The sequence below is a fragment of the Stenella coeruleoalba genome, assembly GCF_951394435.1.
Source record: "Stenella coeruleoalba genome assembly, chromosome: 8".
Classification (NCBI taxonomy): domain Eukaryota; kingdom Metazoa; phylum Chordata; class Mammalia; order Artiodactyla; family Delphinidae; genus Stenella; species Stenella coeruleoalba.
The window spans coordinates 78,072,134-78,144,222 of record NC_137154.1 but is presented as its reverse complement, the minus strand read 5'-3'; positions in this window follow the sequence as shown (position 1 = coordinate 78,144,222).

Sequence of the window (72,089 nt, the reverse complement as noted above, 5' to 3'; positions counted from 1 at the left end):
TATTAAATATAAGAAGGGTTTTGAACAATGTTACAACTACCTAACAATTTAATTAATACCCTTATGGTGAGCTGGGCTACATTTGAAGAAATCAGAGAACAAATGAACATCTGTCAAATCTTATTGAAAGGATTCGTTCTCTCCTCATGAAGCTTACAGTTTAGTGGGGAAAACATAGTTTTAAGAGTAATTAATGACTCATTAATATTATGAGCACATTGCACATGGCAGGCACTTGCTATATGCTTTACAGAATTATTTCATTTAATTATCAGGATTTAGCCCCAAAGAATTTGAAATCTCTAACAGGTGGTTTTGCAAGCCACACTAGATTTTTCTTTTCTTTTCTTTTCTTTTTTAAGCTGCTTTCTTTCTTTTTTTTGTATTTATTATTTTTGGCTGCATTGGGTCTTCGTTGTTGCACGAGGGCTTTCTCTAGTTGCGGCGAGGAGGGGCTACTCTTCCTTGCGGTGCGCAGGATTCTCACTGAGGCAAGCCACACTAGATTTTTCTGTTGCTACTATTTCTCTTTTACAGCTGAAGAAACTAAGCTTTAATGAAGTTGATTAACACCCACCTTCCCCCCCAAAAAACTTGGCACATGTTTGCTTTGATAAGCATTAGATCACACTGTACTTCCTTCTTCGACTATTGAGGAAAGATTGTAGATGATTCTTCATACAAGGACTTGTAGAAGAAGAATGCCAAACCCGTAAGATACGTTATTTTTCTTGATTGAAACATTTATCATACTATATTGTAACTGTGTTTCCTTGTCCATCTTCCTGGATGTTGTGAATTTTTTTTTGAGGTCAAGGACTTTATTTGATACATATTTATACCCATAATTCCTGGCACAAGATAGCTAGGAATGGCTATTTGTTTCAATTAACGAACAGGTGAATGATTGAACAGAAGAACAACTTTAATGTTCGAAAGGAAAACTATTTGCTTGATAATTCACTATGTATTATGTCACCTAATGACAAATGAAAAATCTGACATCCCTACACCTTGCCTGGGTTGCTATTTGAGATTTCAAAAGCATTGGTTTCATACAATACTCTCCCCAACCCTGCACCATTTACTTCCTTCACACATTCATTATGACTCATAAACTCCCAAGGAAAAATGAATACAACATCTGTTTAATAATGCTTTATTTTTGAAAGTGTCCAAAATTGCAAATGTACTCGTCTATGTGGACATCTTATTTCCACTTTCATATGCATAACTTCTTATATGGACATATTATTTCCACTTTCATATGCATAATTTTTTCTCTCTTTAAAGATCCTGCTTAAAAATACCTGTGTTATGAAGTCTCTTGATATTCATAGACATTTGGTACTAATATAGTGATCTCTACTTTTCCTTAATTTTGTGTCAGCCTTTTGTTACACATGTTACTCTCTTATTCCCTTTCAGATTTAAGCTTCTTGGTGCCAGGAACCATATCACGTTCCTGTCTATTTTCCAGAGTTATCACAATGCCTCGCATATAGAAACACCCTTTTGAATGAATGGATGACATGCTAAGTAAAGAAGCATTATGAGGTATAAGAGATCATTACTGTTACTGAAGAACTTTACTCAAAGGGGGAAGGCAGGACCTAAACGGAAAGATAAATAACAATACCAGAAAACAGAGATTATGAGCCAAAAAGAACAGCAATAGTTTGTGCTCAGGAAAGCATTTTGGGCTCCTTGTTTGTACCTAATGACTCCTATTAACATCATTAGCTTTTGTTTGAAGAACACCTTGAAATATTTCATAGTGCCATACGCCCATCCATACACAAAAAATGTGTGGCTTTACTTTGTAGGTAGGTAGATAAGGAGAAATGTGACCTGATCATCCTCTTCCTCTCCCAGTGCAGGAAATAAGAGATTCAGAATAGAAATATTAAACGAAGGAAACGTAATAAACTTGTATCTGCTACTCGTTATCAGCTCTTACAGAATCTCTAGACTGAAAGCTCCAAAGAGGAAGGGCTGTGCCTGACAGAGCACTTGGCACATAATACGTATACGATAAATACCTTTAAATGATTGAACAGTACAGCAACTATTAGATGATGAATAGTTATTACCTAGTTACAAAACTCTTTTAAACAATAGAACAGTAGAGTACAAAATGAAACTCTTTAACTTTAATTCAGTAAAGAGAGAAAGCATTTTTGTCCTTTACTAATATATACTCATTTAGATATTTTATTCAGTCTGAAAGCCATCTCTTAAAATTATCAACATGGGCCAAGTACTGGGCTGCGTCACAGAAACACCAAATAATAAGATCTTTTTTTGCTTAAGCTGCGATTTCTGACTCTCTGGACTGTAAGGTTTGGTAAAAGCAGATGCTCAATAAATAGTAGCTATTATGATTCCCTACCTATGACTGGCTAGAATTGAATATATATAAATCAGTACAAAATAGTTGTGCTGGCTAACCAGCCTTGGAGAGAATGTGTATAATCCAACCTTGTTAGGCTGAAATGATTTAAAGCAGTCTTGACCAAGAAATCTTGGAATATTGCTGTCAACTCAAGTGGCAGGAAGCTTGAGAGCTCAAACAGAACAATGTTGTCAGATTAATTTCCCAAGGTCTCTACTCTGTTTTTGATTTCCCAACTCAGAAACCTTAAGTGGAATCCAGTGCACTATATAGTGATTCTAAATTCCTTAAGAAAGCAGTGCAGGCTATCTAGATTTTGGATTCTTTTTGGCAACATCATCCATTAACCGCCCTGTCGTGTACTCTAATGTAATTTCCTTAGTCTTGCTAACCTCCAGTTTACTCATCTATAAAATAGTAATAATACAAGTTCCTGTTGCACGCGGTGCTTAAAAAAGGTTAGCAGAAAAGCCTGGCACTTAGATCACTGTAAGTGAATAAGAGATGCTGTTGTTACGTATTTCAAAAAAATCATGTAAAATCATTATCTTATTTGATCAGATTATTTTAAGTAAACATCATATATGTACTTAGAAATCTCCTGTGTTTGAAACCAATACACTATCATTATGCTAACCTACACTTAAGAAAAAACTATTCTTATGAGAACAGTAAAGAAATATATTCCAAAGAGTAAAATGAGATACTCTATGCATAATACTAATATTTCTTTCATAAGTTGAAAGTGATTAGATCAGTCAATATGGCAATAAGGACAAGATAAATCTGTCTTTATACAGACATGAACTAAATCAAACAGTATTACACTCATCTCTGGAATATGTTTGAAAGAAAACAATTAAAATTTTTTTAGCTCCTTTATCCCCAGGCTCTAATACATATTTACTTTTTAAAAATACTTTAATGTTCTAAAAAGAAAAATACTTTAAAGCTCCATGACAAAGGAAACCATAAACAAAACAAAAAGGCAACACACAGAATGGGAGAAAATATTTGCAAATGAAGAGACCGACAAGGGATTAATCTCCAAAATATACAAACAGCTCACGCAGCTCAATATCAAAAAAACAAACAACCTAATTAAAAATGGGCAGAAGATCTAAATAGACATTTCTCCAAAGAAGACATACAGATGGCCAAGAGGCATATGAAAAGATGCTCTAACATCTTTACTAACTATTAGAGAAACACTAACTAGAGAAATGCAAATCGAAACTACAATGAGGTATCACCTCACACTGGTCAGAATGGCCGCCATCAAAAAATCTACAAACGATAAGTGCTGGAGAGGGTGTGGAGAAAAGGGACCCTCCTACACTTTTGGTGGGAATGTAAATTGGTACAGCCACTATGGAGAACAGTATGGAGGTTCCTTAAAAACCTAAAAATAGAACTACCATATGATCCAGCAATCCCACTCCTGGGCATATATCCAGAGAAAACCATAATTTGAAAAGAAACATGTACCCCAATGGTCATTGCAACACTATTTACAATAGCTGGGACATGGAAGCAATCTAGATGTCCAACAGAGGAATGGATAAAGAAGGTGTGGTACATATATACAGTGGGATATTACTTAGCCACAAAAAAGAACAAAATAATGCCATTTGCAGCAACATTGATGGATCTAGAGATTGTCATACTGAGTGAAGTATGTTAGACAGACAAAGACGAATATCATGATATCGTTTATATGTGGAATCTATAAAAATGGTACAAATGAACTTATTTACATACAGAAATACAGTCACAGATGTTGAAAACAAACTTATGACTACCAAGGGGGAAAGGGGGGGATAAATTGGGAGATTGGGATTGACATATACACACTGCTATATATAAAATAGATAACTAATAAGAACCTACTGTATTTCACAGTGGACTCTACTCAATTCTCTGTAATGACCTATATGGGAAAAGAATCTAAAAAAGAGTGGATATATGTATATGTATAACTGATTCACCTTGCTGTAGAGCAAAAACTAACACAACATTGTAAATCAACTATACTCCAATTAAAAAAAAACCTTTAATAAACATTCTTGAACACAAAAACAAAAACAGAAACAGAACTCTATGACTTCCACTTAATCTGTAAACACAGAATGCTTGCACTCTATATTACACTTTAAATAATGTAGCTTGGAAAGACAAGAACTCTCTTCTCCAAGTGATTTTCTATCATTTTAAAATTTTCAATCTTTTAAAGGTGGAGGGTGATTATATGAACATATACATTTGTAAAACTCTTTTCACTACACATTGAAATTCTGTTCATTTTATTGTATATAAATTATAAATCACAAAAATTGATTTAAATAAAAAGATAGGTGTATAGGTAAATAAGATTATTTCTTAATGATTCCTCTAAATTCCACTCTTTTAAACTAATTAATTCTCATTCTCCTAAACTAGGGGAATCTTTGCAGACAAGTTTCTTTCCTTTGAAGTTTTGAGAAATAGAATATTTAGCTTTTCAATCAAATGATAGAATGGGTTTGTAAAAGGACACATTTTAAGAAAAAATATAGAGGGTTTCAGTTAAATTTTAACACTAAAATGAAGCGTGTTTATCTTTTTAAGAAATGTATATAGAAGTATAGGAAATAAGAAGCTCAAAGTAATCTTTTACACCCTTCTTTCCTTTCCTATACCATATCACCCTCCAGAGGTAAGTACTGTAAACATCTTAGTATTAATCCTTCCAGACATTTTTCGATGCATATACACAATACCTTTAAAAATACAAAATGATATCATGCTATGCATTTATTTGTTTTTTTATTTTAAGAAAGTTTTCAATTGATGTGTACATACTTACAGAAAAGTACACAAATCATAATCGTACAGCTTCATGAATTTTTCCAACAATGATAATTCAGCATCAGGATCAAGAAACAGAGCTTTACCAGGAACTCCAGATGCCCTCCTCAATCCCCTTTACATCACTACTCCTCACATTGGCTAATATCCACTATTCTATCCTGAATTCTAACACCAACGTTTAGTTTTGCAGTTTCTATAAACAGAATTATACAGTATATTTACTTTTGTGTTCGGCATCTTTCACTCAGAATTACATTTGTGAGATACTTTCAGTGGTGTACTAGTAAATCAGCTCTGGCAAGGGAGGGGAAAGCCCTGATTTGTGGCATCTCTTAATTTCCATGATGCAAATACTCCCACAGTTGTAGAGTTAAAGCTAACACGTGATGTATGTGAGTTGGAAGGAGATGCCCGTAATTGCCTTTTTTGGGGTTGCATTGGGTCTTTGTTGCTGCGCATGGGCTTTTCTCTAGTTGCAGCGAGCGGGGGTTACTCTTCGTTGCGCTGCGTGGGCTTCTCATTGCAATAGCTTCTCTTGTTACAGAGCACAGGCTCTAGGCACATGGGTTTCAGTATTTTCAGGGCACGGTCTCAGTAGTTGTGGCTCGCAGGCCCTAGAGCACGCAGGCTTCAGTGGTTGTGGTGCACGGGCTTAGTTGCTCTGCGGCATGTGGGATCTTCCTGGACCAGGGTTCGAACCCATGTCCCCTGCATTGGCAGGTGGACTCTTCACTGCTGCGCCACCAGAGAAGACCCCCATAATTGCCTCTTGTAAGCTGGTAGGAGCAGGCTCCAGCATACTACTGGGCCATATTTTTTCCATGTACCAGTCATTCACTCATTCTCTGGCCTATGAACTAACCAACTGTACAAATATGCCACCATCTATTTATCCATTTTCCTCTTGATAGACATCTAGATCATCTCCAGTTCTTAGCTGTTAGAAACTGTGCTTCTACGAACATTTGGTGATTATATGTATTTATTTCTGTGGGTATATATCTAGAAGTCACTCTTAACAGCAGTGCATGTGAAATTCTAATTCCTCCATATGCTTGCCAACTAAATTGTATTTCCCTGACAGCTAATAAAATAGAACAGCTTCTCCTAAGTTTGTTGCCCCACTTGTATTCTTTGAAGTGACTGTTCAAGTGTTTTGTCCAATTTTCTGTTGGGTATTCTGACTTTTTCTTTTGGTGTTTTTGGAGGAATTTTTTTGTACTTATGCCTACAATTTTATAATACGTTTATTTTACTCAATAATGCAGACTTTCATGTTAGTACATAAAGTTTTTCCTTTATTGTTTTAGTAGCTTTATAATATTTTAAAGAATAGATGTGAAAAATAGATTTTTTCATTCTTAAGCATACTAAAAATTTCTATGTGTATCTGATTCATATGAGAGTTTAATATATTGGATCAAAGCTGAAATCTGTCCTGGAAAGTAGCACCAGGAATTTTGTTATGAATAAGCATTCAAAAGGAAGAGTGGCCCTTAAAGAACTTGAAAGATGAAAAGGTATTCTCCAGTCTGATGAAGTAGAAAGGGCCATTTTATTCCACACACAGCAGAATAATCACAGAACGCTGGTGATTCTAGTTTGGTAAGAAGCAAGGTGAGTGTGATTAGGATAGGATAAAGTAAAAATTGTTGAGATTTGTTTGGAATATAAAAGGAAGAGCTCAGCCAGAAGCTCATTAGGAATAACTATTGGCAAAGGTCACAGTTTTGAAGGTCTGTAGTGGGAATTCTGAGAAAAAATACATTATTAAGACCTAGACTAAAGAGAATTAAATTAGCAAGTGTTTAAAGAAATATCTTCCTCAGAGTTCTTGAGAAAATATGGAGAATGGTAAACTAAAGATTCAATTAAATGTAATTTTATTGGGAGAGCGGAGGAGTGTTGATTGGTGGGATGTTTCTTTGTTTAAGCTAGAAACTAAAAACTCTGTTTTTTGGGATTTTGGTTTTGTTTGTTTTCTAAATAATTGGAAGTCTTTTACTCTATTGTTGGGAGTGCAAAATGGTGCAGCCACAATGGAAAACAGCATGAAGGATCCTCAAAAATTTAAAAAGAACTACCTTGTGATCCAGTCGTCCCACTTCTGGATATTTATCCAGAAGGATTGAAAGCAGGACTCGAAGAGATATTAGTACTTCCATATTCATTGCAGCCATATTCACATAAGATAAGATGTAGAAGCAACCTAAATGTCCATCAACCAATGAAAGGAGTTTTTTTAAATAAAGTAGGTATACATAACATAGAATACTATTCAGCCTTAAAAAAAAGGGAATCCTGCAATATGTGACAACATTGATGAAGCTTGAGGACATTATGCTAAGTGAAATAGGCAGTCACAGCAGGGAAATACTGCATGCTTCAACCTATATGAAGTATCTAAAGTAGTCAAACTTGTAGAAGCATACAATAGCATGGTGGTTGCTAGGGAGTTGCTAATGAAGGGCTATAAAATTTTTGTTATGCAAGATGAATAAGTTCTAGATATATGCTGCATAACATTGTGTCTACAGATAATATTGTGCAGAATAGATAGCAGTATTGTTTGGAACACTTAAAAATCTGTTAAAAGGTCAGATATATTAAATATTCTTACCACCATTTAAAAAAAAGAACAAAAAAACTAGATGGCAATTCTAAAACTAAAGGATGCCAAAAGGCCCCAAATATAACCAAAACAATACATTAACAAAAATTTAGTTTTTAAATGTGGTATCTTAGATTCATTGAGAGTATTCACTTTGAAAATATTAACAAAAAAATTATTGAAAAGACACAAACATTCACACATACAAATATGCCAAAGTACATATTTTCAAAGTCATGGCTTTGAAATCAGACATATTTGATTTTAAATCTACCTCAGGTGCTCACATACACAATTATAGGTAAATTGTTCAGTTTTACCCCTTTTATAGTCTCTACCAACTCCACAGAAAAGGCTCTTCGCAAAGTTACCAAGACAGTGGTCAATTCTCTTTGCTCCTCATTTTCTCTCTCTATTTCTCTCCCTCTCCCTGTCTCTGTCTGTCTGTCTGTCTGTCTCTGTCTCCCTCTCTCCCTCTCTCTCTTTTATTAGTGAGATGGACTCCACCTTGGCACTGTATAGCCATGAGTTATCTACACCCATACGGAAATCTGTTTCTACCAAATGGGAAAAACCTGACCAAAGTGTAGGTTTCCATTAAGATCAGAGTTCTTTAGACCTATGTAGGAAGAATTTGAAATAACATAAGAACCAAAAGAAAATTAAACCCAGTGATGTAACCACCTGAGTGAGGTTGCAGAGTCTTGTGAGAAGAAAAATTAAGTCAAATCTAAACCCAAGCATGTAATCTCTGTTGGTTATTAGACCTACAAGACTATTAAGTGAATTGATATAGTGACTACAAATAGGGCATCACAGGCATAGTATCTCTGGTCAGTATCTCAGGTAAATATGCCAAACATGTAAGAGAGTATCCTTGAAGACTCTTTGCGGTGGCACCAATACTTCCTTTGTGAGAAAGCATATTTTTACCTCTAGAATATTTAGATTTAAACATAGAAATGTTTAGGTAATCAAGTTAATTATTTATTATTCCATTAATTATTTTTTCAAAACTGTGCTGTGTGATATTTAAGAGAATTTAGCCTATTCGATTAGACTTGATTCTAATAAAAGCTATATAATTGAGTAATTCAGTTAATCTTTTGGGTTTTAAATTGAAATTACTTACTATATTTATATGCAGTTTTACTGAAATATGTAAAAGAAGTTAATATTCCCCATAATTATAAATTAAATATTTTTAGACTTATAAGAATTAATTTTAAGTACTTGATAAGGTTTGTCAGGTGATTGAATTGCTTCAAAATTAACAGAATACATTAAATGTATAAATGCTGTTTAAAATGTTTGACAGTATTTAACTGTGTAAAGTAAGACTAAAATTATGAAAGGTTCCAGGGTTATTGTTAAATTTACTTGATTTATTAATTGAATAAGATATATTTACTGAAACTAAAGTTAAGAAAGAACAAGTTCTTTTTTAAATTTCAAACTTCAATCAACCAAATATAGATTATAAAAATTAAAATAAAATTCTGAATAGTTTTTTTTCTGTATAAACCTACCCTTAAGGATATTCAAAACAATATTTTAAATGTTACAATACAGATCCTCAAAGAGTTTAGTAAAGTGAAATGCTAGTTCCCCAATTAACACTTTCTCTTCCAGACCAGATGACATCACTTCTCTCAAACTGGCATTCCTTCTCAGTCTCCTTTACCAGATCCACCTTTACCAGCCCTTTAAATGTTGGACTGTCTCAAGGCTCTGCCTTTGGCCCTGTGCTCTCTTCTTTCTATAGCATCTCTTGAGGTGATTTCAAACTCTAAGTATGATCCATGCTCTGGTAGAAACTGCTCACCAAACACATTTCCTGTTTCCTAGGCATACAGCTAGGCCAGAAGTTCTCAGTCTCCCTTGAAGTTAGGTAGGTCCACATTACTGTGTAAGAGTTAATAAAATATAGGAGGAAGTGATATATACCACTGCCAAGCCTAGCCTTTCAACACTTCCTACATAATCCTCTCTCTTCGCTTCAATCATTTGGCTGAATACACAAGACCTAGGAGAGATATCAGAGGCTCTAGGGGGTGGTATTGCCTCAAGATGGAAAGAGCAACCATTTCTGAATCATTACTTGGAGGAGTAACCAGCAATCAAGAATGCTCACTGGATTTTATACATGTGAAAAATAAACTTCTTATTTTTTTTAATCCTATAGATTTGTCACAGAAGTCAGTATCACTAATATCACTGATCTTGATAGAATCCTCCATTTTTTCACGTTTTTTGCCAGCCAAAACTTCACTCCTGGGATCCAGAATTAAACATCCAATTGCTTAATTGAAATCTCCATCTGAGAGTCTATCAGGCCCACCAGTATTAGTCAGGGTTCTACAGAGAAACAGAACTGATAGGCTATATAGAGATATACAAAAGAGAAGATTTATTATAGGAATTGACTCACATGGTTATGGAGGCCAAGAAGTCCCACAGTCTGCTGCCTGAAAGCTGGAGAGCTAGGAGAGCTGATGGTATAATTCAGTCCTCAACCGAAGGCCCGAGAAGTGGCGTGGTAGGGGTGTGTCTCTCGTATAAGTCTTCAAGTCTGAAGGCCCAAGAACCACTTCCTCTGATGTCTGAGTTCAGGAAAAGATGAACGACCCAGCTGAAGAAGAGAGAGAGGAAACTCATCTTTCCTTCACCTGTTTGTCCTGTTAGGACCCCAATCACGTTGGTAAGGGCGAATCTTCTTTACTCAGTTTACTGAATCAGATGCTAATCTCTTCCAGAGACACCCTCACAGATACACCCAGAAATAATGTTCTACCAGCTCTCTGGGCATCCTTTAATCCAGTCAAGTTGATACATAAAAGTCACTTCACTACCACCCCCAACACATTTACTGTCCACTTTCCAGCCTCACCCCCACCTCCACCCAGCTTCCCTATCTGCCCTATCTGAATAAATGACACCATTCTCCATTGTTGTTCAGGATAAAAGCCTAAGGCATTCTTTATCCATTTACCAAGGAAATATTTATTGAGTCTCCTATGCATCAGGAACTATGCCAGGTGCAGCAGATATAATAGTAAACAAGGTAAACCTGGTTGCTGTTCTCTCTTTTAGTCATATCCAACCACCACTAGGGTCCTCCTAAAAAATAAATGCGATCATATCTGACTCTTGCTTGAAAATCTTTGCCTTTACTCTTTTTTACCCTTCAAAATAAAGTTGAACTGTTTTCATCAGGATATGCACATTTTCCCAGGACCTTATACTAATCTATTCTTGTAGTGGACATCTACCTTGAAACCCTCATGCCTCTGGGTACAGTTAGTTGAATGAAGAAAAGATACCTGATTCCATTTAGCAGATGGTATTCTTTGCTGAGGTATTGAATTGTAGTTTGAAGTGGCTGGAAGTGTTACATATGTGACCGGTCAGCTTCTGCCTACCACATGGATACATTCACAGAGACCTGGGATTAACTAGAAAGTATAATAAAGCACGTGTCCAGAGAGGAGCAGAGATAGTATTAGAAATGGAGTACTCCCTTAATTCCTGACCTTGATCTTGATTCCAGGGTTTCTTGACACCCAGTGTCATTCCTACCCTTGGGTTCTATGAGATAGTCTCGTGTCCTTGTAATAAACCCCTACCCCTTTGTCCATTCTCCCTTTTGCTTAAACTAATTTTAGTTTATTTTACTTGCAACACTGAATCCTGAATATTTAAGCTCTCAACCTCATCTCTCCTTCAACTCTACTCTCCCATTCTCTAATCCCATCATCTATCATAAAAACTTGTTACATAAAATTTCAAATGGTTTCTGAAACATTCTTGGCTGTTTTGTGGCATTAGGCTTTTATAAAATCTGTCTTGTGCCTCAAATGCCCATTACCACTTAACTTTCTGGAAATGTTCTAGTTGTATATTAAGGTTTTTCTCAAATATCAACTCTGCAGTTCACTTTCTCTGGATTTCGCCAAGAAGACATTTTCATCTTCTGTGTTGCCATAGTACTCCATCTACACATCTGTTACAGCATAAAGGACATGAAATTACTATTGAGAGATTTTCTTCCACATTAGGCTAACTCAGGTGTAGGAATGGTCTTTAATTCTGAAAAGCATTTGGATTAGTTTCTATATTTCTGAGAGTATACGTGATGTATAGAGATGCTTTGCCTTTAAGCCAAATAAATAGAATACTTTAAAAACTAACTTTGTCAATACCATTGGAAGTAGAAAACTATCACACACTGATACATACATAGACATACATAAACATACAGAGAGGCAAAAACAGAGAACTTATGGTTCTAAAATTTTACCAAGAAGCAGATAGGGTAGGGGTCCCTGGAGAAAGAGAACCAGACATGGGTTTCTTGACATAAGAAAAGCTATTTTTTGGCCTAAGCTATGCTGTGATCTAAGCCTGGCCGCAATGCTTGTTCTTGAACAGGTCTCGGTAATTAATGATCTTAAAAGAACAAAATAATTCAGGAACAGATGACTGTTATCAGGCAAGAGAAGTAACAATAACAAAGATAATAAATCAGTTGTAAAGACTCCCAGTTCCACAATGGTAAAGGTTAACCTGAAGAACATTTTCGAGCTGTTTCACAGAATTTGGACGCCCTTGGGCACTCAACCACCAGATCAGGCGGAACCTAAGGAATGATGACGTTGACCCTTTCTGAATTCAATCAACTAGAGCTTGGACTCTGTCGAACTTTGCCCTAATTCTATACTGAATTCTCCTCTGCTCAAACCCCCTCATGAGAATGTATGTACACTTAGCTTAAAACTTCCCCCATGTTGCTGTGCAGGGAGACACTGCTGTGGGAAAGATCCCCGGTCCACTCCTTACTTGCTGCAAGTAATACAACCTTCCTTCTCCTGATCTTTGACTTGGTTGTGCAATTTGGCTGACACCCACCAGGGGGCGAAGCCAGCTTTTTGGTAATAGTATAATAATACAAACCCACAAGTTTAGAAAAGAGTGGTTGGATCCAAATTGTGTTTCTGGCAGATGCATAAGTTAAGTTTACCAGCTCAGATGGCACAAACTTTTTATTAATATTTGTGGAGAGTGTTAAGATTTTCCATTTTTTCATTTGATTAGTTTCCAAATAGGCTTTCCCCTTTTTTTTCTTTTCTTTTCTTTTTTCTTTTTCCTCTGATAAGAATTATCTCTCGGAAGTTTCTGTTTCAAAGAGATGGCCCTCAGTTCCTAGAGAAGAACAGGTAGAACATTTACGTCTCGAAGATACAGGGAATGAATGCAAGTTTCTTCAAGAAGGACTTTTGATCCTAAATCCAGAATTTTACAATAATTACAAGTCTTTTGAGATGAATAGGGGATGTTTGACGATTGGTAAAAAGATAGGTGAGCTTTTAATTGTTTCTAGAGCTGCATTTCTGTTCTTGTAAAGACTTGATCTGTAAGAAAAATACAGTTGTTTTCAATTCCTCAAAGAATGGGTTGCAACCTAAACGACAATGAAGCTGACCTATCCATTCAACTACATTACCTTCAATTTCTTTAGGAAAATTAATAAACAGAAACCTCATTTAGAATGGAGTTGGGAGGCCAGAAGGGGGAGCTCTCATGCCCTACCACTTAATGTCAGTTGCAGACCCAACAGGAAGAAACTTACCTTTATGTCTCCAACAGGAAGAAGGTTACTACTTTACTGTCCAGCAGGAAGAAGAAAGAATTTCTCCTTGCTTGGACACAGACCAGCCAATGAGAAACTGTCACAGCTTAGCCAATGAAAACTTCCAGTTCCTATAATAGGACTCTGTTTATAACAACTCCTTCACTTCTCCCTTTCCTAGAAAAGAACTTTCCTCTCCTTTGTCCTTCAGACTTGCCTGTGGTTCACCACCATAAATTGTATGTCCCAAATTACATTTTTATTTTCTGTTCTCAAATAAACTCATTCTGCTGGTAAAATAACTGGCTGTTTTATTGTGTAGGTCAACATTACTTGGTGTCAGAGAGTGGGATCCAGAGAAGACCCCCCAATAACTCTGAGGCTGGTTATTGGGGGTATTCTTTGGTGCTGGTACCCACAGAGCCCACTGAGCTCACTGCTTTCTTGCAGACCCTGGAGCTGTGCTCTTTTTGCAATTTAAAACTTTCCAGGCTGCTTTTTTTTTTTTCTTTCTTTCTTTTTTTCTGCATTTTTTTCTTTTCTTTTTGTCCTTTCTGTTAAAGGCTCTATCTTCTTTCTGAATACTCATTTGGTACTTTGCACTGACTCTTTTGAAATTGGGCTGTTCCTACTGGAAACGTGCTGCTAAGCCTTTGGTCAGATTCCTTTGGAACCAGCCTGTACCTATTGAAATTGTGCAGTTTAGGATGTTTCTTTGCTTTTCTCTAGAGTAAAACCTCTAAGAAATGGCATCCAAGTTATCTAAAAGTTTTGAGCATGCCCTCTCTTTTCAGAAACCCCAGCTGGTTTTATAAATTAAAACCACAGTCCCCCCTCATGCACATTTCTATCTAAATGGACCTACTTAACCAAAAGTAATTTAGAACACTGATGCCCATTACGGGGAACTTTTTGAACTCCCCAAACTTACTTTTCTTAAAATTGTATTGGACAGCCATGGCTTTAAAATAGTCAAAACTGAATGGGATACTTATTTCGATTGGTATTTTGAGGCTTTCAAGTGTTATCAGAAGTCTAAAATTTCTTCTCTGAAAAATACAATTTTTAAATAACTGAGGCAAACGAACAATTAAAGAAAGACAAAATGGCTTCTGAGGCTGCTCTTTCCCTCCCCCAACATCCCAAGTCTTTTTATCCAGATGTGTGGGAGCCATCCTTGTGCTCAGGCCCCACCTCCAGCGCCATCTTTCTCCTTCTGTTCTGCACTGCCTCTACCTCCCCTACAACCTCTGCTTCTCCATTCCAATTCTCTCACCAAACTTCCCCTTTTTCCTAAAACTTTCCACACTCTCTCCTCCTCTGAACCTATCAGAACCTGCCCCTTTAAAGTTAAGTCTTCTGATGATACAAACAAACCTCAAGTTTTTTATGTTCCCTGGACTAAGGCCAAATTGTGAGCCACAGTTAAAGAGTTTCCTAAAGTAACTAAGGATCACCCCCACCCCATAGGTTTGCTGAAGAATTCAACATAGTTATCAGACTTCCCAGCCTGGTTTTTCAGATCTATATCAGTTAGTTCACATGCTTGTTGGTGAGAGTCAGGCCAAACATTGGATGAAACTTGCCCAATGGGAACGTCCTGAAAGTGATTTAAAAAAGCAAACTCCTAACTTTTGGCAAGAGGCTAGAACACTCGCTGTAGAACTCTACCCAGCACTTACAGTAGCTTTTCTTAAGCCTATTGATTGGAACAAAATTCAGGCTAGCACACAAAAATCTGATGAACATTTTCATGGCTATTATAATCAACTTCAGATTTTTTTCAAAGAAAATTCTCATCTTCCTTCAGATGTTGAATCTACTTGGGTAGCCTTTAACTCTATGCTTGTTAACATTTTGAACTGGTGTCTTTCTTTTTCAGTTAAAAGGACCAGGGTGGAATGAGAAACTATGTCCACTCCAGATTTAGTTAATTTGGCAAATCAGCTCACTCGCACCTTAGATGAGTCATCTAAAAGAAAGACTGCTAGAATTCTTAATTTTCAACTCCAGCTAATGAAGGTTCCCAAACAAAACCAAAGCCCTCCTAATTTCTGCTATTATTGCAAAAAGCCAGGACATTGGAAGAAAGATTGTCACCAACTTAAGTGCTTCAGGTGTCTTTAGCCCTCTAATCACCTTTTTCAATGTCCTCTTCATTCCCAATGGTCTAAAGGGATGCAAAAGATACTATCCTCTCAATATCCAGAGCCACTTGCACAGATCGGCAAAGGAAAAAATGGATTAGACAATTATTCTGAGAGCTGGCAATAGTGGTAGGACCCTAACTGCAAATATGGTACAATGCACGTTTCTGTTCAGCCATATCTAGCCACTAATAGGATGTAACCCACATTTATCTCCAGTCATATTTTAGGGGTCCACAACCTGACAACTGTCAAGCCAAGTTCTCAGGACACAAAACAAAACAGACAAGAAGGTAATAGCTGTTCCTGGGAGAGAAAGCGCAGACAACCAATGAGTACCTGAAAGCAAATTCATGAGTCACAAGTCAAAGATCTAATTCTTACTTTTTTTTTCTTTGGCCTGGCAATCTGAATTTGGAAAGGAAGGAACAGCATGAAATTTACCTTCCTCTCTCTACCAAGCACCACAGATAGAGATCTGAGAGAACTGACTTTGGTAGGAATTCTCACCCTTTGCTGGCTTCTGCCATTTTGCCCAGGATCCCATTTGCAGGCTCTGGAATTAGTGGGGTGTCCCAGCAGGTCCCATCTTGGTCACCAGGAACTGTAGCAGAGGAAAAATAATTTTCCCTGTACCCTTTATGGTGAGTGCTTGGCTGAGACCTCATTTTCTCTAGGTTACCTCATATATATACAAGCTTATCGAAGTTAAAATTTCTCCACTGTGGTCACTGAATTCAAAATATTTGTTGGTAAGGTTAACTCACTTGTTCAGCCTTAGGACAAAATTTTATTTACCCGAGGCTTAAGTCAGGCCCAGTCCAAGCCCAGACCCAGTCCAGTAAGTCAAACCCAGTCTGACTCTGGCCAGTTTCCAGACCCAGTCTGGAAAAAGAAATGCACGAATAAATTCTGGAAGCTGATAATGTAAATGCTGCAGAGCTAGGATCCAAGAGGGATGTACCCACCATCTCCAGAGGCATCGAGAAAGCAGGGAATTCAAGGGCTCAGCAGGTACAACTGCTTGGTTGCTTCTTGCTCCTGGGCGTGTTGGGGGAGGTTGGAGGGAGTCTCCTTTGGTTCCACAGTCTGAAACCAGAACCATTAAAAGATAAACTCAGGTATATTAAAATTTTTAAGAGTTTATAAGAGCAAAAATCGAATGGAATTTGGCAACATCAAACCAGAAGTGGTTAGGAATGCTCCACTGACAGGAGCACAGGGAGAGGCTTTTCTAGAGAAAAACCGGGAGAAATGTAAGAAAATTATTGATTGGGTATAGTTTAAAGCCTTGTTTCCTGTTTGTGATTGGCTGTGTTTAGCATTTTGATTTCATAACATTAAGGCATTTATAGGGTTAGATTTGGGTTTGGTTACATGGGCCACCGTGGCATTAGGCCCACACTATCTAATGGCTTCCTGTTTTAATTAATTTAACACTTCTAATTTATAGGTTCAGGATTTTGGATTTTTTTTTTTTTTTTTTTTTTTTTTTTTTTGCGGCCCGCGGGCCTCTCACTGTTGTGGCCTCTCCCGTTGCGGAGCACAGGCTCTGGACGCGCAGGCTCAGCGGCCATGGCTCACGGGCCCAGCCACTCCACGGCATGTGGGATCTTCCCTGACCGGGGCACGAACCCGTGTCCCCTGCATCGGCAGGCGGACTCTCAACCACTGCGACACCAGGGAAGCCCATTTGCTGTTACATCTTATGAGCCATAATATGTGCGTTCTCTTGGCCAACCATGAACACACAGAGAGGGCGACTGCGAGGGGGCTAGCCCCCTGAGGCAGATGGATCGATGCAGAGTGAAAGCCAGAACCAAGGATGTGACATGAAGAGACAGGTGAGGAAGATCATGTCTCCTGAACTGCAGTATTTGGAAAGTGATAAAAGGGAGAATGTAATGCTCACATTCCCAGTGCAGTGGCAGCGAATGGTGAGAGAGGAAATCAGTTCTATGGCTTTGTGGGACAGCCACCAGCCCAGGCATTACAGGATGCAGTTTGCTTCTCTGAGACATAGTGTTCATGGCACAGGATACAGGATGGCTGGTGGGGGTGACTGGGACTGAGGCACCATGAGGAAGGGACTCCCTTCCCTAAAACAGACCCTAGCAGTGCCCTTGACTTAGATCCCATGTAACAACTGTGTGAGGGCACAGAACATATATGAATTCCACTGGTAGCAAAGTAGCAATCGCTTATGATGATTTGAGATTCTAATATATTTACATTTTCTTTTAATGGATTAAAGCTGCCAGAAAACCTCCTCCAACCACACACCATGTTAATAAAATTATATCTTGATTACCAATTAAAGATGTATTCTGATTGAAAAGCTCTGAATAATTCTCCATCGTGGCCTGATTCGTTGTGAAATTACCAGCTGTGATTTGTCTGGGTAAATAACACCTCTAGCTCCTGCATCTTCACTTCCATCTTGATAAAATCAGAACTTAATTATTTCAAATCTTGTACTTCTGTCATGGATGTCAAATTAAAAATTTCAACATTGCAAATCTGCAAGGCAACATTTAAAACTGTGGAGCGCTTTCTTCTTCCAGCTGATTGCATGCATGTACATTCCATAATGAACAGAACATATCATGTTCCTATAACAACAATAACCTTTCTGCATATTTTATTTTGTTCTTGAGCCTGTTTGTTTCGATGGAAAGTGTTTCTAATAAGTTGTGTTTGATACGAATTTTGGAAGGGATCAATCCAACTTATCTTCTGCATTAAAGTTCTACGTACATGCTCTCCCTTCTAGTGTAGAAAGCAATGTAGGTATTTTCCTGGAGTAATCAATAAAATGAAATCTTAAAAAAAAAAAGAAAAAAATTACGAAGATCTTTTTGTTCAGCTGCTGTAAGCAGATGACTTTTCTTATATAAAGAGAACATTCCTGGAAACAGATTTCATTCATTTCAAACAGCAAATGCAGCATTTTTTGAAATAAAAAAAAAAGATAATGTTACCCACCCAAGCCAACAACACTACAGCACTAGATTATTCATAAGATAGTAAATCTAGTTATTCCAATGAGCATCACAAAATCTAATATAAGGTGTTATCGCTACTTAAGTTATAAAAGAGTGCATGCACCATCAGGCATGGGGATTGTCTGAGACTACAAGATGCATGACCTCTGTTTCCTTTAAAAAAAAATCACTTTCAATATATCTTAAGATTTCAAAAGAATAGAATGCAACAATGGCTCACATTTCAAGGTGAAAGGCCTCTGTTGACTAAAGATGCTTCCATTTTTATTGCAGTTGAGGTTCTTGCCTTTTTTTTTTTTTTTTGGTAAGCTTTTTTCCATCACAAGCTGATGTACAGATATATTTATAGTTCAGTTTCATTTAACTATGTTCATTTGTACTGTTCTGTGACAGATTTATATGATCATAGATCCCTGGTGTCACTGTTGTATTATTTATATTTCTATAAATTAAGGCCATTATTATCCAAGATGGCTCCTGACAATAGGATGCAGTAGTTGGAAATAGCATTTAATATTTCCTCAGTCCTGATGAATTCTCTATGGATTGCATCCTGACACAGACTAAGAAATCATTGTCTTTGCTGGAAAAAGGGAGGTCTTGTGTAATAATAATAAGTCACTAATGAAAGACAAAAATTTCAGGAGTATTTGTAGACTCTGGTGTTTAATTTTCCTAATGATAGCCCTGATGACAAATAGATGAGAGAGATAATACGGGGCTGATAAGCTGATAACACCAGCAGACCAGGCTTCTCTCCCTCCCGCTGCATGTGATTAGCCTCTAGGACAGATTCACATCATGCATTTTATTTATTTATTTATTTATTTTTAATCTTTATTGGAGTATAATTGCTTTACAATGGTGTACCAGTTTCTGCTTTATAACAAAGTGAATCAGTTATACATATACATATGTTCCCATATCTCTTCTCTATGGCGTCTCCCTCCCCCCCACCCCCCATCCCACCCCTCTAGGTGGTCACAAAGCACCGAGCTGATTTCCCTGTGCTATGTGGCTGCTTCCCACTAGCCATCCATTCCATGCTTGATAGTGTATATATGTCCATGCCACCCTCCCTCCCTGTCACAGCTTTTTAATCTTCCTTTTATCTCTGTATTGGAGGATGATGTCTCCACCAAGCGATTTTTAAGCAAGGGTTTTATGACAGATGGGGGTAGATGAGGACCTTTCTCTCCCCAGCACCAATAAAACAAACTTAATTGGTGACTTCAACATAAAACAGTTTATTTCTGGCTCTAGGATACAGCAAATTAATAATCAGATATCGAGGATGGGCACAGAAAAGACGATGGGAAAACTGTTGCCTCAGATTGCTTTGAAAGATCTCTTTATAGAACCAATCTGGTTGTACAAGCTCCTTTTCTATCTGTGAAACTGAGGTGCTTATGTCACAGAACGTGAGGCTTAAATGCGATAAATTAAATGGATATAGGTTAAATAAAGATTGCTAAAATATATAAATTTGCCAGTCGTCTGTCTAGCACATAGTAACATAATGAGCATTTATTATGTGAAAGTTAGGATACGGAACTTGGAGTGTGTTTGCTCCTGGTCACTAACATGACCCTATCTTAGGAAAGGAATCTCTGTATATTATCTGTGTGTGTGCTTTTAAAATTTGCATTTCCCTAATGACTATTGAGGTTGAGCATCTTTTCATGTGCTTATTGACCACTTGTAGATCTTCTTTGAAGAAATATTTATCCAAGTTCTTTGCTCATTTTCAAATTGGGTTGTTTCTTTTTTGTGGTTGTTGAGTTGCAGGGGTTTTAAAAAATATATATTCTGGCTATTAATCCCTTATCAGATATATGATTTGCAAAATTTTTTTTTCCATTTTCTAGGTTGCCTTTTCACTCTTGTTTTAAATTGAAGTAGTTAATTTACAGTGTCGTATTACTTTCTGGTGTACAGCAAAGTGATTCAGTTACATATATATGTATGTATATATATATATATATATATATATATATGTGTGTGTGTGTGTGTGTGTGTATATACATATATATACTTTTCCTAGTCTTTTCCATTATAATTTATCGCAGGATATTGAATATAGTTCCCTGCACTGTACAGTAGGACCTTGTTGTTTATCTATTATCTGTTTTGTTTTTTTCCTATTCAGGTTAAGCTACTTGAGCAACAGTTCATTAACAGTTGGCAATGCTCTCTGGATTAAATGTTGAAAACATCACAACTCCATAAATAAGGAAAAAATCCTTACTTTTATGCATTTTGTGTTTATTAAAGTACCACAAACCATTAAATGAATTTCAAACACAAGATGTGTGCACCAAATGGGTCAAACTGCTCTGAGTTGATAAAGCAAAGATTGATGACCGTGCAGGTGCTTGTGGCTGAGAGGTCAGGGAGGAGACAGGAAACATCACATCGGGAGGTGTTGGGGTCAGATATGACTGCATCTCACCCCGGTTCTGCCCTCTTGAGCCCTATGACCCTGGGGATGTTATTTAGCTTTTTCAAGCCTTGGTCTCCTTATTAATGAAATGGGAGCAGTTATAGTTGCTGGAGAGTGTTGAGTGGGAGCACAGGTTTGAGACCCCTTGTGCAGGGCCAGCCCTACAGAGCGTCCGCTCTCCAGGGATTCCCCTCCCCACCCCATGACTTGAGAGGTTTCCTGGAGTCATAGAAAATCGAGAAGGAACAATTAACTCACTGCAAGGGGAAAGATTCAAGAGGTAAGGGAGACTCCAGCATCCCCAGAGCATTGCCCTTGTCTCACCCTCACCTGGTCCCAGGTGTTGTCCCAGACTTAGGGTGTCATCTCAGGGGTACCCCAAGCTCAGAATGGAAAGACTGATATAAGGGAAGAGGCAGCCCAATTGACGTCTGTCTCTAAGGGGTTTTGATTCTCACTTGAGAATTAAAAGAGGAAGTGGAATTTATGTTGAGACATTCTTATCATCGAAATCTGGACCCATCCATTGCGACTGTTTGGCACAGCAGCAGAGGACGTGGAGGGTCTCTCTGGTGGCAGCCCCTCTTCTCAGAAACTTCTGTTCTCTCTACTGCAGGAAATTGCCTGCACTCAACTGCTTTTCAACTACAAAAATGTCAATTTCATTCAGATAAACCATGTTTGAAGTACTAAAATGTCTTGGAAAATAGTCCCTATAATTATTTTTCATCTTTAAGTATAAAGTTTATTTTTCCCTTATATTCTTCAGAATCTAAGACTTATCTCCCTATTTGGTTATTAGTCACAATCTGCTAAGGTTTAACCCTCTGGGGGGGGACACATGAGAATTTAGAGGCAGAGGTTACTAGGAAAAGTGTAAAGATGTTGGAAACTTGCACTTAAGAATTAGCTTTAGAAAAGTGGATACATCCAAAATTAAAAAGTAAATCATATATATTATTTCAATAATCCCAGTCTGCTGTAGAGGCTGATCACTGTATAGTGTTTCTGCCTAAGAATTTATCTGTAAAAGCTGATGTGGAATTTGCATTATAATTATACTCAGAGCCTCACGGATCCTTGTGGGTTAAATGGAAATGCAAAGAGCATCTAGTTAGTGAGGGGTTGGGGGCAAACCATCTGGCTTGTACCTACCTTGGTTAAAAATATGATCTTGCAAAAAATGTGCAAGATATTCTGTATCAGGCCACTGGGGAAGAAAACCTGAGATCCAGCATATGGTGCCGCATGATCTGGTGAAACCAATATGATGCTGGTCCACACTCCCTCCCTGCAGTACAACCTCGACTCTCTATTTTTGACGGCTTCCAATCTCTTCCTCCTGCATCCTGTGCACTCTTCAGAAGCAGGCTTTAGACCTCCTCCTGGGGCGTCCATGGAGTGCACGTGGTCTCTCACTCTTGTCTTGTCCTGCTCTCCCTCCCCTGACATCCTTTTTTGATTCAGGACCCTGGTCACTGCAGCTCCGCTCTGACCATTGTAACTGTCAGCACCTCATATTTCCAGGGTTTGAAATTTAGTTTGAATAACCAGGCTTTGGCTTGCTTCACCCTGGATGAATGACCATCCTTTGCAGCCTTAGGAGTCCTCATCTCCCGATCCCCGACAGGGACCTTGCCAGCACCCAAGGGGAGCAGCCGGTGGAAAGTATACTGGGCAAGTGAAATATGAACTAAGGTAACCTCTCCCTTTACTGCAGCATCCTTTAATCAGAATGGTCGCCATCACTTTCTGAAGATGTTGGCTCTTTGGAGAACACTTTTCACAAGCTAAACTCACAGAAACTTTCCAGCTATACTCCTCCTTGTGATTTTCTTTCCTGGATTGCAGCCCACTTCCCTAAAGGAAGTTATTCAGGAAGATGTAAAACAAAATCAACTTCTATAATAATGCAGAGCGAGCCTTAATTTCTCATCTCTGTTTTTATAAATTCTTTCACAAGGATTTATTCTGCTATTTTTTGGGGGGGTGGGCTAGGTTGGGAATTACAGTTTGAGGGAAAGAAAACCTGAAAATAATTTGACTTTAAATCAATGATGCATGTAGAAACATCAATTGCACATTTTTGCACGTTTTAACTATTTCATTTTTGCTTTACTTCTTTTTATTTAATCATCACCTTTCTTAACATCGAAGAGTTAAGTAAGATATAAGAACTTGTCCCTTAGGAGAAAACTACCGCATAGGATACTGAGATGTTAAGTGTGAGAATGGCCTTAGAGCTAAGCCCGTGCTGAAGGCCCAGCTCCAGGGTAGACGCCCCATCAGAGGTGCATGGGAGCAGTGATGCTCTGATGTCACATGTTGTGTGAGTGAGGACCTCCTCCCCAACCCGCCCACACCAGGCGTCAAGTCTACAGCTTTCACTGGTATTTCAGAGCAACCTATGACCCGCAAAGTTTAAAAACCACTGATCTAAAACTTTGGACTTGCAGATGAGGGCTCTGGGACACAGAAGCATTAAGTGGAGGTAGGACTGGGGTCTGTCTCTGGGCTTGTCAATATGCCATCAACCCAAGGACATGTGCTCAAGTAGCAAACCTACAGCATATAGGGAGGTAGAAGGATCTGTGCTCTGTCTCTCCATTTTAGCTGTTTAATGTTGGGTAAATTTGCTTAAAAGCCTTAGCCCAAGTCATCTCTTTACTGTGTAAATGAAGATAATAATGATAACACCCCCTTTAAAGAGCTGTTCTGAGGATCAAGAAGATACTGTGTGTGAAAACGAACTTGGAGCTTCTAACCCTCCAGGAAAGAATCATCTTATGAATCATCTTGGTTTTCAAACCCCACTTAGATATGAGAAAACTGGGGTCAGAAGCTACATAACCAGGCCCTATGCCTTCTAAGTCCTGAACACCGGGCCCTGGCAGGCAGCTCCCAGCCTTCCCTGCTTATTTCATTTGACTCTGTTTCCTGAGGAGCTTCTCTTGTTCACGTCATTAGAGAATGGAGGAAGGATGCTGGCTCATGGCTACTCTTTAACATGTGTTTTTTGTCCTTATCTTATTGACTCAACCTGCAGATATCTCTGCCAGAAACATCCAATTGCTTCTTTGTCTAAAGAAGATTTCATATTGATCTTAATTTAATTAGCTGGTATGAACTACGGTTTGTGTCAAGATTCCTGTCTTGATCTAATGAGGTACTGTAGTTGAAGCCATGTGGATCTGAAATCATAATTGCTGGTGTGCAGAAGCCTTTCCTGTTGGGGTTGGGGCGCTGGATGGAGACATTTCTTAACATTGCACACCACTGATGGTGTAAATACGTCTGCCACCTTGGCTCTAAAATCTTCTAGAAATGCCTCTGGACTGGAAGCCAGAAATGCCCGTGACCTCAAACCTTGGCTCTTCACTTTCAAGCTATGTGTCCTTAGGCCAGTGAGTTAATCTATTTAAACCTCATTTTCCTTACCTGCAAACTAGACATGGTTCTGAGGATTAAGTGATGGGAGAGCGTGCTAGGCAGCTACTACAGATAGAGCCCTGGTTTAGTACCTGGCACATGGTAGCTCGAACCTTCTTCTCTTTCCTTTTCTCACTTGCCTATTCTTTTCAAGTTAGGCTGAGAAAACAGATTTCACCCCTCCCTCCCTCCCTTCCTTCCTTCTTTCAGTTTTCAATCTCACACATGATTCCCTGAAGTATATTCACCAAACATGGTCAGCAAATGCCAAACAGGGCTGGACACACAGTCGCATTTATGAGGAGGGTCAAAGTGGGTGATGTTCCAGGCTGAGAAGAGCGAAAGCAAAGCCAGAGGATTGTCTAAAGCCTGGACTTGAAGAGACAGGAGAGAACATAGGGCCAAATATAGGTGAGCTGGCGAATCTCAGCCAGTGAGGCAAGTGTGAGCAGGACCCTGAAGGGCTGCCCCGAGGCAGGTGCGGATTCTGGACATCCCACCTCCTCTGCACCTTTCCCATGGGCATAATTCTCCCTGGGGAGAATTGTAGTGACTTACAACTTTGCTGGTCAGACAACTCTTCCTTATTCGTTATTATACACAGTGAGCATTTTGCCTGAATTCGTTTTCTTCTCTCCTGCTCTGCTGTTCTGCCCTGGGCTCTAGAGCCTTAGAGTTAATTAATGGTTCATGTTGCCCTTTGAATTCAGATGAGCTTTCCAGCAGGTTGCCTCTGTAGAGATAGAAAACACTTTCTCTTTTTTTCTTTCTTCCTTCCTTGATTTTTTTTTTCTATATTGCTTTATCATCAGGTCTTGAAAATAGTAGGTTGGCATTTATTTTCTAGCTTCAAAGATTGGTTTTGAACTTCGGTTTACTTTTCCACGGAACCCTGAAGGTTTTGCAGATATGAGGAGCAATGCCATGATGTTGCAGAACCCCAGTTTTGAATTCTGGCAAGTTTGTGAACAAAGCCCATAGCTATTAACTTGTCATGAAAGCTCCTGTCTTGAGAAAGTCCCCTCATCTCCTTCTGCAGGTGTAGGATGCTATTAATTATATTGACTTTTAGGAAATATGTGTTATTTCTTAAGCTCATAATTAGGGTAAACGTTAATGTCAGTGTCATTAACCACTCCCATCTTTACCCTAAGATAAATGAAATGTTTGGTGTAGTTGAATTTATGGGATGTAATCAATTGATAACAACATAATCAAGACATGTAAGTTGACATTTTAAAAAATGTTAAACATTTTGACAATTGACTTCCAAAATCTTCAGAGCTAGAAAAGTTGTAGAATTAAAATAAAAAACAAGCAGAAAAAAACAAACTAAAAGCACAGGTATTCCAACATACAGATTTGTCTTCCTTTCAGTAATCTGTGTTATTTCTATTATAACCACGTAGTGCCTATATGGCTCACGTGTCATCTTCTAAAAAGCCTAAAGTTAGCATGGAGTGAAATTTGGGGAGGGAGGCACAGCTCACTTGCCTCAAAGTAGTTCCATGCATTAGAAATCACCACCATTAACAACCTTCTTTGTATTAATGCACTGTCTCCAGGAGGTCACAGGTATACCAACACATTAGAACCAAGGTCCATCAGATTCCCTAGGAGACTGGACCAAGGTGGGAGAGAATACCATGGTCAAACCTCTCCCACGCCAGACCTTTTGAAACGACAAAAATGTAGTATTTTTAAAAGAACAGATTGCTGCATTTACATAGAAACAAGAGGCAGAAAACCACAGTCCAAAACACCCCGCAGGTGACATGTAGCATGCCTTATTCCAATGCCGTGGATAGAAACACTTCTGGCACTGCGGTGTAAGCTCCTGGTGTAGGCTGTGTAATTATCTCCTTCCGTGTTTCCCCTCCATTTCCAAATCCCCCATCTGGTGCCTTAAGTAAGCAGTGCTCCAAACACTTCTTCACATTTTGCCCAAAGCTGCCCTGATGACTAGCCTCGGTCCTTTACCCCTGGAAACTAACTTTACAATGAGTTTTCTCCTCGGCCCATCCTTGGTCTACAAGGATCTCCTCCTGCGTCTGTATTTCCTAAGTATTCACTAACTTACCTTGTCCCTGGATTGGCTACTGGGACTTTGGGTGTGAGATGTTCTTGGGAATCCCAAAGCTAATAAAGAAGCACAATACAGAGAACCTGCCAGAGTGGGGTTAATCTCACTCTGAAACAGGTATCAATAAACTCCCCGGTTCTGCAAAGGAGGTGATACGGCCCTCCGAGTTTGGGAGCCTCGGTTAGTTTTGCAAAATGTGTCTCTGGTTGTTCATTATCTGTGGTTGTCCAGCACGTGCCGTGAGGCTGGTAATGAGCTGGCCGGAAAGAAATCAACTGTTGCCGAGCGAAGGCTGGTCTGCTCTGTAACTGCAGAGGCTACAAGTTCCTAGACGGTTCAGCATCACTGCAGCTCCATGGGCTCTCCACTGTCTCCAAGTTCCAGTGCCCCCTGACTCACGCACGCATGCGCAGCCTGAACTTCTGGCCCGTCAGCGTCGCGCTGTTCATGGCACTGCACCCAGCCCACCCTCTGGCCATCGTCCTAGATTCTCTTCTCTGCCTCTGTCCTCTCTTCAGCCAGTCTTCAAACTACTGCTCAGGGCTTTGCTAAACCCCTTCCTCTTTTCCCATCTACCACGCCCTTGAGTCAGAGGACATCTCTTCTCACATGGTTCCAAAGCCAGTTAACTGGCTCCATGCTTTTCTTCTTTCCCCTTAAATTAATTCCCCAAACTGCATTCGGGATAATCTTCCTAAAAGGCAAATTGACTTAAAATCTTGCAGTGGCCCTCTATGGCCCTCAAAGCTGAGTGTTTGGTTTCGTCCCATCTCCTGCAGTAGTCCAGATCAAGTTTCACACTGGAGTAATACTAAGGGTGGCTTCCTGTGCATACACATACACACACACACACACACACACACACACACATACACACACGCACACTCTTTCATGTGCCTGTATCTGGCTCACGTTGTTCTCTTTATTTAGACCCCCTTCCCTGCCCCCCACTACCTTCCCCTGACAAAAAACAAAACAAAACAAAACAAAACAAATCACATTTATAATCTATTTCCTCCTTTGAGACTCCAATAAGTTGTTCTGTCCTCCAGAAAGTCTTCCCTGAACCCCATGGGATGAGATCCCCTTGTCTGAGTTTTCATAGCACTGTGTTTATTTATGAATGTAACACATGCTATTTTATAAGTGAATTATTTGTTGACACTTTTGTGTACTGTGAGCTCCTCCAGGTCAAGTTGTATTTCAGATACTTTGGAATTTCCAGAACCGATCATAGTGGCTGGATGGAAGATACTCTGAATATTTTGCTGAAGTGAAGCAAAAGAAATTTTTTTTTTAACCAGTCTTCTGCATGGTCACATCTTGTTTTATAATGTTGGAGGTTACAAAGTGAGTAAAATCTCTTACAGGGATTATTTCACTTGACCATCATACAATCCTGTGAAGTAGAACAACCTGAGAATCCAGGAGCAAACATGGAGCTTTTAGCACCAACCTGTGCCAGACACCAGGCTGTGTACTTGACATCTGCCATCTCTAATCTTCAGGATAAGCCAGTGAGGTCATTTCGGATTGTACAGGGAGGAAACTCAGGTGCAACCTTACCCGAAGCCACCAAACTCGTGAACGCCAAAGCCAGCTGTAACTCACAGCTCTTCCGACTTCTGCCCCTATGCCCTTTGTCTCACCAATATTGTGCATTTCACTCCATTTCTCTCTCATTCAGTGTGCTTAGGGAAAATCCTTAACCAGTTCATCCACATGACGAAAGCCAGTAAGTCTGACTGAGTTTGTGTTACTTTGTGGCTAATAAGCCAAATAAAAGATGAGTTACAATGGATAAGAAGCCAGCCAGCAAGGAGAAAATACATGTTTTGATTTCTCCCACAAAGAGTCATTTCCCAGGGTATGTGACAGCTAGCTCACAGACAGGATGCCAGCCCTTCCCATTGATGGATTCCTCCCATAGACAATAAATAATCTTTCCAGGGCATCCCAATAATATCTGAAGCATGTGGCATGTCATTATGCGTATTGCCACTGGTCTCCAAATGCTGGGATGGAAAATGATGTGTAATTCCATTAATCAGGGGTTTACTGGTATCTGTTAGCAGGGTTAGAACTGAGAAAAAGAAAAATTTTCCCATAATCAAAAAGCACTGAATTGAAGACCAAGCTGTGCATAGAACTATATCAGGAACAGAGTAGAAGAGTTGAGTGAAAGCAGGTCTATGATCACTAGCTTAGCAATTGTTCAGGATAGATATCATTAATCCAGGTGACTATATAGAGAATTTATCAATAAATCAATAACAAAACACACATTTTGAATACTGAATGCATTAGATAGCAATACTGGATTTACTGTATACTTGTAAGAAGCCCACATTTGAGATTGGGGAATGTCCTGTAAATGTTTAATGGAGATGCAAAGTGAAACCATGGAGCTGTACACATAGCAGTTTCCTCTGCTGGCCCGGCATGTCTTACTTGTACAGGGTACCACTACGTGTATTGCCTCGCTGGATTCTCATAAGAGTCTTGAGATATGGGGAGGACATAAACTATCACCCTCTCTTTCCAAATGATAAAAATAGTGTCCTAGCAGTGGTTGAATTATTTGCCAAACCTGCAGACAGGTGAGTGATGGAGTTGTGTTGAGAGCTATGGCTTGTGTCTCCTCTCAGCGTACCTTTTCAGCTTCCACAGGTTGCCTCCCATAAGGAATAAGCTGCTCTCAGGCAGTTAGGGCAGCATGACATTATGGGACACAGAAGTTTTTGGATTGTGGAAGATGCCTGGTGCATTTGTGAGGAGTGGGAGGCTTCAGAGAGGGTCTTCTCCCTGCTTCCATGTGGAACCAACACACCTCTGGCACCTCAAGGGATGGCCATGCTGGAGCATCAGGAGATGTCACCCTTGTCAGGGATGTGGGAGATGGGCACCTTTAGACTCACCTGTGGAGGGAGTGTCTCCTTCTGGGAGCCCAAGAAGCCCCAGACACCAATTTCAGGGAATTAGAGGTCAAAGAAGCAACATGGCAGCCAGATCAAAACACATCACAACAGGGCAGTGATGCAGAGAAAGACCTCAGTCCCTAGACTTAGATTACAACTATGAGTATTTTCTCAAAAGTTTGATGCAGGAAAAATGTGTGAAAAGTGCCACCAGCCAGAGCTTGGTGATCCTAAGGCTCCTTTCTAAACCCATTGATCCTCTTTTATACACGAGGATTGCACCAGAGCTCCCCACCCACCTCTTCCAGGAATCGCTTTATGATTCAGATGGAAAGAACTGAACAAGCTTCAAGTAGGCAATTTGAAGGGAAAAATGGATGATACAAATATAAAAAATAGATTAAAATACATTTGAAAACAAGGAAACTCACAATATTCAGAAAACCTAAGGGAAATATGGCCTTAAAGGGTCACTTTTGTTCAAGAACTAAGCTATTATTATATTTTTCTTTTTTTTTTGGTAAGCTTCATTTTTACCTTTTAAAATATGTGGCATGATAAAAAGAAACAAAATTGAGTTTTTTGTAGTGAGGTGGATGGACATACGGTCTGTCATACAGAGTGAAGTAAGTCAGAAACAGAAAAACAAATACCAGTATGCTAACACATATATATGGAATCTAAAAAAAAAAAAAAAAGGTTCTGAAGAACCCAGGGGCAGGACAGGAATAAAGATGCAGATGTAGAGAAAGGACTTGAGGACACGGGTGGGGGTGAAGGGGAAGCTGAGACGAAGTGAGAGAAGCATCAACATACATACACTACCAAAGGTAAAATAGATAGCCAGTGTGAAACAGCCACATAGCACAGGGAGATCAGCTCGGTGCTTTGTGACCACCTAGAGGGGTGGGATAGGGAGAGTGGGAGGGAGATGCAAGAGGGAGGGGATATGGGGATATATATATACATAGCTTGTTCACTTTGTGATACAACAGAAACTAACACAACATTGTAAAGCAATTATACTCCAATAAAGATGCAAAAATAAATAAATAAATAAATAACAAGAAAAAAATAAAATATGTGGCATGAAAGTATATTGATTCTGAAATTTTGATTTTCCATTAGTAACTATTAGCAACAGATATTTTTGGATTTTTGCTGTTTTGATTTGTTTTGTTTTATACACCTCTATCTGACTCCAGAAAATCTGAGAGTTCTTAGAGAAGACTGCACAAGCAGATACCCTATGAGTGCCTGCAGGGCAGCAACATAAACTCTGGTTAATCATTGTTACTATGATTTTATTTGTGCTGATATTATAGTAAGGTTTTGGATAAAAACCATATGACCCAGCAATCCCACTACTGGGCATATACCCAGAGAAAACCATAATTCAAAAAGAGCCATGTACCAAAATGTTCATTGCAGCTCTATTTACAATAGCCAGGAGATGGAAACAACCTAAGTGTCCATCATTGGATGAATGAATAAAGAAGATGTGGCACATATATACAATGGAATATTACTCAGCCATAAAAAGAAACGAAATTGAGCTATTTGTAATGAGGTGGATGAACCTAGAGTCTGTCATACAGAGTGAAGTAAGTCAGAAAGAGAAAGACAAACACTGTATGTTAACACATATATATGGAATCTAAGGGAAAAAAATGTCATAAAGAACCTAGGGGTAAGACAGGAATAAAGACACAGACCTACTAGAGAATGGATTTGAGGATATGGGGAGGGGGAAGGGTAAGCTGTGACAAAGTGAGAGAGTGGCATGGACATATATACAGTACCAAACGTAAAATAGATAGCTAATGGGAAGCAGCCACATAGCACAGGGAGATCAGCTCGGTGCTTTGTGACCACCTAGAGGGGTGGGATAGGGAGGGTGGGAGGGAGGGAGACTCAAGAGGGAAGAGATATGGGAACATATGTATATGTATAACTGATTCACTTTGTTATAAAGCAGAAACTAACACACCATTGTAAAGCAATTATACTCCAATAAAGATGTAAAAAAAAATATATACATATATGTGTGTGTGTGTATGTAAATAAATATATACATATGTGTGTATATATACATCATATAATATATAGTTTTATGTATAGTTGTATATACGCACATACACACATACATGTATAAACACACATATATATACCTATATATGATATGTGTGTATAAATATAGGTATGTGCTTACTTTAGAAATATTTGTGTTATGTTTTCTTTAAACTAATATTTTCAATAAGTACTTTCCCAACATCATCAAAAAATTCCAAAACATTTGAATATATGCCATAACCAATTTACATGTTTTTAATCTTGTCACCTTATTTCATGGTGATTTTTATGCATTCTTATTATTTCTCCTTTTTTATATTTTGCTTTATAAACTATGTATTGATTGTTTTATTTTACCTTATAATTGGGAAGACTCAAGTATCATCTGAATTACTACTAGGAGTTATATTTAAATTTCCCTGAAATTTCTGAAGGTATATTTCTGTTATAAGTAAAATTCAAAATGAAATTTTATTTCAAATTCCCTAATGAATTTGGGAATTAGATAATGAATTGGGTATTCTTAGTGTCCTTCTTCCACTTATACATTCTACTAATAGGGTTTGGTATTTTGAACTCATGTTAATATTATTAATTATTATTTCCATATATTTTATAAGAATAAATTCTGGGCACCTACAGTTATGTTTATAACCAGATCCAAAACTCTTAGATTTATATTTAACTATTTTCAATGCTTATAGAAATTCTTATCATTTTACTTTTCCATTCTTAAGTCCTTAATTTGTATATTTATTTTGTGATTAAAATGTCTTTAAGTAATTTTAAAGAACAGTATAGTGTTGTTTGTTTGAGCTCTGGAATAGCGTAACAAGTTTTCCTGTTACTTGGGTATGTGATTTTCATTGTTTATAATTAACCTGGATCTTGAAAGATGAGAAGTTTGAACAGATAGAACATGGAGGCAGAGGGAAGAATGTCTACAAAGGAAAGAGCTGGGAAGGAAGCATGGTCTTGTGGACAATGGCAAGAGGCTGGTGTGAGCTAATCATTTCAGGGCACTCAGAAAGGAAGGCTGTCATCTGAGGACAGAGTTTTTTGTGGTGTTTTTTACACAGGGTGAAAGGATTTGGACTTCAGCTTTTACATTTATTTTCCTTTAATTTCTCTGCTTTTTTTTTGTAGTTTTATAGTATATATTATATGTATATAGTAGTAAATGTCTAATTTTTAAAAAAATAATTTATTTACTTTTGGCTGCATTGGGTCTTCATTGCTGCTTACGGTCTTTCTCTAGTTGTGGCGAGCGGGGGCTACTCTTCGTTGTGGTACGCAGGCTTCTCATTGTGGTGGCTTCTCTTGTTGCGATGCACGGGCTCTAGTTGCGTGGGCTCTAGCAGTTGTGGCCCTCGGGCTTAGTTGCTCCGCGGCATGTGGGATCTTCTCGGACCAGGGATTGAAACTGTGTCCCCTGCATTGGCAAGCAGATTTCTAACCACTGCACCACCAGGGAAGCCCTAAATGTCTACTTTATAAAAAGATATAAATGCACATATTATGCATGCTCAAAAAATATGTTTAACAACAGTGACACCAAATTTTAAAAACACTGTTTTAAAAGATGAAACTCAGGATCAGGAATGACATGACAGCCCTGTGGGAGGAGCACACCCTCCAGCAGCTCTTTGGAGGATGAAACAGTCAGGGAGGAAGACCAGAGGCTAGGAGATGTACTGGGAGGTCTTTGGAGGAGAGTTACGGGTTCACATGATTTCCCTAGCAGGAGCTGACTTGTAGCTGGGTCAGCCCTGTTGCAGCATTTCAAAGAGACAGTTAAGTCTGTAACAATTAAAAATAAAACCTGGGGTAGCCTTAAGGGGCTACATGACACCTTCAGAAGCCTGTTCCTCCCAGTGGCTGTCACATAAGCCAGAGTGCATCTTCCTTCCACTTTGCAGGGCGACCTTGTGGAGGGCGCCCTCAAAGGAATTTCTGGAAGCCTGGTCCTGAGCATGGTAATGAAAGTGAGCTGCAGCCATGAATTATGTGAAGTTTGAGGGAAGCCATATAAAAGCCTATATCAGGCCACAAATCAGCTTGGATGGCTAAGGGTGATTTGTTCTGCTCCGGCCGCCCCTGCCGCTTTCTGGCAAGGCCCTCTGTGGGGCATGCCACCAGCCATTCTGCCCAGGCCATTCTTTCCATGGCCCCTGAAGCTGTACACCTGCAAAGACTTCTGCCTAGCACCTGCAGAAGTCTCCTTGCAAGGAGCTTATCCAGCTGGTGCTGGAATGTGGCTGCATCGTACCCTGCCTACCGTCCTGGTGACAGTTCCTGCTTTGGGGTGACTATAGCACAGGCCCTCTTCCTTAGAACTGAGTGCTATTTGCCTGTGCTGCTGGTGGAGGCATAGAGTGGTCTAAATAAAGATTTTGAAAAGATAGAAGCAGCTGATTGCTTTTCTATGGCTGCTGTAACAAAGAAGATTGGGGGGCTTAAACAATAAAAATGTATTTCTTCACACTTTTGGAGTCCAGAAGTCCAAAATCAGGGTGTTGATGGGAGCAGTTTCTCCTGAGACCTCTCTCCTTGGCTTGCAGACGGCTGCCTTCTTGCTGTGATCTCACAGGGTCTTCCTTCTGTGTGTGTCTGTTTGTCCTGATCTCTGCTTCTTATCAGGACACAGGTCAGATAAGATTAGAACCCACCCTAATGACCTCATTTTAATTAATTACCTTTTTAAAGACCAATAAGGTTACATTGGGGGTTAGGACTTTCAGACCATATGAGGACACCATCCAGCCCCTAAAAGTAGCTAGTTAAAGCTTAAAGATAGTCATACTTCCTGCCACTCAGGCCCTGACTCTTCATGTTCCCAGAGTCCCAAACCACTATCATCCACAAGCAAGTGAGGCTGCTCCTGGCTTCCCTGGCTCTGCCTATGCTCTTTCTAGTCCATGAGGTAGTAGCACCCTTTCAAACCCAGATCAGATAGAATACCCTCCTGGAAGCTTTCGTAGCCTACCAGAGAGAATGAATGTTCTTTTTTTGTAGCATGTAGCACATAGTATGGCGATTTCTTGGCTGGTGTATCTGTCTGCCTTGTGACAGAATCTTCCTAAAGAGTGGGGCAGGGAATCTTGACCTTGCAAGGAGGCTGGCATATATGAGCTTTGCAGGAGAGTTTAATGAATACATTAATACAACCAAAGAATATTTGATCCTGGGCCTGCCATTTATTGGCACTGTGAGTTTGGAAATCTTCACAACATTTCTGAAATCTACTCTCTTCCTTCATAAAACAGAGATAACAGCAATACCTACATGTACGGTTATTTTGAATATTAAGTTAATTGTTTTCTTTAAAGAATACTTTCTAAATTATGTTTATAATCATGCAGTAACATTTTCCATGTTTTTTTGCTTGTTTGTTTGTTTGTTTTTTGCAGTACGTGGGCCTCTCACCGCTGTGGCCTCTCCTGTTGCGGAGCACAGGCTCCGGATGCGCAGGCTCAGCGGCCATGGCTCACAGGCCCAGCCGCTCTGCGGCATGTGGGATCTTCCCAGACCGGGGCACGAACCCGTGTCCCCTGCATCGGCAGGCGGACTCTCAACCACTGCGCCACCAGGGAAGCCCTTTTCCATGTTTTTTTCTCAGTTGGGGTTGATAATTATAAAGAGGCTGACAGAACCTAACGATTTTCATTTTAAATGAATTTCTAGGCAATGTATGTAAGAACATGTAGATACGGCCGAAGGTCATCTTATACCCTTGGACATATTAATAATATACTCTTCAAGAAGAAGCATTTTCTTACATAAAGTGGTAAGTGGTGCTTGAAAGCAGAAAGATCAAGAAAATTTTGGAACCAGGCAGCAATCATGGCGTCTCTGCCCTCATGTCAGTAGATGAATCTTGAAGTCTGCCGATCTTCTAAAAGCCAGTAGTTCTGTTCCTGCATCTAAAAACCTGAGCTCTTCGAAAACAATAAATGTAGGAAAACAAGCAAAGCTGTCAAAATGGGTACTGGAAAAAGCCAGACTGGCCTGTAAAAGCAAATAATTCTTTTGCTACCACACTCTGGGCCAACAGGGTAAGTAGTTTAGAACCTCTAACCTCTCTGAAAGGTCTCATGACAAAGTGATCTTCCTATTTGTATAGAAGTCACAATTCAAACAGTTTGGGCCATTTGTGTGCCTTACAATAATATAAGTAATGGTGTCACAAAGAGGAATCTGAAATATGTACCTGAGCTAAATTCAGTGAGAGAGGTCTCAAATGTGAGAGGTACGTTTTATTTGCTGAATGTTGAAAATATAGCCTCAAACTAGATAACGAAGGGGTTTTATTTAGAACAGTGCAGAGTTGATATCACACATTTATCAAGGGGAATATGCTTGAAGGTTATCCCTATGTTTACCTCAAACTATTAGATTAAAAAATAGTCATTACTAAAAGCTCTCAGATACATAGAATTTTCCAATATAAAATTTCCCAATATAAAAATGTATCTATTAGATTTGTAATTACCACCTCAGAGCATTATTCAAACAATGTAAAAAGTCAATCTCTGCCCCACAGAGATTCCAGCAATCGAGTCTTTGGGTGTTGGAAGGGGAAGAGAATTCCAGGATGAAAAATGAAGCATGGAAAATATACTGTCCCTTGAGCCTCAAGAGCTAGGGTCTATGATCACCTGTGAGTCTCAGATGTAAATTGCCATGACAACCTTGTTTCTTATGCACTACCTTGACGTAACCAGGATTCAAACTTAATGGGATTTACAGGTTGAAACCATCACCTCATATTAACCCAGAAATAAATTGCTAGGTAGTGTGGAAAGAGCTTGGCTGTTCAATAGTGAATGCTGTGGTGTCTAAGGCCCTCAACACAATCTCGGTGTGCCAGGCATTGCCCTCCGGAAGCCTGTGTTTCAAGCGTAAGTGTGTCTCAAAATAAACTCTCAGTGTTTGCCTCCGTGAATTGCTGTCACCTACAGCTGGCATGGGACTTGCATGCCTCTGCATATACCCAAAGTGCTTACCATTTGCTAACCATGTCCAAGCATTTGACAGGTGTTCTCTCTGCCTCTCACAGAAGCCCTGCAGGAACTTAGCAGCTGAGGAAATTGAGCCCCCGAATGTAAGCACCTTACCCAAGGCCACAGGGCTCAAAGCCAGCTTCTCAAAGGACATTGCATTGCCTTGTCTTCATGGTAAGACTTCCACCTCTGGGGATGTACAAAGAGGTCCCAGGTCTGCTGGATCCCCAGAACCTCTGGGATGTATTTATGTTCAGTGAAACACTTGAGTTTGGTAATGGGGCCCCTCCTGCTGATTTTCTGAAAACTACCAGTTATTTTTTTAATTTTTTTGCCTCGCTGCGTGACTTATGGAATCTTAGTTCCCAGACCAGGGGTCGAACCCGAGCCCACTGCAGTGAAAGTGCCGAACCCTAACCACTGGATCGCCAGGGAATTCCCCTACTGGGTTTTGAATCTGTAGCTTTCACCTTCCACTGGTCACATTTTGTTCTGTGCATGAGCTCCTTGCTTCAATCCTGTCTGCTTACCTCTGATCACCGCCTGCACCTGGGTCACCTGCCACCTTCTCCAGGGGCCTCAGGGATGCCTGGTGGGAAGGAAAGATGCTCTTTCCTGTGACCTCATCACAAGTGTGGATGCAGACCTATCTTCTCATTCTGCTCAGCAATGCGGAGGAGCTACAAAGGTTAACGAAGCTGTACTTAGTAGCTGGCTTTAAAAATTAAAAAACAGGGCTTCCCTGGTGGCACAGTGGTTGAGAGTCCGCCTGCCGATGCAGGGGACATGGGTTCGTGCCCCAGTCGGGGAAGATCCCACATGCCGCGGAGCGGCTGGGCCCGTGAGCCATGGCCGCTGAGCCTGCGCATCCGGAGCCTGTGCTCCGCAACAGGAGAGCCCACAACAGTGAGAGGCCCACGTATCACAAAAAAAAAAAAAAAAAAAAATTAATTAAAAAACAGAAACCAAAAAACCTAAATCTGTTGACCATGTTCTTTCCACAGGGTTCCCCAACGGCTGACATTCCCCTTGGCCATCCGCCTCTTGCTTGGATTCCTGGCTCAGAACAGAGATCCCACTCCTGGCCTTGCTCTTTCCCTAGTTCCAGGCCCCTCATACACCTTCTCTTAGATCTACCAAGAAGAAAGGAAAATCCTTAAAGACCAAAATAGAATCTCTACAGTGATGTGTCTCCCCGCTCCTACCCCTCAGGAAAGAGTGATCTGTAAAATAATTGCTCAGGGTAGTCTCTCTCTTTTTTCTTCAATTTCCTTCTACACTTGTCTCAGTTACTTAAGATCTTTACATAACCAAAGGCCCTTAAAGTATTTTCGCAAATGAAGGATCAGTCCTCCCACTAAAGTAAATTATATTGTCACCCCTTAAATGCAGACAGTGACATTTAAAAAATAGCTGCTCTTAATATAATATTCCTATAGTTCTGTAACATATGTATCTAGCTCTGAAATTTATATTAACATCTTACAGCATAAACTCAAGGAACCCACCATAGGTTTTAGGGAAGATTTTGAAAATGATGCATCTATGTTCACGATATTTAAGAAATGCCATGTAGCGCTAGTTTGGCTATTCCTTCTACACCATAAGTGGTCTGTGGAAGCGAGCATTATAATCCCAATTTATACATGAGACATCTGAGACCCAACGACATTAAATCTATCCCCATGCCTAATAATGTGGTAAATCCAGGTTCTAGAACCAGGTTCTTCTGACTCCTAGTCCACTGGCCTTTCCGCTTTATGAAGTTGTAGCCTGGAACAATCAATGGCCAAGGAAATCTAGACATCAAAAAAGATGGACAGGCACAGTAATTTTGAGGGTCTTCTCTTTCGCCAAGAATTAGTCGGTAGGTGGCTTCCTGTTGAACCTAAGCAATGACCCTAGGTGTTATAGGTATTTGGAGGTAACTGAATTAGTACCTCAGAGATCTTCAAAGCCCACCTTCAACATTCACTGTGATGTAGGAGCAGCTTGGATAAGTGTCTAGTTCCTGGTGGAGCATCAGGTGTCCAGGTCATGATGAATGCAAGCAGCTCCAAAGGGGAACAGACTGCAGGAGGAAAGAACGGGTGAGCTGGTTTTCACTCTAGGAAACTTAGTGAATGTGGAACAGCTGGGGGACCATGAGAACTGTGACTGAGGAAAAACAAGGTCATGACCAGAATGCTGCAAGAATGAGACAAACTCAGAATTTCTCACGTAATGTAGACAACTGTGTTGTACCGATACGGGAAAACAGAGAAGACGTAGCTGGCTACCTATCTGGGACATACCCTTGAGGAAATTCAGGATCCATGCTGTTCTGTCATCCACAGGCAAAACGGAGACGAAGCTTTCCCAGGGCCCTAATTCTGATGCCTGTGATACTGACCCACTTCATGGGGCTCCTGCTTAAATCTTCTCCGTGGGAATCTTTTAGTTTCTGCCCTGGTTATGAACTGCTCATTTTTTGGTGTGGTTCTTATTCAAACTCCGTGAGAGTGGATGCCATTGATGCTTTGAGCAGCTGTCAGCATTACTGGACTATAGGCAGTTGGCTGTTCTAAGGATTGACCATTTCTGGGTCAGGTACCTTGCTTCTTCCCATGGCTGCAGCTCTGCTGGCAGCATCACATGATGGAGAGCACTGTGTGTCCGAAGCCCCTTTGAAGGGGGCTGTGCTCACGGTCGGTCTGGGGAGGTTTCCCAGAAGAATGTAACAAGAAAGTGCCTGCCTTACTTGGTCAGGCTCGTGCAACCAGCAAGGTGAGCTCAAAGGCAAGAAAATGAACACATGGCCATTTGCTGGGCAGGTTCAGATCAGAACAGACAGAAACTCAAGGGATGTGTCAGGAGGGTCATTCAGAGCTAAGTTTCATTACACTGTATAGGGTGGGGATTCACCATCTCAGGATGGCCCAAACATGAAACCACACTGGGCCCTGAACATCGAGGGTTTTTATCACTCAGTGCATCGTAGATTATTGGATGAACAAAAGCCAGATATTAACCTGCCTTGGTTATTATTTATGAGAGAAATGAACTTGTGTTCTGGGGGTGCCCTTACCCTGCTGGCATCCTTGAGCTCTGCCAGCTGGCTTCACTATGGTGCCCAATCCAGGGTCTAGAATGATACAGTGATAGGTGTGGGAGGGAAGGGGGCTGCTACCAATATGTGTACACATGAAACTCGTTATCCTGGAGTAAGCTTTCACTGAGCTAGGTGCTCTGGAAACAATAATCTGCTAAAGGAAATGTCACAAAAATCCCTCTTGTGCTTCCCTTGCATTCTGAAACATTTCCAGACAGTGGGGTTGATGATCAAGGACCAGAGGAAGACCTGTTCACCACTTGAATCAAGTTTCTAATACTTTTGAAATGTGACCATTCAACCAAGTGAACTGAGTGCCATAGTCCTGCCAATAAACATGGATTAATGTCCCACCTGTGTTGGCAAGTGTAGGCTGTCATACTTACAAGGCGCTTTTGAATAGCTTTTGGTATTTGACCTGTAGGAATTTTTGAAATATCTACCCCTGGTCCTTCACACAAACAGTACCAACACAATTCCTATAAAATATATGCTACATTTTCCATATTTATTCAAATATAATGGAATATTATTCAGCCATGAAAAAGAAAGGAAATCCTGCCATTTGAGACAGCACAGATGAACCTGAAGGATATTGTACTAAGTGAAATAAAGACAAATACTCTATGGGTATCATTTATATGTGGAATTTTTTTAAAAAGTTGAGCTCATAGAAACAGACAGTAGACAGGTGGCTGCCAGGGGTTGGGGGGTGGGGGAGATGGGGAGAGGTTGGTCAAAGGAAACAAACTTTTTTATAAGATTGATAAGTTCTGAGTATCTGGTGTACAGCATGGTGACTACAGCTAACAACACTTTATTATATATTTGAAATTTGCTAAGAAAGTAAATCTTAAGAGTTCTCACCCTGCAAAGAAGGTAACTGTGTGAGGTGATGAGTGTGTTAATTAACTTGATTGTGGTAATCATTTCACAGTGTAGACAAATCTCAAAGCATCACATTGAATACCTTAAATATATGCAAAGTTATTTGTCAATTATACCTCAGTAAAGCTGAGGGGGACAGAAAAGAGAATAACGTAAGAGTTAAATCCTATTTAGCTTGAATGCATTGAAAAATTCCTCCATATACTACCGTGAATTTTTAATTTTCTGTTTTACAATGAAGGAGAGGAGCTAATATTTTTGATCTATTGATGTCTTGCTGTGAATCTTGACCTTCACATAAGTCTTCTCTTTTACTCCACTTAAGATCTATTTTACAGATGGGGACAGTGAGGGTGAGATCGCACAATTAGTGAACAGTGAAAAATAAAAAAGACCTATTTTGCTTCAGAGCCTATAACTGTTCTACTCTAAAGCAACATGTCCTTTCAAAGAGGGTAGAGTGTTACTGAAGCAGCTATTTTGAAGGTGAAAATAGCAAATTGGTTTTTGTGTGACTGAAAAAAGCAAACTTATTTGATACATACCCTAAGAAATTCTGCAAAGTGAGAGGATTGATTCTCTTTTTTTTTTTGGAGTTGGGGCTCAAAGCATGGTGTTTTTTGTTTTTTTCTTTTTTTTTATCACACACACACACACACACACACACACACACACTGTATTTTATTTTTACAAGAGATAAATAGACTGACACCAAGCATTGTAAATGGATGACCACAACAAAAGCAACAATGATTGCAATTACCAAACACAAAACACACTCACACTGTGTCATAATATTGACATTCAGTCCAGTGAGAGGATTGATTGTTCTTTGCGTATATATGTATGCAACCCCTGACATAGTCTGACTTATAGTCTAACTGTGGTGATGCAACTCATGTGACCCTTCATCCTCCAAATGCATGAAAATGGCCAACTCTGAGTGCTTTCCCTCTTCTCCACCCCCCATGCCTCTACCCAGTAACCCCCAGGATGAGGCCTACAGATGCTCTGATGCAGCAACTCAGATGCCCAGCCCTATGGAGCAGGACCAAAGGTGATTTTCTTTTTTTAAAAGGCTAAAAACCCTTTAAGGGATTCTTCTGGCATTTAAACAGTAGTTTATTCTGGCTTGCCATTTGTCAGCTGGTGCCAAACACGGTAAGAACTACCGATTAGCTGAAACAAAACAGATAATCATGACACACTGTGTGATGCTCTCTGAAATTTTGGAACAGACCGGTTTTCTGTTTTTTTGGGGGGAAAATATTAACGATCATAGAAGCAATTATATTTAAGAAAATTAATTTAAAAATCTGTGCTTATACAATCCCCTTATAACCAGAGTCCTTGACTCAGGAATCATTTTGGGGCCCAATTCCTATTAGATCACTTAGGACAGAGTTGAACAGCTAGTCACAAAAGTAACAAACTAGGGAAATTTACTATTGTAATAATAAAAAATTGTCAGGAAAAAGATCCAGTTTCTCTTTAACTCTTCTTCTCTGATGTTCAGGACAGGAGAGCAGTAAACTTGCTCAGGAAGGAGCAGCAACAGACCTGATCCTTAATGGCCTGATTGGTGATGCCTCCTCTCTTGATATTTGCAACCCTGTTATGCAGGGGTTACCCAGGCAACCCTCTCTAAATGGATGGGAAGGGGAAGCCTGACACCCTCCCTGGGAGAATTTTCTGCTAGAAAATTTGAAAGTTCCCTCCTTCAGCTCTAAAGGGGGAAATAAACACCTAACACTTTCAGCCACAATCTAGTCAGGAAAATGGAAATGAAGCCAGTTATTTTAGCAGAGAGAATTTTAATATAAGGAATTGGTCATACAGGTCTTGGAAGACTAAAAGGCAAAGGGGAACAGTGAGGTCTCACAGAGATATTGAGGGAGAATTCCAGAAGCCCCTCGGAGGAAGCTTGGATAGAAGAAGGGTGTCTGGGACCCGGGCCTTCTCGGGGGCAACTGGATGGTGTTGGGAAAAGTGAAAGGTGAAACCAACCATCGCTGCCCAGATGAAGAACCCTTGTCCACTGTCGGGTGACGCGGACATAAAAGGAAGCAGAGTAGGGTGGGTGAGTCCCTCCTCTTCTTCCTGCCTTCCTCTTGTACCCCCCATGGCCGAACCTCCGGGGAGCAGCTGGCAAAGGGACAGTGACCTTTCATAGGCCAGACCCAGCATCAAGGTGTGGGCTGGGTTTGGACCCCAGAGACAATAGCTCGATAAACAACATGGGCTCTTTTGAGGTTCCGTGGCACTTTCTAGGCAGTTGTCAGTATTTGACTGTGTTCTATGTCATATGAATTATGAATGAATAAGGAATTTAAGGGAAAGTTACCAATAAGTAATAACATTGTGGTTTATGGCAGTGGTGCCACCAGCTCTGTATCCCAGGTTTAATCATGTCCCAAAGCATAAACTTATTTTGTACCTACTGTGCAGTAGTCATTTACTAGATATTAGAAAGATGCACACCATATGGGATACGATCTTTTTCTTAAGAAGTTTTTATTCCAGTGAAGAGAGAGATAGAAGGGAAGAATGATAAGTCCAGTATTAGCCGTTATGATTTCATGTAACTACAGAACAAAGGCAGGCATCTTTTTGCTCTTTCTGCCATTTAACAGTTGTATGATCAGTAAACGTTGCTTAACTTTTCTAACTTGGTTTTTCCTGTGTAAAACGCGAATGTTAATATTGCCTCCTTCCATGGGTTATCATTTGGACGAAATAAGATAATCCATGGAAAGGAGTTGGTATAACGTCTGATCCCAGCGAGCAATCAATAAATGTAAATTGTTTTCATTACCTTCATTCTCCTCTGTTCTTACGTCAGCTAATGCTGTTACTTACACCGAAGCCTATCAGACTTCCTAGATGGCCCTCTCTCCATTTCCCCACAAGTCCAATTAGTCATCAAGTATGGTACTTTTCAGAAATCTCCGACTCCTTCATTCCATTAGCACGTTGCCGTCACATCCTACCGTTTGTGTGGTTAAGGACTGCTCACCTCTGAACACTGCTCTTCCCCAATCCATGCTTTTCTCTGCTGCCAGCCTGATCTTTACAACTGGATCTTTACAACTGGATCATTTCCTTCTTGTGCTTTGAAAAATTACACAGCTCTCCATCTTGATAGATTAATTTCCACACTTTATCATTTGGTAAACGTGTACTCAATCCAGTTGCTGCCTACTTTTCTGGCTAGAGACCCTGTCACTTTTGTCCACACATCCAGGGAGTACATGGCATCCCTTGAACTTGATGCACACCAGGTCTTACTTGACAACTCAGCATGCAAAGCCTTCTCTGGACTCTCACAAAGCAGTTAGTGACTTCTTTTTCTATGATTTCATAACTCTTGTATATTTTCCTGCCTGGGTACAATGTAGAAAAAATATTCTTTGTATCTTTCACCATTCAGATTGTGAATATTTTGAGAGTGGGGAAAATATTTATTTGTCTGTGATTCTTCAGTGTCTAACTCATGCTTGGCACCCATTAGATGCTCAACGCGTGCTGAATTGAATGGAAAATGAGTAAATGAATTCTACATCAAATGTCATAATTAAAACCCTAGATCATCAGCACTTCAACACACTTAGCTAAATAGTCCAATTTCACACAGAGACACACATTGACCACTGTTCCTGATTCATGATTTTCTTGGTGATAAAACCATCTTCAAGTTGTCTTCCCTTTCATAAGGTATCATATGTAAGAGCTTATCATATGTAAGCTCTTCAACCTGATACTGAATTTGTTTTCTCTGAAATCTTGACCATTGGCAATATTTACACACGTGCTTGATAACACAGCTTCTAGGATTTCCAGCCCCCATAGTATGATGCCCCCTGTTTTAGGCATCATACTATAAAGCATACATGCTTTTTGACACACCCTTTTTAAGAACTTCCCTGCCTGAATCAAAATCACTAATTCAGAATCTATTCTATCTTTGACCTCTTTTAAGATTCTGGTCTCATGTCTTTGAAGAGCTGAAGAGAAAAACGGGCAGAGTATTCTAGGAGATGACAAATAGCCTTAAAATGTCATTACCAGAAAAAAAATGTCCAAACTGTTACCCACTCCTTCTGGAGGACAGGGAGGTGGCCAGGCAGCGTGGGAAAGGTATAATTTTGAGAGCCAACAACAAGAACAGCAAAAATTATCCGGTTTTCTAACAATCATTTCACAAATTATCACCTCCTCTCTAAAAATGTTAAAAAGACAAATATTTCTCGGTTAAGCCTCGACAGCCTAAAGTTCATTTTCAACGACTTGGCAGGGAAAATGCAGCCTAATTTCAAGAACGTCCCAGGGATTCGTGCCTACAGAGCAACGTGTCTCTGTTCCCACAGCACCTTCCTGCAGGGACCAGGCCTGGGCTGTTCCATTCCTGTGATTGATGTGTCTAGCATGCTTTCCGGAACTCACTGGGTCCTCTGTAATACTTTTAATTTGATAAGATGTTTTTAATCGAATCCCTTACTAACGTGGCAACAAGCTCCTCAGTTCAATGTTTGTCTTCTTGTCATCTTAGTTATGTCCACAGATGCCCAGACTCTGGTGACTTTTCATTATAACTCACAAAAATCACCTGTTACAGCCCAGCCATTTTTAGCTTGGATCCAACACTGAGTCAATTCTCCTTCTGAGCAAAGAGCTTCCTATTTTAGTTAAAGTGTCAGGACCACTGAAAGCTCAGGGGTCTTTTTGGAGTTCACTGTTTGTATCATCCATCATTCTCAGAAAGATGATTGTCACTGACAGATGCATCAGAGGAATGAGAATTGTACCCCTTCAGTGTCACTTGTGTAGGCCACTCATCAGATGTAGGTACTTGTTTTGAAGGATAATTACGATAGAGCATTTAGCTTGTATAGACAAGTAAATGGAGCTGCTGCACAGCGATTATCCACTTTGGGGTACATTAATAGTAAAAGACAAATACAGCAAATCCTCTTTTATCTGGGGGTCACTCACCTGGCCGTCTTAACTGTCTAGAACACTGGGAAGATCCGTGAAACAAGGCAAATTACCTGGTGAGTATATAAGCTACCTGAATCCATGCACTAAATGCTTATGAAACTTACCTATAAAAGGACCCATCAGGCTGATACTCTTTACCTATTTGCTCTTACGTTAACACCAGATGCTGACTAAGTTGTTTGTTAGCTTTCTCAGTTTAGCCATCATAAGAAGACACGGATGCAGGTAGGAATTTTGTAGAAGCAAATGCACTAAGGAAATGAGAATAGATATCCTATAAGGTGATGTTAACAGAGAAGATACAAACTCTCCAAAACAAATGACAAAAGGATACAAAGATGCATCTCCATTTAAGGGGAAACTAGTTGTACACATCTTAGCTGGCTTTGGAGCGATACTGTATTTTGTATAGTTCAATGTACATATGTACCTTCATTAATCAAGAAATTAAAATATTAACCATGAGATTCTAACTTACAGAAGGAACATATATAATACATGTTACAAATATTTCTGCAGAAAATGTTTTAATTTAAAAAATAAGTTTGGGCAGGGCTTCCCTGGTGGCACAGTGGTTGAGAGTCCGCCTGCCGATGCAGGGGACACGGGTTCGGGCCCCTGTCTGGGAAGATCCCACGTGGCGCGGAGCAGCTGGGCCCGTGGGCCATGGCTGCTGAGCCTGCGCGTCCGGAGCCTGTGCTCCACAACCGGAGAGGCCACAGGGTGAGAGGCCCGCGTACCGCAAAAAAAAAAAAAAAAAAAAAAAAAAAAAAAAATGTTTGGGCATATAAGAATACATTTTCTGTTATTTATAAAATTATATTATGAGAGTATTTCTGTATTTGACTGAATAAATGAGGCAGTCTACTGGAAAAGTAAATAAATTGTCTGGACCTATGCAGCTGAAACATCAATTCTGCTCCATTGGTGATATAACTAATGCAATTCTGATTTTTTGATCAGAACAGGAATACAGGAACAGAGGTAACTGGATCTGGGTCCAACATTTGAAATACTATTAAGAATTGATACTGCAATATACTTAGAAGTCTTGCACTTATGGAAAAATCACATAGGACATTTTCACATTGTTCTAGAGTTGCAGCATCTCCCATATAACTTCTGATGAAATAGAAGACGAAGATGTCAAGAAGAGGTCCAAGAGGAGAGAGCACAACCACAGTTGAGCACTTCATAGGTTCAAGGAACTGGGGCCGGGGATCAAGAATGTGGGTCTCAGGCTCAGGCTGTCTCTCTTTGAGCCCGGCTCTCTCACTCACGAGGTATAACCTGGGCAACTTCCTACGTTCCCTACACCTGAGCTTCCACATCTATAAACTGGGGTGGTAATAACAGTCTCTAATCCCTTGGGTTAGTGTGAGGTTAAATGAGTTAGTGCATGTATAACGCATAGTATGGGGCCTGAAACATAGTAAGCGCTCGATAAGCATTAGTTCTTGAGTTCTTAAAATAACCCTATCTGGTGGGCATTATTTCTCTACTTGATGAATGAAGAAACTGAGACTCAAAGAGATTCAAGAACTTTCCTGGGGTCATGATATAAGTAGATGGTCTGATAGAGTATCTGTATTATGCACATCTGGAGAAAAGCTACCCAGTCTCTGCCAACATTTATTTTAAAGATTTGTCTTACTCCAAGAGAAGAAGGAGGCCTAAAATCAAAGAACACGTTTGGAAAAACCAATGGTGTGTTTTCACAAATGTTCTTCAGAAGTCCACTTCTTATACTCTGTCTGATAACCAAACTTCATATCTTGGCCATTATATGTTGAGAGACTCAGAGAAACTACCTGATACTTGTTTTGTAGAACTACATTATATTTGCTTAAATGTTTTAAAAGCTCCACAATAATGAAATCTTTTTCCAATGTAAGCTGTTAGCAGACAGATGTTATGTCAAATCTTTTCTTGGCTCTGATTGTTTTCTGAATCTGGAGTTACAAACTCAAATGATTTCCGGGTCAGAGCCAGCAACCTAAAGGGGTGTGGTAGCAAGGCATAATAGAGGTGGGTGGGGCTTGTGACTTACTTCATAATCTGCTGTGTATGATCACACCGTACTCCTCCAGGCAGACTCACCTTCACATGGTCAGACTGCAGCCACTGGTCTAAAGGAATGGCCCACAACTCTCCTTTATCTGGCTATTATCGAGCTCCTCACCTGCTCCCAGTCCTGAGAACGAGAAAAGAAAAGTGAACTTTGCTTCTCCCTTATTCTGTTCGGCAAGAGAGTCAGATTCAGCAAGCATTTATTTAGCACTTGTGAGGCGCAAGGCCCTGGATTTGGTCTAAAGAGGATCGCAAAGATGAATCCGACAACACTGACAGAAAAATACAAACAGTTCTTCACTCATACAGTTTATTTCTGCATTCAGGTATGCTCACAGAAAACTGGATATGGTGCAGTAAGTACTGTCATACCAGTAAATGGTGGTGAAGGAATTTATGCCAAACATAAGTGTACTCTGAACCAAGAGCCCTCAGAATTAATGTCTGCACTTAGCTGACTTCAGGCTACGTTAGCTGGAGAGGCTCTTAGAGCTCAGAGAAGAATCACATCGTGGGAGTTGAAACTTCTGTTGCATGACAAATCGCAGCAGGCTTCCCAATCCTCCTCTTCTCCTGGTCACCTGGGTATTATCAGCTCCTTTTCATCCACAGTGGCCAGCTCAGTCCTCACTCTTAACTTAAACTCCGCTTACCCCAGACAGTAGCTTTTCCAGTTGGAGAGGAAACTGTGATGTTTTAAGCAAATCCTTCCTGTTCCTGGGGAGTGTGGCGAGGCCAGGGAGAGACTGTGACCTCTCAGGACTCATCCAGGTGGAAGTTGGAACTTCCTCTCTTGGCTCAAAGTTCTTTTTCCGTTATTCCAACATTTCACATTCTAAACATTTCATTATCTGTATTACTCACTGTGTCACTATACATGTTGCTTTTTGCTATTTCAAATGTTTAATTGAAAAATGCTTTTTTCCTCATCAAGTAAACTATAAGCCCCTTGAGTACTGAAGCCATATTATACTTTAGGTGTGCTTCTTTGTTTCACCACCTGGCCTCACCACCCTCTTACTAGGTGCTCCTAAGTCAGTTTGGAACTTGAGGGTAACTTTGAATCTTCAATGATGTGAAGCAGTAATTCAAAGAAATGTCACCTCCAAGTCAATATGTGCATATGAAATATTAAAATTATTTGTGTCATTATCTGTAAATCAAACTGAAATAATGACCCAGAGGATAGTAAAAGCATTAAATATGGTGATATATGTAAATGTACTTTATAAATTCTAGCTCAATGGATGATTATAAGTAGGTATGATGAGATTAAGATATTTTAAAATGAATGGCCATTTTGATTATCTCTTAGGTTCTTGGTTATCTAATGTGAGGAGGGGAAGGATAAGACCAGCAGGTAATACTATGAAAGATCTTTAAAAACAAAAGGAGGGCCTCTTCTCTGAATTAGTAAATTTTAGTAAGAGAAAACTACAAAGATCAACATCTTACAGTGATTCTGTGATGTCCACTGATCCATGCCACTTAAACTGTACACTCTTAACCTCACCTGCATTTGTGAAATTTGAGTTGATTCATTGAACATTTTGCTTTATAGGGCTGATCACATCATCTAACCTTGAATTCAATAAGACTCAAGGCAATTAAATTCTATTGCAGTTAATTTTTATTTTTAAATCATACTCATAATGTTAGGAAAAATTTAGTCGTAAATGCAATATTTACTTCTTTCTTTCTTGTCCCTTCAAATTAAAAAAAAAAACTCATTATTGGCCTAAGATTAGAGACCTGATGATATGTGTTAGCTTAATTCTTCAATCTGTAAAAGAAATTGTGAAAACAGTTTTCATCACTTGATGAAATGAAAGAGACTCTGAATTAGTTGATACAGTGAAAGGCACTGACCACAGAATGAGTGCTTGGGCTCTTCAGAGGTAATTTGTCATACTTTCATCATTAGCAAAGCTTCAGTCTGATCTCATGGGTACCAGAGGAAATGAAGGAGCTGGATTGTGTACACACAGGGTGTCAGAGCCCTAAGGCTGTCCCCAGCCAGTGAATGGGGCTAATGTGATGCTGGTCTCCAAGTGTGGGTACTGTAACAGGGCGGCACTCCTAGCGCCATTGTTTCCTTCATGGAAGGAGGTACTCGTAGGCTTGCCAATACTGAGTGGGAGAAAAGCCTTGTCTCTTTCATATAAATAGTATTGTGACAAGGCAGAATTGGGCATTGGTTTCAAAACACCAATGCTCAGTTCACTGCAGCACTATTTACAATAGCCAGAACATGGAAGCAACCTAAATGTCCATCAACAGAGGAATGGATAAAGATGTGGTACATATATACAATGGAATATTACTCAGCCTTAAAAAAGAATGAAATAACACCATTTGCAGCAACGTGGATGGACCTAGAGATTGTCATACTGAGTGAACTAAGTCAGAAAGGTAAAGACAAATATCATAGGATATCACTTATATGTGGAATCTTAAAAAAAAGGGTACAAATGAACTTACTTACAAAACAGAAATAGACTCACAGATGTAGAAAAGAAACTTATAGTTACCAGGGGGTAAGGGGGGGAGGGATAAATTGGGAGATTAGGATTGACATATACACACTACTCTATATAAAATAGATAACTAATAAGGACCTACTGTATAGCACAGGGAACTCTACTCAATACTCTGTAATGACCTATATGGGAAAGGAATCTAAAAAAGAGTGGACATATGTATATGTATAACTGATTCATTTTGCTGTACAGCAGAAACTGACACAGCATTGTAAGTCAGCTATACTCCAATAAAAATTAAACAAACAAAACAAAACAAAACAGAACAACAACAACAAAAAAACCCCAAAATGCCCAGGCTCCACCCCTAGAACCTGGTATCATTTCTCTGGGGTAGGAACCTGGAATTGTCATGTTAAAGATTGTCTCAGTGGCTTCTAACAGGCAGTCAATGTGAAGAACCTAAGACTTCTTAAAATTTCCTAGTGGGAATAACCTGGTAATTTGTTACTATACAGATTCTTATTTGTCTCACTAGATACATCTGCACTTTAACAAGCTCCCAGCAGATGCCAGAGCTGCTGGTCTGAGGTCCACTCTGGGAGAAGCAAGGATCTATGCTATGCTCTCCAGGATCTGGACTTCTGCTGTTCAGGTTTACCTAGGGTGGTTCATGCCTCACACACCCCATTTTGCCTTAGCACATATACACTTCAGAGTAACATATAACCAGTTTCATCCTTTATTTATTGATTATGAAAGCATTAATTATCCTTAAAGTAATTATTGTGAACACACTTAAATATGTGTGCTTCCATGGTTAGGGTACTCTAATTCGGTATTTCCAATGTTTCACTGATCATCAAAGTCATCTGGGAGCCTTAAAAATCTAATGGGAATCCTCCCCAACAGTGGAGGGTGGCAGGAGGGAAAGAGAAAATTTTTAATGAAACCCTGCAGGTGATGGTGATTCAGACATCTTCACTCTGGAAGTTTATAAGCATTTACAAAAGGTAATGAATGAAAGAAAATCATCATCTCTTTCACCTTCAGTATATGTTAAAATAATACAACTTGCAACTCACCTGCTACAACCTGTGGGTATGCTATTTTGTCATACGTTATAAAGGAAATACAATTAAAATACACAAACTACGAATATATCTGTGGCAGTGTCAAAATCCCAGAGTTAAAAAGATGCCAAAACCCTCTTGATGTATAGCCTGAAAAGGGGAAGTGAGAGTTGGGTGCAGGAAAATCATCCCACCCAATACTCCTCTCTCTGTGGGTGTCCAAATATCTCTGCCCCAGTGAAGGGACCATTCTGGCTTCCAGAGGGCAGATCAATCTTGCCGCCATCTTGCTGAGGGAGGAGCTAATCTCCTCAGCAAATTAATTAATCAACCAATCCACTAAATGGGCATAGTTTGCAAAGAACCTCATGTAATTCTCAATTAGGAGAACATTCAGAACAATGAAAGCACATGGCATTAGTTATTTGTTATCTGGAAAGCCTCCTACTTTAATTCTCCCTCCTCTCTCTCTTTCTCTCTCTCTCCCTGCAGCACAGAATAAGGAGAAGACACGGCTTTAAGTTCCAGCCTATTACCTATGAAACATGGGCACTAGTCCAGTGAGATGTTTCGTTCCTTTATAGTCTCAGCGTCTTCGTAGTTGGTTCTGTTGTGAGAATCAAATGAGTTGCTGGGATTTGAAAGCTGAGAATCCAGAGGTTATCATTTCTTCCTGCCTGGGTCTCCTTGCACCTGGCTCTTCCCTCCATGCTTCAATTTCCACACACAGGCCAGTGGCTTCCCCCTTTATACACTGCTCACCACCTTCCATCTGCACGCACAGGAGAATTAAAACTGATTTTTGAGGATAGTTTCCGAAGGCTGACTCTGGCTATTTTCAGTTATTCCCTGATCATACCACCCCCATCCCTCCCAGTCCTGCCCCAATGAATTTCTCTCTGCTCCTTTTTCCAGCAAACACTGCCTATATTTTGTCTATTTCATCATGTCTTATTTTTATGTATATTATACCTCACCCACAAATTTATGAGCAACTTGATTTTGGGAATGAAGTTTTCATTACCTTTCTACTCTCACAGTCCCTGGTACAAGGTAGATGCTCTATGCAGGCACATCTATTTGAATTAAGCTTCAAACTCTGTCAAAAGAGCCTGTGAATTTAGGGTGTGGAGAAGCAGAAAGAGGGCTGCTTTATATTAGAGCATGAGTGTTTTAGTCAAATGGTGCAAATCATCCTAAACTCATTTGTAGGAAGATGTGTAAAATTCAAAGTGACAAAAAATAAAAATAAATTAAACTTATAATGCTACTTTTCAAACCTCAAACCTTATTTAGTTTAGAATCGTTATTCTCCATTTTAAATTGATCTCGAGTATGAATGTAAACTCTTTAAGAAAACTAATAACTGAATTCAACATTGTTTGGGGGCGCTTACTGCCATCTTACCTTCACTATCTTTTACTTCAGTCTCTTAAGAATAAAATTTCACGCCCAGGGAGAGATCATCTTAAAGTATTCTTTTGAAGCACAATGCACTATTCTTTGGGCTAATTTTTCAAAGAGTAAACTTTAAGCTTTGAGAATGTGTTAATACAGTGAAAGGATCTCAGAGGGGAATTTTGCAGATCTGTTTATGTTTAAAATGCAGACTTCAGAAAAACACTTTCATTTAGTCCTCTATTTAGCAAGCAGGATTTTCACAGCATTCTTTTTGTGTGTGTGTCTCTCTTTATTTTTGTTCTGTTAGCATTCCCTTGAAGCCTTGGTACTGTTTTTGTGGAGTGTTTCTAATGTGAGTATAGTATGAAGTATGCTAAGGAAGGAAGAAGTCTGTGAATTCACATCCTGTAAGGGAGGCAGCTCAGATGGATAAAACTATTTGATTCAGAATCTGAATTAAGGTAATAACACAGGAGCCATACAATCCAGGCGTATGCCTCAAATTGTGGGAATAGTGGAATCTCTAAATCGGACATTTAGGAACACAAACAAAAAATTAGCTAAGAAAGGCTAAACTCACCTTCCAGAATGGTAAGCTTCATGTAGCTGCCATATAATCCAGTTCATTGGTTTGGTGTATAAACTCAGGGAACTCTCTTAACCTCCAGATTATGACCAGTCTGCCATCTGCAAATGGAGAGACTATTGTTTTTCTTTTTTCCAGAGTTCTCTTCTTACTGTGAAAAGGACAAGTTCTGACTCAATCCAGCAATTCAGGGGTAGGTACCAACAGCTCAAAGAGAAAAATATAAACCCAAAGGACTGCTGAGGATTCTGAAATCCGATCATCCTGCAGGAGGGTCCAGGCTGTTCTCTAGGGTGTGGCTGCTACACTCAGTTGAGCTGAGCACTTGGGTGGTCCTTGCGGAAGGACTGCAGAAGCTCAGGCAGACACCACCTTGAATCAGGTGAGCAGGAAGCCTCAAGGTTCTGTGCCCGCGGCAGGATGGGTTACGGTGTCTGATGTGCATCACTCTTGTGGTATTTCCTTGGGGGAGGAGAATGTTCCTTTTACCAAAGTCAGTCTGAGCCACTGTTAGGCTGCTCTTTGAACATACCTGAGATATCCATGCTCCCCAAGCCACGTGTCCTCAGCTTCAGGACCCCGGGTAGTGGTGGGAGGAGGGCTGCATGTGGTTCTGCCACCGTTCCTGTGCTGCGTCCGCAATGGGCTGCCCCACCCTTGGTGGTGACTCTAGGAAGCCTGCAGAGACTCACCAGTGGCTTAGCCCCTGGTGTCCCTCATGGACTGCTCAATTTATTTGAAGCTACTTCAGTCCATCAGAAATATTCTAACAATCTCTAACCTTACAGAAAAGGGTTAGGATCTCAAGCCTCTTTGTTTTAGAAAGTTCTTTGCCTCCTGTGCAATTTTTGAACTCCATCTCCAGAAACTCTCTAGCATTTTATAACAAGAGAGTATTGGTAGATCTGTTGGACTACTGTACTTTCCTGTGGAGTCAGAATGCTAGAATTTAGAGGAAGAGGGAATCGGTCTACTTGCCTTAAGGTTGAGGGAGGGCACACATGGTTGTCCCACTTCAAAAAAGTTCTGCTTCATGATGGATGTCTTTTGTTTCTGCTGGTATAAGGGAAAACCAAAACAAAACAGCAAAATGGTGGGAAGCAATTACCTGAAAGTTTATTTTATCTTAAAATTAAAAAAAAGAGACAACACAAAAAACTGCCTCAAGTTTGCCCTTACCAGGTGCCTTTAGTTAAAATAATTACGTAGGAATGTGTTTCAACATAACATTGATATCCAACAACCTCCACATTTTATATAAGTGACATTTCTTACAAAATGCCAGCCTGTAGGTATTTATTATCCTAAGATTAGCTTCTTTATCTTCCTGCAGCTTCATAACTGCTAAGTCTACTTCCACAAGAATTCTTGTTCCTCATCTGTGATTTGGGTCTCTTCTCACCTTTAGGAAGGTTAAATTTCATGCTTTCAGGTTGGGCTTTGAAAAGTTACCTCCTGATTGAGGAATGAACTAAAAATTACATTTCTAGGTTAGCAGGAAAGCTGGTACTTTCTTCTTAATGCAGCTAAAGGGTCTCCTTGAATATGCATTCATGGCATTTCTGTTAACCACTTGATACCCAATAAATTGGGGTACATGTTATGCTAAATTGAAGCTGAAGCCACATTTAAATGTGAATGCATAGTGGCCTTTAGCAGAAAATAGGGCAAAATACAGAAAAATAAGAAATACTATGGTTTTAAAATAAACTACATATACGTACATATATGTATAGCTGCGTGTGTGTGTGTTTATTTAAAAGTACTTGTGAGAAAGTGACCTCATCTCCCAAGAAAAGCTTGGATACAAATGTCTCTCAAATTCCTCACACCCTGACAATTCTATGAAAAGAAAATCCCCAAATCTTGCTTTAGTGTCTCAGTAGGATTTTTTTTTTTAATTGACCATAAGAGTGCCTCTTTTGATGATCATTCGTTTTCATTTTTCTTGTCTAAATTTAAGCCTTTATTGTTTCCAGGTTCTCCTGGGTATAAACTGACATGACTTTCATTTCACCTCCCGAGATCACTTGGTGAGGAGGGAGAGAGAGCTGCTAACAGAAACGAAGACGGCTTTGAACTTTTCCTCCATCTCCAGGTCAGGCTCCCCTCTCCAACCCACTGCACACAACCTCCAGACTTAAAAGCCAATAGCTTAAAATAACTGGCCAGCTGGACAAACTTCACATCCTATAGAAGCAAACAAACCTGCACCAGGAGTTCTGGTTCTAACATATTCTGCTGCCAGTCAATGTGCAGACTGGGTCTTGCCCTGTGTCTCATTTGACTTCTTTCAACATTGGTTTTCTTACCTTCATGTGAGGTAGTAGGATTTTTCCAGTTCTAAAACACTGCAGTATTTAACCATCTGAACAATCTGCCCATGTGCCAAATAGCTGAGAAATCCTTTCTTTATGCCATACAGATTAAGTCATATTCAGTCAAAAATCCAGTAATTTTGCTTGGATAAGTGGTCTCCCTGGCCAAGGGTAGGGCTGTTACTTGAGGGACCAATGTGTGTAACTTTCCTAGGCACTCGCCCTGCTTTTGCTAAATGTAGAGAAAACTCTCCTTAGCGGAGTAACGCCCAGGCACGAAGGTGTGCAAGACAAGGAACCCCGAGCAGGGCCACCACTTTCCCAGTCCTGTGCATGGAGGCCCTGCCTCCTGCCCTTCTGCTCGGGAAGCAGCTGAAAACACCAGGCTGTGCTCATATGTCTCAGCCCAACCGACCCGGGTGATGGGCAGATTGTGGTCTGTACCCCAGGAGGACTGTGCTTGCTGGTGGGCTGGTCCAAGGCTCTCTCTTGGCCGATAGAAACATGAGACAGAGTTGGGGTTTGGAAGCAGGAAAAAAAGCAAGGGGAAATGCACAGAGGAGGATTAAATAGTCATAATCCTGCAGCTCCCAGTTAGGGGTCCACGTGGCTTGGCGATAGGGTGGAATTAAAGCATGGACTTCATTCTGAGCAGCCTTCCCAGGGCAGGCTTGGATTCCTGTAAACATAGGAGACTATATTCAGTATTGTATAATAACTTATAATGGAAAATAATCGGAAAATGTGTGTGTGTGTATGTGTGTGTGTGTGTGTGTGTGTGTGTGTGTATATATATATATATATATATATATGAATAAATCTCTTTGCTGTACACCAGAAACTAACACTAACTGTAAATCAACTATACTTCATTAGAAAAAATAACCAGATGATGCCCAAGGTCCTTTCCATTAAAAAAAATATTCCGTAGTAATTCTACTACGGAATTACTAGTTTTTTGTTTTTGGTCTCTCAGTCTCTCACTGATGTGACATAATCACCCTTTCATTGTAACACTGATGTTAAACATATCCATCCCAGCTGTTAGATTTTTAAAATACTGTGTTCAGTGATATAGCCAAACACATTTTCTTATGTCTAAGAGGTATTTGTTATACTCAGGATGTTGGCATTATATGGTAAATATTTAAACGTAATCCTTTTTTTAAGTTGTTCTGTCATATGTTAGCCATTATCATAATTCATTGAGCTCCATGGAGGGGCTAGATGTGCCAGTAGCAAGACAATAGTTGGGATTTACAATCTGTTGGAATAGTAGATTAGAGGCAGATCAGGAATGGAAATGAAGATGTGGGTCACACAAATATGGCATCTAGAGGATGACTGAGAACTGAGCAGAGAGGCTTATCAGAGGCTGGCAGCACCGTTGTCCTACAAAGGCTGTAGAGACAATACCAAGCTTTTTAAGGAAATGGTTCAGTAATCATGAAGAAGCCAGAAATGGTATTCTAAGCAAAGGTTTGCTATGAGATTGGCAAGTTGAAAAGAGCAAGGGATTTAAAAATGGATAAAATGAATAGCATCCTTAATCACAATAAGATGTATAGCTTGGGGAGGTAATGTAACACACTGAGGCCTGATGCCCTCAAATGCAAATGGGCATGATATATTATCAAGTAATTATGTAGATGAAGGTGATTAATAAGGAATACCTACCAAAGATAAATTTATTATTATTTTAATACCTCTGGTGAATCTATGTTTCAGAGTTTAGAATAATCTTCCTTTCCAATCCTCTATAATCCTCCTAACCTAATTCACACTTGTCAAACAGTAAATCTCAATTTTCTGTTGGAACAATACGGCATACGTAATAGCTTAGTGAGTGTTGGACATTGAGTGAATAAAATGGATGAAGCACAACTTCAGGATAAAAGCAGTAATAATGGCTTTCAAAAATCAAATAATGTTAAATTCAGGACGCAGCTTTCGGGCACAAGTTTAAAAATATCTAATATGTGTATTTATTATAAGGAAGAAGGTAAAGAGTGACAAATAGGTGTCTCTAACATGATAAATTGTTTCACACACACACACACACACACACACATATGCACATACTCTGTATTCATACAAAAAGAAAGAAAGTAGATTAAACAAGAAGTACAGAGTCACAGCATGCATGTGACAGTGTCTAGAACATCCCAAGGTCCTGTGAATATCTGAGGATTACAGGCTTTCTCTCTGCTCCTAGATCTTCTATAGTTAAAGATAATTTCGGTGTCAACTGAATGATCCGACTGCATGGCTTCTAAGGGACAGTATAAATCATGCTTTCCTGTTCTTTGCATGCCTCATTTTTTTTTAATATTAAAAAGTGGACATCTTAGATAATATATTTTAACAACATGAATATTGATTCCCACCCCCCACCCCCTCAGGGCTTGTTGTCATTTGCTTATGTATTTGTCTTGTGACCTGAATAGACTATTTCCGTGAAGTCTATTTCCTGCTCAGTGTGAAGTGTCTGTACTCACTCACTGTGGGCTCAGCCTTGGACATGTGGACAGGACCCAGAGATGATGGAGATTTTGGAGGGCTCCCTGTATCTGTCTCTTTCCCTGGTCTCTCTGCTAAGCTGTCTGCCACTTTTGGTATCACACTCAGCTCTTAGGCCCCCGCTAATCCTGACTGCTTACTGCTTTCAACAATCCTAGGGCATAAATTGCTCTGCAGACTAATATGATTAAACCTGGGCCCCTTTACAGGGCTTTTTTTTTTTTTTTTTTTTGCGGTACGTGGGCCTCTCACTGCTGCGGCCTCTCCCGCCGCGAAGCACAGGCTCCGGACGCGCAGGGTCAGCGGCCATGGCCCATGGGCCCAGCCGCTCCGCGGCACGTGGGATCCTCCCGGACCGGGGCATGAACCCGCGCCCCCTGCATCGGCAGGCGGAATCCCAACCACTGCGCCACCAGGGAAGCCCTCCAGGGCTGTTTTTGAGGCCAGTCCCTGGGGCTTGTTCTGACATATCTTCCCAGCTCTTTCCTTGGCTGGTTCTTTCTGGTAAACTAGCTGGACTACTGTTTAGCTCCTTGCTGTCATGGGGTGACTGGCTTCTTAATTGCTTACCACCAGAATCTCCTCTGTTTCTGAGAAAGTCTTTAGGCTTGAATCTCACTACATTCTGTCCTGAATAACAGCAATTTCTTTGGGGAGAACTTCTGATCTTCCTGTTATGTTGGCCTGTCTCTCTCTCCCCTTCAGCAAAGTGTCTGAGCCACTTCTTCAGAGCTAGGGGCTGGGACAGTGGCCTGCTTCTCCCGGGATGACATCCCAGCTCTCTGAGCTGGTCTCTGTGTGGAGGCGATCATCTGTGATCTTCTTGACTCACCTCTCCTGCTGTGGGACCTCTACCCTAAAAGGAACTGGAACAATGGCTATTGGAGCTGCAGCTTTTTGCACATGTGGTAGAGTCTCTGTCCTGTGGGGCAGTGGGTGGAGGAAAAGAGTCCCCAACCTCTTTCCAACCTCCACAGGTTAGCAGGAATGGAACAAGAAATGGTACTATTTTTGTCTTTCAATACTATAAGCCGTTTCCCTTCATCTCTTCTAAAAATTGAAACATTTTCTGCATAAGACAATTAGTTCTTGCTAACTATCTGTCAAGCGGGTGAACAAAAACGTCAGCCATAATTATGTTCACAGCTCCAGCTTTGGCATTTAAGTTAATCTGGAAAACACTCACTTTCCTAGGAGATATTATGTAGCCGGGACTAAGATTCAACCATGGCTCACTGTCAGGTTTTGTTCTGCTTAAGTTTTAGCTAAGAGTGTTACTTGACAACTGTGAATGTGTTGCTTTGCCCTGTGTCTACGAGAGGGAAGCTTTACAGAGCCTAACATTTGTCGGGTGAAGCTGTTATCAGAGGAATCTATTTTTAGGTCCTGTTCATAACTCCATAGTTAAGTTTTCAGGTGTTGTCATTAATATTCTGTCTCCTGTTTCCACAGAGAAGAGTTTAAGGATTGTCTCCTTAAATTGAGAAAATCAATGTGTCCCATAAATACAAGCAATATGGGGAAAATCAGCAATTTGTTCAGTTATTTACAAATGATTTATTGAATCTTTACTACATGATAGTCCATGTGCTAGGAACTGGGGATCCAGTCGTGAGTAAAATCCAGATCTGACCAGTATTCTTGATAGAGCTTATAGGCTAGTGGGCAACACAGACATTAGTAAAAAATATAACACAAAAAATAAATCTTTTTCTGGAAATATAGGAACTATGAGAGTTAACTGGTTTACATCTTCACACAAGATTTTTAAGTCCCATCTGTATCTTCCATAATAGTGTAAGATAATTTCAAATTACCCCTCTTGGTTGCTAAATTAAATTTCATATGGTAATATATGTGATGTACATACAAAATGCCTGGCATTTAGTAGGTGAGCCACAAATGTCAGTTTTCTTCCAACTCCTGGTTCCTTTGCCACAAAGGAAAGGAAAATTCTGATGTTCTATCTGAGATACTGCTTAGTTCTGGCTATTTCTAAAATTCTTCATGATGTCCAGCTTTTCAACTGAAACTCTTTCAGCTTTGTCATGAAGAGGCTAGTGTGTAACTTATATTACCCTCTGTGTTGGAAATGCCTGATGGCTTCATTTTAATGTTACTGAGACAGAGATCTTCTTTTCTCATGCTTAAAATGAGTCCTTGTAATAGTGTTACTTAAACTGGAATTTACCCTGGAGAGTCAGTAGACATATTTTGTGGGGAGTCAGGAAGTCTTTACAATAGTTAAAATTCTATATTGAAATTGTATCTATCTGTATCTATATCTATCTTTCTACCATCATCAACATCATCATAATCTATCATCTATTAATATGTATATGTGTGTGTATCTATATCCATCTTCCTGTACGTCTTTATGTCCTAGATCATTCAGGTAACCTGAATTTGTGTTCATGATCACACTGATGCCAAAGGATCACCTAAATTTCTCAGCTTTAACTTTTAATGTATTTTCTCACCCAGGATCTATGGCTCTGTGGGTCTTTTCTATCTCTTTCTCCTTGCACTTAACTTCCTTTTATCCTGTGTTTTGTTAACTTTTGCTATGTGAGAATATTATTGCTTGGGGGGAAGATTGTGTTTGAGTGTGTGTATGTACCCTCCTGTGCACACATTTCATGTGTGGATGTTATATAAGGAACACATATTTGTTTACTGGATGGATGTGGATGTCCTTTACTTCATACTATGCTGGAGAAACATGACCGGTGGACCACACTATGGAATCTGTTAAGACTGAATAGCCTAGTCTTTGGGACATAAACTATTAAGATGGTCTGATTTAGCATGTAGAGCAAATACCATGCAGGTTCATTTTCTCTTGAACAGAATGGATGATCTTTCCTCTTCTGTCTGATCAAGGGTGGATGTTAATCTTGAAGCTACTCTTGCACAGAGGAGAGGATGAGAGCAGGAGAGGGGATGTGGGATGAGTGGAGAAATGTCCTCTGTCTTTTGGGCTGCTGGATAGTTAGGCAGGACTCTAAGCCACAGCGACACATGAGGGCATTCCTAAGAGCAGGGGGTCATTTTTGTCCAGTTGTTGGATAGAACCAAGAAGCAGTGCAAAAGGGACCTCATGGGCTCTAGGAAGAGCCATAACTACTACCACACTCAGCAATCCCATCACCCAAAAGTTATGTTATTCCCTTTGCAGTCAAGCTCCTCCCTACCTTGACTCTGGCAATCACTGATATGCTTTTTGTCTATACATTAGTTCTGGTTTTCTTAGAATTTCACATAAGTGAAGTCATACAGAATGAACTACTTTATATTTTTTTTCTCTCACTCAGTATAATATTTTTTTTTTTAATTTTTTTAAATTTTTTTTTTTTTTTGCGGTACGCGGGCCTCTCACTGTTGTGGCCTCTCCCGTTGTGGAGCACAGGCTCTGGACGTGCAGGCTCAGCGGCCATGGCTCACAGGCCCAGCCTCTCTGCGGCATGTGGGATCTTCCCGGACCGGGGCACGAACCCGTGTCCCCTGCATCGGCAGGCGGACTCTCAACCATCTGCGCCACCAGGGAAGCCCCCTCAGTATAATATTTTTGATATTTATCCATGTTGTTGTGGGCATAAGTAATTTACTTCTTTCTATGGCTGAGTAGTATTCTATTGTATGATTATACAGCAATTCAACAGTTGATGAATGTTTGGGTTGTTTCCAATTGTTTGTGATTATGAATAAAGCTGGTATGATTATTCCTATACAAGTCCTATGTGTACATGTTTTTATTCTGGGGGATTGTTAAGTCATATGGTAAATATCTATGAAATGTTATATGAAACTGTCAAACTATTTTCCAAAGTCGTTTTACTATTTTGAAATTCCACTAGCAGTGTATGAGAATTCAAGTTGCTCTATATCTTTGCAAATACTTGGTGTTGTTGGCATTTTACATTTTTTTCTTTTTAAACTTATTAATTATTAATTTTATTTAGTCATTCTAGTGAATATGCAGGGATATTTTGCATTTCCCTGCAAATTGTCACCAGTTGACCAGGCCAGTTGAGACTCAAGTTGTAATAATTTCAGGATGAAGAAAGGGCTGCTGTAGTATTTTGTAATCATAGGATGATGAAATGTGTAACATACGGAATACATAGAATAATGATTTTTCTCTTAAAAGTCAATATCTGGAGCAATATGCTGTGGAAGACAGTCTTAACCACCTCTTTTCCTTTTACCACCATACACACAGTTGAGGAGAAACTGGAGCATTTTGGCCAAGAGAGATTAATTGTACATATTGTGAGTCCAACTTCATCCTTCCTGGCCATGGGATTTTGGCACTGAACCTGGGGACATCACTGTTCCTCTTGGTTGTTGCTGTCACTCTAGAATCATACTGTGAGATTTTCCTTGACTGCGGTTTCCAGGGTGTTGAAACAATAGAGATGCAGGGTCTATAATAGCTGCACTCCTTATTAAGCAATAATTTAATAGCAGAGAAAGTTGAATGGATTTTCAGCTCCCTCAAAAGAGTATATAGTTCTTGCCAGTATTTGGGGGACAGATTCTCAGAGCATTATTAAACATCATACAGAGTGCTTAGATCCGTTACTATTGTTATTTTGTAGGATTTTAGTTTAAATGAAAACCAGATTCTGTCACCTCACGAGGGTTTTAGTGGGAGTAAATATGTATCCACTCTGGGCTCATCAAGTTTTCTTCTTTATAGTTTTGTTTCATCCAACACTGGCAGGAATTAACTCCTTAGAAAACAATGTTTGGTATAGTATTACAAGTCTGACTTGGTTTAAGGCACTCTAAGAAAATATTGCTGAAAATAAGACTCCTCAGTAAGGTTTGCACTGTGAGGTTTTACATGCCAGTTTCGACAGAACTCAGATTTTGCTGTACCTTGTTCTTGCAATCTATATTCACGTGATCGGAAGCTTACCCCTCAATAGGTTTCTATAATCACCAACTGAGGGGTATTGAGAGCCCGTTCCATGCGAGCACATTGCTTGCAGTCAGCCTCATCCCTATCCTAATGAAATCTCACTGTGGAGAAATGAGCTGCCTATCTCTGAAATGGGATCCCCATTCTCCAGTACCAGGCTCACGTTTCTGCAGCCAGGCTCGGTCAAGGTTGGCAATCTGGGGAACAAGTGTAACAATAGACAGAGATTCAAGTGAGGAGGAGGGAGGGAAAACGCTGAATGAATAGACTAGAGGCATGGGAAAGCATTTGAGTTTTCCTACTATGTTTTTTTCTTTTTCTCTCTTCTATTCATCGTTCTGATTTATTTCTTAAAATTTATTTTTTAATTGAGCTATTACTGACATGTAGACTCACCTACTTGAAGTGTACACTTTGATAAGTTTTGACATAAGCATATACCCATGACATCATCACTACATTTAAGAGAGTTAACATATCTTTCACCCCAAAAGTGTCCCTGTGACCCTTTGTAATCTGTTCCCTCTGCCCCTCCTTCTTCAGGCAACCTCTGAGCTGCTTGCTTTCTGTCACTATGCATTAGTTTGTATTTTCTAAAATTTTCTATGAATGGGATCTTACAACGTGTACTCTCTTTTTTTTTAACATCTTCATTGGAGTATAATTGCTTTAAAATGGTGTGTCAGTGTCTGCTTCATAACAAAATGAATCAGTTATATGTACACCTATGTCTCCACATCTCCTCCCTCTTGCATCTCCTTCCCTCCCACCCTCCCTATCCCACCCCTCAGGTGGTCACAAAGCACCGAGCTGATCTCCCTGTAATATGCGGCTGCTTCCCACTAGCTATCTATTTTACGTTTGGTAGTGTATATATGTCCATGCTACTCTCTCACTTTGTCCCAGCTTACCCTTCCCCCTCCCCGTATCCTCAAGTCCATTCTCTAGTAGGTCTGTGTCTTTATTCCCGTGTTGCCCCTATGTTCTCCATGACCTTTTTTATTTATTTATTTATTTTAGATTCCATATATATGTGTCAGCATACAGTATTTGTTTTTCTCTTTCTGACTTCACTCTGTATGACAGACTCTAGGTCCATCGACCTGACTACAAATAACTGAATTTCGTTTCCTTTTATGGCTGAGTATATTCCAATGGATATATGTGCCACATCTTCTTTATCCATTCATCTGTTGATGGACACTTAGGTTGCTTCCACATCCTGGCTATTGTAAATAGAGCTGCAATGAACATTTTGGTACATGATTATTTTTGAATTATGGTTTTCTCAAGGTATATACACAGTAGTGGGATTGCTGGGTCATATGGTAGTGCTATTTTTAGTTTGTTAAGGAACCTCCATACTGTTCTCCATAGTGGCTGTATCAATTTACATTCTCACCAACAGTGCAAGAGGATTCCCTTTTCTCCACACCCTCTCCAGCATTTACTGTTTGTAGAATTTTTGATGATAGCCATTCTGACTGGTGTGAGATGATATCTCATTGTTGTTTTGATTTGCATTTTTGGATTGAGTTGTTTGTTTTTCTGATATTGAGCTGCATGAGCTGCTTGTAAATTTTGGAGATTAATCCTTTATCAGTTGCTTCATTTGCAAATATTTTCTCCCATTCTGAGGGTTGTCTTTTTGTCTTATTTATGGTTTCCTTTGCTGTGCAAAAGCTTTTAAGTTTCATTAGGTCCCGTTTGTATATTTTGGGTTTTATTTCCATATCTCTAGGAGGTGGGTCAAAACCGATCTTGCTGTGATTTATGTCAAAGAGTGTTCTGCCGATGTTACCTCTAAGAGGTTTATAGTCTCTGGCCGACATTTAAGTCTTTAATCCATTTTGAGTTTATTTTTGTGTATGGTCTTAGGGAGCATTGTAATTTCATTCTTCTACATGTAGCTGTCCAGTTTTCCCAGCACCACTTATTGAAGAGGCTGTCTTTTCTCCACCGTATATTCTTGCCTCCATTATCAAAGATAGTGTAACCATATGTGAGTGGGTTTATCTCTGGGCTTTCTATCCTGTTCCATTGATCTATATTTCTGTTTTTATGCCAGTACCATACTGTCTTGATTACTTTAGCCTTTGTAGTATAGTCTGAAGACAGGGAGTCTGATTCCTCCAGCTCAGTTTTTCTTTCTCAAGATTGCTTTGGCTATTCAGGGTCTTTTGTGTTTCCAAACAAATTGTGAAATTTTTTGTTCTAGTTCTGTAAAAAATGCCATTGGTAGTTTGATAGGGATTGCACTGAATCTGTAGATTGCTTTGGGTAGTAGAGTCATTTTCACAATGTTGATTCTTCCAATCCAAGAACATGGTATATCTCTCCATCTATTTGTATCATCTTTAATTTCTTTCATCAGTTTCTTATAATTTTCTGCATACAGATCTTTTGTCTCCTTAGGTAGGTTTATTCCTAGATATTTTATTCTTTTTCCTGAAGTGGTAAATGGCAGTGTTTTCTTAATTTCACTTTCAGATTTTTCATCATTAGTGTACAGGAATGCTAGAGATTTTGGGCATTAATTTTGTATCCTGTTATTTTACCAAATTCATTGATTAGCTCTAGTAGTTTTCTGGTAGCATCTTTAGGACTCTCTATGTATAGTATCATGTCATCAGAAAACAGTGACAGCTTTACTTCTTCTTTTCCAATTTGGATTCCTTTTATTTCTTTTTCTTCTCTGATTGCTGTGGCTAAAACTTCCAAAACTATGTTAAATAATAGTGGTGAGAGTGGGCAACCTTGTCTTGTTCCTGATCTTAGTGGAAATGGTTTCAGCTTTTCACCATTGAGGGCAATGTTGGCTGTGGGTTTGTCATATATGGCCTTTATTATGTTGAAGAAATCTCTCTCTATGCCTATTTTCTGGAGGTTTTTTTTTTAATCATTAATGGTTGTTGAATTTTGTCGAAATCTTTCTCTGCATCTATTGAGATGATCATATGCTTTTTTTTCCCTTCAATTTGTTAATCTGGTGTATCACGTTGATTGATTTGCGTATATTGAAGAATTTTTGCATTCCTGGGATAAATCCCACGTGATCAGAGGGTATGATCCTTCTAATGTGCTGTTGGATTCTGTTTGCTAGTATTTTGTCAAGGATTTCTGCATCTGTGTTCATCAGTGATATTGGCCTGTAGTTTTCCTTTTTTGGTGACATCTTTGTCTGGTTTTGGTATCAGAGTGTTGGTGGCCTCATAGAATGAGTTTGGGAGTGTTCCTCTCTCTGCTATATTTTGGAAGAGTTTGAGAAGGATAGGTGTTACCTCTTCTCTAAATGTTTGATAGAATTTGCCAGTGAAGCCATCTGGTCCTGGGCTTTTGTTTGTTGGAAGATTTCTAATCACAGTTTCAATTTCAGTGCTTGTGATTGGTCTGTTCGTATTTTCTATTTCTTCCTGGGTCAGTCTCAGAAGGTTGTGCCTTTCCAAGAATTTGTCCATTTCTTCCAGGTTATCCATTTAATTGGCATAGAGCTGCTTGTAGTAATCTCTCATAATCCTTTGTATTTCTGCAGTGTCAATTGTTACTTGTCCTTTTTCATTTGTAATTCTATTGATTTGAGCTTTCTCCCTTTTTTTTTCTTGATGAGTCTGGCTAATGGTTTATCAATTTTGTTTATCTTCTTAAATAACCAGCTTTTAGTTTTATTGATCTTTGCTATCATTTCCTTCATTTCTTTTTCATTTATTTCTGATCTGATTTTTATGATTTTTTTTCCTTCTGCTAACTTTGGGTTTTTTTTTGTTCTTCTTTCTCTAATTGCTTTAGGTGTAAGATTAGGTTGTTTATTTGAGATGTTTCTTGTTTCTTAAGGTAGGATTTTATTGCTATAAACTTCCCTCTTAGAACTGCTTTTGCTGCATCCCATATGTTTTGGGTCATAGTGTTTTCATTGTCATTTGTTTCTAGGTTTTTTGATTTCTTCTTTGATTTCCTCAGTGATCTCTTGGTTATTAAGTAGTGTATTGTTTAGCCTCCATGTGTTTGTATTTTTACAGATTTTATCCTGTAATTGATATCTAGTCTCATAGCATTGTGGTCAGAAAAGATACTTGATACTTAAATTTACCAAGGCTTGATTTGTGACACAAGATATGATCTATCCTGGAGAATGTTCCATGCGCACTTGAGAAGAATGTGTATTCTGTTGTTTTTGGATGGAATGTCCTATAAATATCAATTAAGTCCATCTTGTTTAATGTATCATTTAAAGCTTGTGATTCCTCATTTATTTTCAGTTTGGATGATCTATCCATTGGTGAAAGTGGGGTGTTAAATTCCCTACTGTGATTGTGCTACTGTCAATTTCCCCTTTTATGGTTGTTAGTATTTGCCTTATGTATTGAGGTGCTCCTATGTTGGGTGCATAAATATGTACAATTCTTATATCTTCTTCTTGGATCGATCCCTTGATCATTATGTAGTGTCATTCTTTGTCTCTTGTAATAGTTTTTATTTTAAAGTCTATTTTTTCTGACATGAGAATTGCTACTCCAGCTTTCTTTTGATTTCCATTTGCATGGAACATATTTTTCCATCCCCTCACTTTCAGTCTGAAGTGGGCCTCTTGTAGACAGCAAATATATGGGTCTTGTTTTTGTATCCATGCAGCTAGTTTATGTCTTTTGGTTGGAGCACTTAATCAATATATATTTAAGGTAATTATCAATATGTATGTTCCTGTTACCATTTTCATAATTCTTTTGGGTTTGTTATTGTAGGTGTTTTCCTTCTCTTGTGTTTCCTTCCTAGAGAACTTTCTTTAGCTTTTGTTGTAAACCTGGTATGGTGGTGCTGAATTCTCTTAGATTTGCTTGTCTGTAAAGGTTCTAATTTCTGCATCAAATCTGAATGAGATCCTTGCTGGGTAGAGTAATCTTGCTTGTAGGTTTTTCTCCTTCATCACTTTAAATATGTCCTGCCACACCGTTCTGGCTTGCAGAGTTTCTGTTGAACGATCAGCTGTTAACCTTATGGGGATTCCCTTGTGTTTTATTTGTTGTTTTTCCCTTGCTGCTTTTAATATTTTTTCTTTGTATTTAATTTTTGATAGTTTGATTAATATGTGTCTTGGTGTGTTTCTCCTTGGATTTATCCTGTATGGGACTCTCTGTGCTTCCTGGACTTGATTAACTTTTTCCTTTCCATATTAGGGAAGTTTTCAACTATAATCGCTTCAAATATTTTCTCAGTCCCTTTCTTTTTCTCTTCTTCTTCTGGGACCCCTGTAATTCAAATGTTGGTGTGTGTAATGTTGTCCCAGAAGTCTGTGAGACTGTCCTCAATTCTTTTCATTCTTTTTTCTTTATTCTGTTCTGCAGTAGTTATTTCCACTCTTTTACCTTCAAGTCGCTTATCTGTTCTTCTGCCTCAGTTATTCTGCTTTTGATCAATTCCAGTGAATTTTTAATTTCATTTATTCTGTAGTTCATCTCTGTTTGTTTATTATTTAGATCTTCTAGGTCCTTGTTAAACGTTTCTTGTATTTTCTCCATTCTATTTCCAAGATTTTGGATCAACCTTACTATCATTATTCTGAACTCTTTTTCAGGTGGACTGCCTATTTCCTCTTCAATTGTTAGGTCTGGTGGGTTTTAATCTTGCTCCTTCATCTGCTGTGTGTTTCTCTGTCTTCTCATTTTGTTTAACATACAGTGTTTGAGGTGGTGGAGGAGGAAGAAGAGGAAGAAAAAGAAGGAGGAGGTGGTGGAGGAGGCGGCGGAGGAGGCGGTGATAGAGGAGGAAGAGGAGGAAGAAAAAAACGAAGAGGTGGTGGAGGAGGAAGAAGAGGAAGAAAAAGAAGGAGGAGGCAGAGACGGAGGAGGAGGACGAGGAGGTGGTGGAAGAGGACGAAGAGGAAGAAAGAGAAGAAAGAGGCATAGGAGGAGGAGGACGAGGAAGAGGACGAGGAGGTGGTGGAGGAGGAAGAAGAGGACGAAAAAGAAGGAGGAGGCGGTGGAGGAGGCGGAGGAGGAGGTAGTGGAGGAGGAAGAAGAGGAAGAAAAAGATGGAGGAGATGGTGGAGGAGGGAGAAGAGGACGAAAAAGAAGGAGGAGGCGGTGGAGGAGGCGGAGGAGGAGGTGGTGGAGGAGGAAGAAGAGGAAGAAAAAGATGGAGGAGTTCATGGAAAAGGCGGAAGAGGAGGAGGAGGAGATGGTGGAAGAGGAAGAAGAGGAAGAAAAAGAAGGAGGAGGCGGTGGAGGAGGCGGAGGAGGAGGTGGTGGAGGAGGAAGAAGAGGAAGAAAAAGATGGAGGAGGTGGTGGAGGAGGTGGAGGAGGAGGAGGAGGTGGTGGAAGATGAAGAAGAGGAAGAAAAAGAAGGAGGAGGTGGTGGAGGAGGTAGAGGAGGTGGTGGAGGAGGAAGAAGAGGAAGAAAAAATGGAGGAGGAGGTGGTGGAGGAGGAAGAAAAAGAAGGAGGAAGTGGTGGAGGAGGTGGAGGAGGAGGAGGAGGTGGTGGAGGAGGAAGAAGAGGAAGAAAAAGAAGGAGGAGAAGTTGAAGGAGGCGGAGGAGTAGGAGGTGGTGGAGGAGGAAGAAGAGGAAGAAAATGAAGGAGGAGGCGGTGGAGGAGGCGGAGGAGGAGGTGGTGGAGGAGGAAGAAGAGGAAGAAAAAGATGGAGGAGGTGGTGGAGGAGGTGGAGGAGTAGGAGGAGGTGGTGGAAGATGAAGAAGAGGAAGAAAAAGAAGGAGGAGGTGGTGGAGGAGGTAGAGGAGGTGGTGGAGGAGGAAGAAGAGGAAGAAAAAATGGAGGAGGTGGTGGAGGAGGTGGAGGAGGACGAGGAGGTGGTGGAGGAGGAAGAAGAGGAAGAAAGTGAAGGAGGAGGTGGGGGAGGAGGCGGAGGAGGAGGTGGTGGAGGAGGAAGAAGAGGAAGAAAAAGATGGAGGAGATGGTGGAGGAAGCGGAGGAGGAGGAGGAGGAGGTGGTGGAGGAGGGAGAAGAGGACGAAAAAGAAGGAGGAGGCGGTGGAGGAGGCGGAGGAGGAGGTGGTGGAGGAGGAAGAAGAGGAAGAAAAAGATGGAGGAGTTCATGGAAAAGGCGGAAGAGGAGGAGGAGGAGATGGTGGAAGAGGAAGAAGAGGAAGAAAAAGAAGGAGGCGGCGGTGGAGGAGGCGAGGAGGAGGTGGTGGAGGAGGAAGAAGAGGAAGAAAAAGATGGAGGAGGTGGTGGAGGAGGTGGAGGAGGAGGAGGAGGTGGTGGAGGAGGAAGAAGAGGAAGAAAAAGAAGGAGGAGAAGTTGAAGGAGGCGGAGGAGGAGGAGGTGCTGGAGGAGGAAGAAGAGGAAGAAAATGAAGGAGGAGGCGGTGGAGGAGGCGGAGGAGGAGGTGGTGGAGGAGGAAGAAGACTAAGAAAATGAAGGAGGAGGCGGTGGAGGAGGCGGAGGAGGTGGTGGAGGAGGAAGAAGAGGAAGAAAAAGATGGAGGAGGTGGTGGAGGAGGTGGAGGAGGAGGAGGAGGTGGTGGAAGATGAAGAAGAGGAAGGAAAAGATGGAGGAGGTGGTGGAGGAGGCGGAGGAGGAGGAGGAGCTGGTGGAGGAGGAAGAAGAGGAAGAAAAAGAAGGAGGAGGAGGTGGAGGAGGCGGAGGAGTAAGAGGTGGTGGAGGAGGAAGAAGAGGAAGAAAATGAAGGAGGAGGCAGTGGAGGAGGCAGAGGAGGATGAGGTGGTGTAGAAGGAAGAAGAGGAAGAAAAAGGAAAAGGTGGTGGAGGAGGTGGAGGAGGAGGAGGTGGTGGAGGAGAAAGAAGAGGAAAAAAAAGCAGGAGGTGGTGGGGAGGAGGAGGTGGTGGAGGAGGACAAAGAGGAAAAAAATGAAGGAGGATGCGGTGGAGGAGGCGGCGTAGGAGAAGGTGGTGTAGGAGGAAGAAGAGGAAAAAAAAGGAGGAGGTGGTGGAGGAGATGGAGGAGGAGGAGGAGGTGGTGGAGGAGAAAGAAGAGGAAGAAAAAGGAGGAGGTGTTGGAGGAGGTGGAGGAGGAGGTGGTGGAGGAGGAAGAAGAAGAAGAAAAAGGAGAAGGTGGTGGAGCAGGTGGAGGAGGAGGAGGAGGTGGCGGAGGAGGAAGAAGAGGAAGAAAAAGAAGGAGGCGGTGGAGGAGGCGGAGAAGGAGGAGGAGGTGGTGGAGGAGGAAGAGGAAGAAAAAGAAGGAAGCGGTGGAGGAGGCGGAGGAGGAGGAGGAGGAGGAGGTGGAGGAGGAAGAAGAGTACGAAGAAGGAGGAGGCGGTGGAGGAGGAGGAAGAGGAGGTGGTTGAGGAGGAAGAAGAGAGCGAAAAAGAAGGAGGAGGCAGTGGAGGAGGTGGAGGAGAAGGTGGTGGAGGAGGAAGAAGAGGAAGAAATAGAAGGAGGAGGTGGTGCAGGAGAAAGAAGAGGAAGAAAAACAAGGGGGAGGCGGTGGAGGAGGCGGAGCAGGAGCAGGAGGAGGTGATGGAGGAGGAAGAAGAGGACGAAAAAGGAGGAGGCGGTGGAGGAGGCGGAGGAGGAGGTGGATGAGGAGGAAGAAGAGGAAGAAAAAGATGGAGGAGGAGGTGGAGGAGGCGGAGGAGGAAGAGGTGGTGGAGGAGGAAAAAGAGGAAGAAAATGAAAGAGGAGGCAGTGGAGGAGGCAGAGGAGGATGAGGTGGTGGAGAAGGAAGAAGAGGAAGAAAAAGGAAAAGGTGGTGGTGGAGGTGGAGGAGGAGGAGGTGGTGGAGGAGAAAGAAGAGGAAAAAAAAGCAGGAGGTGGTGGGGAGGAGGAGGTGGTGGAGGAGGAAAAAGAGGAAAAAAATGAAGGAGGATGCGGTGGAGGAGGCGGCGTAGGAGAAGGTGGTGGAGGAGGAAGAAGAGGAAGAAAAAGCAGGAGGTGGTGGAGTAGATGGAGGAGGAGGAGGAGGTGGTGGAGGAGAAAGAAGAGGAAGAAAAAGGAGGAGGTGGTGGAGGAGGTGGAGGAGGAGGTGGTGGAGGAGGAAGAAGAAGAAGAAAAAGGAGAAGGTGGTGGAGGAGGTGGAGGAGGAGGAGGAGGTGGCGGAGGAGGAAGAAGAGGAAGAAAAAGAAGGAGGCGGTGGAGGAGGCAGAGGAGGAGGAGGAGGTGGTGGAGGAGGGAGAGGAAGAAAAAGAAGGAAGCGGTGGAGGAGGCGGAGGAGGAGGAGGAGGAGGAGGTGGAGGAGGAAAA